At 38.4% G+C, this 72,089-nt stretch overlaps 1 pseudogene; it reads left to right on the top strand.

Annotated features, from left to right (window-relative positions):
• The first annotated feature begins 46,846 nt into the window (after positions 1-46,846).
• LOC137248782 (dolichol-phosphate mannosyltransferase subunit 1-like) lies at positions 46,847-47,649 on the top strand (annotated as a pseudogene).
• Positions 47,650-72,089: the final 24,440 nt, after the last annotated feature.

Below are 72,089 nucleotides of genomic sequence, written 5' to 3'. Positions count from 1 at the left end.
AAAAATGTAAGTTTTCTAAAAATTACCATAGTATGTAAAGAAAAGAATACTTAAAAATCATTTTCTTACATTTTTTTGTTATATAAATAAAATTGATAAAAAAAAAAATTATTTTTGAAAATTTTTTTTTAATTAAATAAAAAAAAATATTAAAAAAAAATCGGCCCACTCCGGGATGATTGCAGAATTGATTGAAGTTTTTTATGAGAACAAAAAAAAAAAAAAAAACGGCAAAATTCGAAAAATTTCGAAAAACTGAAAAATTAAAAAAAAAAAATTTTTTATTTTTTTGTATTTTTTCCGAAAAGTACATTTAAAAACAAATTAAAAAAAAAAAGATCCCAAACGGTCAATTTTTGAAAAAGTTATAGCATTTAAAATAAAAACGGTGTTTTTTAAAAATTCATAACTTTTTTTGAGTTGGATGAAAAAATTTGAAAAAATTCTGAAAAACGTCTTTTGTAAGCTAGAAAAAGAAGAAAAACTTTCAGCTTATTCTAAAGGGGTCGGGTTCAAAATTGGTCGAAATGGGATGGAATACCCCATACATATGCATGTTAGCTTTCAGAGTTGCTGTAAATGACTTAGAATATATGTTGGAAAAAACGAATGGAAAGGGAGGAAAGGAAAGAGAAGGATAGTCAAGGAAACGAATAGGGCAGAGGAGGATAGAGGGACGCCGAAGAATTAATAAAGGCGAATTAATAAATTAAATATCGGTTTGATATCAATTTATTTTCGGATTGTTATCAAATAGTTAGAAATATTTTCTCGATATAAACGTTATAGATTTGGTATCGAAAATTTACCGATTTTATTTATCGGTTTACAACAAAAATTCGATAACAAAATACTTCTCGATGAAAAATGATTAACTTTTTGATAATAATATATATCGATAACAAACCAATACCTTTTTTGATGACAAATCGATAGCTTTTCAGTAACAAATCGTTTTTTTTTTTTTGTTCTATAAAAAATTTATAACTTTTCAACAGTATATCAATTACTAACTCATAACTCTTCGATAACAGTTGAAAAATAAACCGACAACAAGTATATAATAAACCCTTAAATAAATTTTGCAGAAATTATTCAAAATAACAGGTTATTTAATTCCAAAATTATCTTGAGATGGCTCCGGAATGATCACAAGATAAATCCACAATTATATAAAAATAATCTCTAAATTATCCCGAAATAAAAGAAGGATCTCAAAATATTCCTGCAAGTAATCCCCGAAAGTCTCCTTACACATTCCCAAAATGATTTCTAAATAAAAAACAAAACTTATAACTATACATAAGAAGTTCAAAAAATCCCGAATAAACTCAAAAAGTACTATATATAATTCTCAAAACTATCCCAAAATTTGACCGAGCAGTCCAGAACTGAACATAAAATGTTCCGGAAATAGTCCATGCATATACGATACGGAACGTAGTATGATTTTTATACTCAGTATGCTTTGCACACAGAGTATATTATCTTTGATTGGATAACGGATGGTTTACAGGTATAACGAAATCGAGTTAGATATAGCCTTACGTATATCAAAATCATCAGTATCGAAAAAAAATTTGGTTGAGCCATATCCGTCCGTCCGTCTGTCCATTAACTTGAGTAAATATTGGGATATATTCACCAAGATTGGTGTTGAAAATGAGCGAAATACCAAGCCCACTTGTTATATATATAAAAATTTGGAAAACATAAAAAACCTGATAATTTAGTAAATAATACACCTAGAATGTTGAAATTTGGCGTGTGGACTGATATTCAGACTCTTCATAAAAATTTGAAAAATTGTTTTTAAGTGGGCGTGGCACCGCCCACTTATGATAAAATAGATTTTAAAAATATTATTATTACTACAAGGAATGCTTTGAAGAAAAATTAACGAAATTTGTTAAGGACCACGCCCACTTTTATATAAAAGATTTTTAAAGGGTCGTGAACGAATAAAATAAGCTATATCTTTGCAAAAAGAGCTTTATATCAATGGTATCTCATTTCCCAAGTGGATTTATAACAATAAATAGGAAAAACTTCAATTTTTTAAAAATGGGCGTAGCACCGCCCCTTTTATGACTAAGCAATTTTCTATGTTTCGGGAGCCATAACTCGAAGAATAATTAATGGATCGTAGAAAAATTGGGTATATAAATTTTCCCTATAGTAGAAAATATTTCTAGTAAAAATGGACAAGATCGGTTAAAGACCACGGCAACTTAGATATAAAAAATTTAAAAGGGTCGTAGACTAGAATAATAAGCTATAACTTAGCAAAAAATAGTTTTGAATAAATGATATTTCACTTATCAAGTTTTATTTTAAGCGGAAATGGGGAGACGTTTTTCTTTTGAAGCTCACGCTGAGTATATAATGTTCGGTTACACCCGAACTTAGACACCTTTACTTGTTTTGTTGTAAATTTTGAGTAACAAAAATTATTAGCAGACCTTGATAATAACATTGAGGCGTTTTCATAGTCAAGTTAAAGTATGCGCTAAAAAAGTTAGAGCACATTTCAATAAAAAGTATACTTTATCTTTATCATAGTCGCAAAAAGGCCGGATTCATCGGTTAGAGCCATCGCTAAAGTTAGAGAGGCGAAAAGCTGTCACTAAAGCTATTACTAAAATCTGCCAAATGAAATGAAATTTCAATTTACGTGTGTGTTCGGTAATTTAAGCTGCATTTTTGATTCAAGAAGAGTGAAAATGTCTTACTTTGAGGAAATCGAAAGAGATTTTGAAATTATTGACGATTCGCGATTAATGAGATAGGCAAAAATATATAAAGAACGATTTGATCCATTTGTTTTAGGGTACAATGTTTCTTTAAATGCTAAAAAAACATAATTCGTTTTGCGAGCAAAGCTCATTATTTTCTACAATTTGTATTCTTTTTGGTATTAGACAAAAAGTGCACACGGCGATGGTTACCAGGGCGTATTTCTGATTTCACTTCTTCATCGGATGGCGAGCTTCGAACTCAAGTACCTGCATTCGAAAAACAAGCTGATGACGAAGTGAAATTCAGAATCAAGTCCTTGTAACCATCTCTCTAATATGAATAACAAACGTAATTCAATCTAAATATTTCAAATATACTACATGTTAACACCGCTCTATCATTTGGTGCTAACCATTTCTTAATGTATTTGTATCTGGATTTGTGTATAAAATAAATAATAAAACTAATTACTACAAAATGCTCAAATGGAATCATTATTCCAAGCAGATATGCGTATATATACATATAAAGCAGCGAACAGAAAAATATCAGTGCAATTTTTATTAAATTTCGTAAATTTTCTATAACATCTATGTGGCAGTTTATTAGTTCCCGCAAGCAGTCTCTCTCGCGGTTACTCCAGTTTTGTTCTCTTTTATTGTTCTATAGTAATAAATACAAATTTTAATAAATTAATGAGATTAAAATGCATTTTTCATTAACAAATTGCTTACTTTTTACATTTTTAGCAATCGGGCGCAAGAAATGAATATCTAACAACAAGAAAATGTCAAGACGTGTGATTTGGCAACATTGCGTAATAGATTTTTTTTATGTAATAAAATTTTGCTTAAAGTAGGCTCTCGTTACAGCATGCTACTGAACTGACTATGATATACTTAGATATGAAATGTACTCTATCTTTTTAGTGCCGCACCAAGTGAAGCATACTCTAACTCAGGACTATGAATATGCCCCATTGTGTTAAGTAATAACATGATGTTAAGCTTAAATTATTTTAGATTTGATTAAGCTGGTCAATACTTTTTATATATCGCTCATTTGCTGCAATGTCGTCATGACTCAAAAAACATGACTTTTGAGTTAATAACATATAAATAAACGTACCCAATATCATAATCTATGTTTTATAAAAAAATCTTCGTGATAAGTTAAAAATTTAGTACGTGGTATAAAAATGAAAATATGTCTTTATATGCGCAACATATGGCAGTTAAAATCTTAGAATGGCTCTCCTAGAAAATTGTGTTTTTTGAGTTATGACGACGTTGCAGCAAATGAGCGATATGTGTGTAATATAAATAGGCTGCAGATGACCAAAATTTTGCTTTAGTGAAAGTCAAAGGACTCCATTATTCAAGCCCTACGTTTCGCTAATCTCCTTAGCTTCTTCAGGGGCAGACTGCATTTATTAAATAATAGTATAATATATGTGGGATCTGGAATGGTGGCATCACCAACAAATCCACCAATTCACCCACGAACGGCAAGAATGGAAACCCGTGCAAGGTATAGCGAAGGAATACGAGAAGCAATATGTTAGCGAGTTAGTCGTGATCATAGAGAGTTGTCGGTCGGTTGTGGTCGTGTGCGCTTGCCTAAGCACAAAATACTTAGTTAGTGCCAACAAGTGTATAAAATACCAATGAATTAATACATATACTTATTTTAATACTTTACATAACTTTAACTAATTAACATTCATTATAATTCAATGTAATTATTACTTCAAATAATAATCAATAAACATTATTATTACTTGAAATATGTGGTGCGTGTATATCATGTCCCACAAATTGGGGGCTCAACCAAAGGAGCTTAAGTAAATGGGCTCAGGAAAGTGAAATAACAATTGTGGAAAGTGCTCATTTAAATAAAATAATGCTTGTGACAAAATCCTCGTAAGAAAAACGAGTACAGTATTGTAAAGAATCATCTTATTCAACAAGAAAATTCATGAACAAGACGCATGAAATGTATAACTGTATGTGTGAACAGTTCAATGAAATAGTGAGCAAATATACATATAGATGCATTTATATGTACATACATATAAACAGACGCCATCAAATTTGAATTTGGCCGTTGTAGTTAGATAGCCACAAAAACGCAATTTAAATGTTCGTGGCGTGCAAAAACAATTCAAACCAAGCGACATAACCGACAAAGTATTCAGCGACAAATTCAGTAAAGCAGAGAGACTGTTTAAATCAACGAAAGCGACACAGCGGAACGAGAATGCTTAGAGAACAGAATTGAAAAAAAAAAGAAAAATCAGCAAAATGAGAATGTGTTAATAAGATAAACACAAGCAGAACTGTCAGCAAAGACAACGAAATAGCAAACATAACAAAGGTATGTTACAATTTGAATGTGACCACATTCAACAACAACAGGTATAGAAGAAATGGTGTTTGAAATTATTGAATATCGAGCAAGGCAGTGTTGAAATTAAATGATAAGCGAGATCGGCACGAGAAGGGAGCAAACGAATGGAAGCGAAACGTCGTCAAACGTCATCGAAGAAGAACAATTGATTGAATTTCTTTTGAATTGTATTTGTTTTGTATTGTTTGTTTTGATCACTTAATTCGTGTATGTAGTCTAAGCAGTATTACACTCAGTGGCATAAACTAATGCGCGGTGAAGTAGAGTAAGTAAATATTTATACAATTTATTTAATTTGATTTGTTAACCGACACTTGCTAACAATAATAATGGATGCCGATCAGATTCGTTCGCTTACAGTGGAAGCGTTAAAGGAAAAACTAAGAGAATTAGATTTGAGTGCAGTGGGGTTGAAAAGAGAGTTGTAAGAAAGGCTCTTACAACATTTCGGATTGAATAATAGTGAAGAAAATTCAGGTAGGGAATTAAGTCGTAGAAATTCTCAAAATTCTGTTTATGCTGAAGCAAGTGCCGATGAAATGCTTGCACCAAGATTTAGGGGCGTTGCTTTTACGTTGCGCGATATTGAAGACAGTTTTAGTTCATTTTATGGTAGTTCGCAAGATGTGAACCAGTGGGTGATGGAGTTCGAAGATATTGCGGATACAGTTCACTGGAATAACTTGCAAAAATTTGTGTACGCTAAGCAATTGTTGAAGGGCGCAGCTAAGTTATTTGCTAGAGGTTTAACGGATGTAAAGGACTGGGATTCATTGAAATCCGCTCTGGTAGAAAAATTCGGCATACAACTTTGTGCTTCAGAAGTACATCGTGCGCTTCGTAATAGGCGCAAATTAGCAAAAGAAAGTTTTCAAAAATACTTGTATGTTCTTATCGAGATGAGTAAGCAAATAGCATTGGACGACCGTAGTATTTGTGAATATTTTGTCGAGGGTATACCCGATAGCAGGGCCAACAAAACTATGCTTTACCAGGCCAAATCTTTACGTGAACTTAAAGAACAAATTCGCATGTACGAAAGAGTAAAAGGGCCTCAACTTTCGCAAAATAGGTTGAGTGCATTTCAAAATTCTCCAAGTACGCAGACTGCAGAGAAAGTTAATAAAGATTCAAAAATTAAATGTTTCTCATGTGGTAAGGAAGGGCATCGGGCCAAAGATTGTCGCAGTGAGAAGAGTAGTGAGGTAACGTGTTTTAGTTGTAATGGGAAAGGTCATTATTCATCTCAGTGCAAAGAGAAAAATAAGGACAAAAAGTCTACGAAACCAGAAGTGAAAAGTGAACGTGCAAATATGATTTCGAGAATGAAAACAATAGCACCGAAAACAGGTTAAATTTTTATAGACGTAACAATGAATTCACATACGTTTAGTGCATTGGTAGACACGGGGTCTCAGGTTAGCATTTTACGATACGATACGCTCATGATATTGGGTGACATTGAGCTGAAGAAAGAAAAGCTAGAGTTATTGGGCGTTGGCAAAGGAACTCTCACGACAATGGGATGTTTCGATGCTGAAATAGAGATAGACGACGTAGTTCTTAACATCACTTTCTACGTGGTAAAGGAAAAAGATTTTCCCTATGCAGCTATTTTAGGATCCGATATACTGAAGGAAGCAAAGGTGATCATAAGAAGTGATGTTGTGGAATTTCAAAAGTTGGGGAAAAAGGAGGAGTTTGACGCCAAAATGGTAGATGTTTCGAAAGAGGAAATTGCAAAAGGTGAAACGGTAGCGGTAGTACAGGAAGATTTGGAGCAGGGTGTTAGCAAAAATATCAAAGGGGTTGAACTTCCGGTTACAAAAGGGAAAGATTTCGAATCTGAAGCAAACGCGCCTGCAAGTAGTTTTGTGTGCGATTTTATTTTCTGGGAAATTTCAGTGCATTAAACACATCTATCAAAACGTGTTGCGGCTACCATTTTCAAAATTTCTCTGCATCACTCTCCGTACTGCTGGGAGCTCCAGATAAATACATAGTGCCGTGCTCCTGGGAATTTAGCATAGACATTCAATATCTTTCGGTTTGGGTCACAAACTTCTATTTAATAATATATTATAATCAAAAAAATACATTACATTTCTATGAATTATTACTTTTACCATTTTTACATTTATTGAATGGTATCCATGGTGATTCAAATATGCCTCTTCATGATTTCCGGGACTCATATTTGACACTTGAGTGCAATCAATAGTACCTCCTACAAATGGTGCAGGTGACGAAGAAAAAATTTATTTCGCAGCTTGCCGCTCTATTTGAGTCTTTGGAAACTTTAGTTTTGCGAAAAACAAAGAGTGGTTGATAGCGTTTGTTACGCGATGTATACAGCGGCTTACATACGACTGCTCATTGATATGCCCCAATGTTCTCCAAAGGGCCATTGATAAGAACCAGTTGCGGAGAAGCGTAGAACCTGAAATTTTTATAATAGTGTTCAATAGAAAATTATATGAAATTCCATCACTTACCTATTTCTCTTTTGATATCGCAGTTATTCTTTTACCCCTTAATTGACCAGTTGAGAAATAATATCACGAGCCAAGTCTGGGGTTAGCCGGTACAGCTTTCGAGACTCTGTTGCATTCAAGTGAAATAAATGGGTATGGAAATATATTAGATTGTTTCTTAAATATGAGGAACTGGTTTTTAATTTCATAAGTCAATTGCAGAGTTTAATATTAGATTTCAAATTAATTAATAGAAGGAGATTTTACGATTTTAGTCTTCTCCGATTGTTACGCTTCGCTTCCTCGTTAACTACTACTGTCATTCGTTAATTGGATTCGTATCGCCATGTTTCAACTGGGTTACCAGTGAGGTGACAACAGGGTCGTTTTTGCTAGGTCGAGAGTAGGGTTGCTTACCTATGTACCTTTCTAAAAAGGCGTCTATCCTCTGGCGATGGACTTAGTAATTTTTCATCTTGTGATAAAACGTACGCCAAGTACTCAAATGCTAACATTTCATGTTTGAAAGTATTTAATTAAAGTTCCGATTTTCTTTTTTAACTAAAATTAGCAGAAATTTTAATTTCGTGATTTTTAACGCAGCCAATAAACTTGCCGTTTATTTAACAACACAGCTGATCGTCGATAAACGAATATCGATACAAAATAGTTACTGAATAACGAAATCGTTACAGTTATCGATTCGCAAATAAAGCGATGGCAAATGTCGTTAAAAAAGTTACTGAATTCCACTACAGAAATAAGAAAACTTAAGCTCTTAATGAGAACCTGCTGATCTATATTAGTTCATATATTGCGGAATCGTAGATCATAATGAGTTAAGTTTATCTATCACGAAAGTTCTCTAACGGGACTCCAACGAAACTGGCAGTTTCCACAGAGGCGTACCATAGGGAGGATGGTGGTAGAGACGTGAGTTTGAAATTGCAATGGACGAGATGCTAGGTGTCATGTAGCGAAACACAAGCAGGCCACACATTACGTATGGACGGGTTGAACAAGCAAGAGTTAAACCTGTTACAGTATACAGAACGAATTTGGGCCAGGGAGACTCGTATTTCCCCTGGTAGTGTGCTTTCTTCCTGTGCAAGAGAAGGATATTTTATATTGATAAAGTGTTCATCGGGAGCATCCTGGCAAAACCCGACTCTGTGGGGAATTTGCCTAGGGACTTCTCATGCTCGTTTGTATCAAGAGGCTATGTTGCTTATGGAGATGTTCCCTTAAAACCTTGGAGGTGGGGCTAGATCAAACAATTGTTCGCTGGGATGTCCTGGTTTGTTACAATTAAGCAAAAACTTAAGGATTTTCTTGCGACTTTGAAATTTAGATACAATTTCGGTGGCATGCGCCTTGGAGGTGAGAGTATTATCGAACATTACCACTGAGATATTTGGGTGGCTGGCATTCAGTAGCGTAACACCATTGAAGTGAACTTCCAAATATTTTCGTCATTTGTTCCTTCCTCGTCATAAACAGAGTGGCCGTGGATTTGGTTGGTGATGAAGCCAGGTCACCTGGGGCAATGAAGCTAAAAAGACTAGGGATATAGCCGCGTTGCTTTGTTTGTTTCTGTTTTTCTGCTTGACATTTTTTTTCTAAGGAAGAAGAATAAATTTTGAAGCTGTAGAAAAAAAACCGCAATTGTAAATAAGGCTATTGCCCAGTTTATATGAAACTGTTACTTTTTTGAAAACGGTTACTTTTTTGAAACCGGTTCCGTTGCTGAAACAGGTTACTTTTTTTGAAACGGATTACTTCTTGATACCGATTATTACTTTGCGGCCGCCGTGGCGTGCCGTGGTGTAGTGGTATCGTGCTTCGTCTGCATAAAAAATTTAGAAACTTTTTTTTTCGATTGGAAAAAAGTTTTTCTAAACGGGGTCATGCCTCGGAAGTGATTTGGCAAATACCTCAAGTTCATTTCTGCCATAAAGTTTTCCCTGTGAAAAGAGTTCAACCAATTATCGATAAAATACGAAGCACTTTCTTGTAAGACGTATATATACGGGGCATTCCATCCCATTTCGACCAATTTTGAACCCGACCCCTTTAGAATTGGCTGAAAGTTTTTCTTCTTTTTCTAGCTTACTAAAGACGTTTTTCAGAATTTTTTCAACTCAAAAAAGTTATGAATTTTTAAAAAACACCGTTTTTGTTTTCAAAATGCTATAACTTTTTCAAAAATTGACCGTTTGGGATCTTTTTTTTTTTTTTTAATTTGTTTTTAAATGTACTTTTCAGAAAAAATACAAAAAAATTTTTAAAGTTTTTTTTTTAATTTTTCAGTTTTTCGAGATTTTTCGAATTTGGCCAGTTTTTTTTTTTTGTTTGTTTTTTTTTTTTTTTTTTTTTGTTCTCATAAGAAACTTCAATCAATTTTGCAATCATCCCCCCACTAATCCCGGAGTGGGCCGATTTTTTTTTATTTAATTGAAAAAAAAATTTTGAAAAAAAAATGTTTTTTATCAATTTTATTTATATAACAAAAAAATGTAAGAAAATGATTTTAAGTATTCTTTTCTTTATATATCATGGTAATCTACGATTAAAATAACCAGGATTAATGACTGACACAGTAAAAATGTAAGTTTTCTAAAAATTACCATAGTATGTAAAGAAAAGAATACTTAAAAATCATTTTCTTACATTTTTTTGTTATATAAATAAAATTGATAAAAAAAAAATTATTTTTGAAAATTTTTTTTTAATTAAATAAAAAAAAATATTAAAAAAAAATCGGCCCACTCCGGGATGATTGCAGAATTGATTGAAGTTTTTTATGAGAACAAAAAAAAAAAAAAAACGGCAAAATTCGAAAAATTTCGAAAAACTGAAAAATTAAAAAAAAAAAAATTTTAATTTTTTTGTATTTTTTCCGAAAAGTACATTTAAAAACAAATTAAAAAAAAAAAGATCCCAAACGGTCAATTTTTGAAAAAGTTATAGCATTTAAAATAAAAACGGTGTTTTTTAAAAATTCATAACTTTTTTTGAGTTGGATGAAAAAATTTGAAAAAATTCTGAAAAACGTCTTTTGTAAGCTAGAAAAAGAAGAAAAACTTTCAGCTTATTCTAAAGGGGTCGGGTTCAAAATTGGTCGAAATGGGATGGAATACCCCATACATATGCATGTTAGCTTTCAGAGTTGCTGTAAATGACTTAGAATATATGTTGGAAAAAACGAATGGAAAGGGAGGAAAGGAAAGAGAAGGATAGTCAAGGAAACGAATAGGGCAGAGGAGGATAGAGGGACGCCGAAGAATTAATAAAGGCGAATTAATAAATTAAATATCGGTTTGATATCAATTTATTTTCGGATTGTTATCAAATAGTTAGAAATATTTTCTCGATATAAACGTTATAGATTTGGTATCGAAAATTTACCGATTTTATTTATCGGTTTACAACAAAAATTCGATAACAAAATACTTCTCGATGAAAAATGATTAACTTTTTGATAATAATATATATCGATAACAAACCAATACCTTTTTTGATGACAAATCGATAGCTTTTCAGTAACAAATCGTTTTTTTTTTTTTGTTCTATAAAAAATTTATAACTTTTCAACAGTATATCAATTACTAACTCATAACTCTTCGATAACAGTTGAAAAATAAACCGACAACAAGTATATAATAAACCCTTAAATAAATTTTGCAGAAATTATTCAAAATAACAGGTTATTTAATTCCAAAATTATCTTGAGATGGCTCCGGAATGATCACAAGATAAATCCACAATTATATAAAAATAATCTCTAAATTATCCCGAAATAAAAGAAGGATCTCAAAATATTCCTGCAAGTAATCCCCGAAAGTCTCCTTACACATTCCCAAAATGATTTCTAAATAAAAAACAAAACTTATAACTATACATAAGAAGTTCAAAAAATCCCGAATAAACTCAAAAAGTACTATATATAATTCTCAAAACTATCCCAAAATTTGACCGAGCAGTCCAGAACTGAACATAAAATGTTCCGGAAATAGTCCATGCATATACGATACGGAACGTAGTATGATTTTTATACTCAGTATGCTTTGCACACAGAGTATATTATCTTTGATTGGATAACGGATGGTTTACAGGTATAACGAAATCGAGTTAGATATAGCCTTACGTATATCAAAATCATCAGTATCGAAAAAAAATTTGGTTGAGCCATATCCGTCCGTCCGTCTGTCCATTAACTTGAGTAAATATTGGGATATATTCACCAAGATTGGTGTTGAAAATGAGCGAAATACCAAGCCCACTTGTTATATATATAAAAATTTGGAAAACATAAAAAACCTGATAATTTAGTAAATAATACACCTAGAATGTTGAAATTTGGCGTGTGGACTGATATTCAGACTCTTCATAAAAATTTGAAAAATTGTTTTTAAGTGGGCGTGGCACCGCCCACTTATGATAAAATAGATTTTAAAAATATTATTATTACTACAAGGAATGCTTTGAAGAAAAATTAACGAAATTTGTTAAGGACCACGCCCACTTTTATATAAAAGATTTTTAAAGGGTCGTGAACGAATAAAATAAGCTATATCTTTGCAAAAAGAGCTTTATATCAATGGTATCTCATTTCCCAAGTGGATTTATAACAATAAATAGGAAAAACTTCAATTTTTTAAAAATGGGCGTAGCACCGCCCCTTTTATGACTAAGCAATTTTCTATGTTTCGGGAGCCATAACTCGAAGAATAATTAATGGATCGTAGAAAAATTGGGTATATAAATTTTCCCTATAGTAGAAAATATTTCTAGTAAAAATGGACAAGATCGGTTAAAGACCACGGCAACTTAGATATAAAAAATTTAAAAGGGTCGTAGACTAGAATAATAAGCTATAACTTAGCAAAAAATAGTTTTGAATAAATGATATTTCACTTATCAAGTTTTATTTTAAGCGGAAATGGGGAGACGTTTTTCTTTTGAAGCTCACGCTGAGTATATAATGTTCGGTTACACCCGAACTTAGACACCTTTACTTGTTTTGTTGTAAATTTTGAGTAACAAAAATTATTAGCAGACCTTGATAATAACATTGAGGCGTTTTCATAGTCAAGTTAAAGTATGCGCTAAAAAAGTTAGAGCACATTTCAATAAAAAGTATACTTTATCTTTATCATAGTCGCAAAAAGGCCGGATTCATCGGTTAGAGCCATCGCTAAAGTTAGAGAGGCGAAAAGCTGTCACTAAAGCTATTACTAAAATCTGCCAAATGAAATGAAATTTCAATTTACGTGTGTGTTCGGTAATTTAAGCTGCATTTTTGATTCAAGAAGAGTGAAAATGTCTTACTTTGAGGAAATCGAAAGAGATTTTGAAATTATTGACGATTCGCGATTAATGAGATAGGCAAAAATATATAAAGAACGATTTGATCCATTTGTTTTAGGGTACAATGTTTCTTTAAATGCTAAAAAAACATAATTCGTTTTGCGAGCAAAGCTCATTATTTTCTACAATTTGTATTCTTTTTGGTATTAGACAAAAAGTGCACACGGCGATGGTTACCAGGGCGTATTTCTGATTTCACTTCTTCATCGGATGGCGAGCTTCGAACTCAAGTACCTGCATTCGAAAAACAAGCTGATGACGAAGTGAAATTCAGAATCAAGTCCTTGTAACCATCTCTCTAATATGAATAACAAACGTAATTCAATCTAAATATTTCAAATATACTACATGTTAACACCGCTCTATCATTTGGTGCTAACCATTTCTTAATGTATTTGTATCTGGATTTGTGTATAAAATAAATAATAAAACTAATTACTACAAAATACTCAAATGGAATCATTATTCCAAGCAGATATGCGTATATATACATATTAAGCAGCGAACAGAAAAATATCAGTGCAATTTTTATTAAATTTCGTAAATTTTCTATAACATCTATGTGGCAGTTTATTAGTTCCCGCAAGCAGTCTCTCTCGCGGTTACTCCAGTTTTGTTCTCTTTTATTGTTCTATAGTAATAAATACAAATTTTAATAAATTAATGAGATTAAAATGCATTTTTCATTAACAAATTGCTTACTTTTTACATTTTTAGCAATCGGGCGCAAGAAATGAATATCTAACAACAAGAAAACGTCAAGACGAGTGATTTGGCAACATTGCGTAATAGATTTTTTTTATGTAATAGAATTTTGCTTAAAGTAGGCTCTCGTTACAGCATGCTACTGAACTGACTATGATATACTTAGATATGAAATGTACTCTATCTTTTTAGTGCCGCACCAAGTGAAGCATACTCTAACTCAGGACTATGAATATGCCCCATTGTGTTAAGTAATAACATGATGTTAAGCTTAAATTATTTTAGATTTGATTAAGCTGGTCAATACTTTTTATATATCGCTCATTTGCTGCAATGTCGTCATGACTCAAAAAACATGACTTTTGAGTTAATAACATATAAATAAACGTACCCAATATCATAATCTATGTTTTATAAAAAAATCTTCGTGATAAGTTAAAAATTTAGTACGTGGTATAAAAATGAAAATATGTCTTTACATGCGCAACATATGGCAGTTAAAATCTTAGAATGGCTCTCCTGGAAAATTGTGTTTTTTGAGTTATGACGACGTTGCAGCGAATGAGCGATATGTGTGTAATATAAATAGGCTGCAGATGACCAAAATTTTGCTTTAGTGCAAGTCAAAGGACTCCATTATTCAAGCCCTACGTTTCGCTAATCTCCTTAGCTTCTTCCGAGCAGACTGCATTTATTAAATAATAGTATAATATACCACAAACAACAACATTGAACATGTAACATGAAAACAGAAAATTATAGAACTTAAAACTGAAGAACTTTTTGTGTAAATACCACATTAAGATAAACAACTTAGAATTTATGTGTATAAAAATTTAATTATAATTTACATACTGCACAACTGTCATTCATAAATAAATTAAATTGAAGTCAATTCTTACACGGCAGATGAGAGATATACCATTAGCAAAACTTATATCAGTCGCAAAATAGAAGTTGTAATAAAATAATTAAAAAAAAATTTTTTTAAGTTAAACGGTTTTATTAAAAACAATACTTACATTAAGTAATAATAATACTCATCAATCTAGGGAGTTGATCAGACAATTAAATAAAAGCGTTGGACGCGTAAAATTTATATTGATATTCATAAGTAAGACCCACTGAACCTTAATCGGGTTATGCTACGCCTCATATTTTTAGAAATTTAATGCGCCCAATGCTTTTATTTAATTTGCTGATCCACGCCCTAGATTGATGAGGAGTGTGATGACCTAATAAATAACAAGGCCGTGGCCGCTGACTATTCAAGTACGGCGGCGAGGAGTTGGTAAGGCGCATGCAGCAGCTTCTTAGCAAAATATAGGCGGACGACTGCATGCCCGACGATTGGAATCTAAGTGTTCTTTGCCCAGTCCACAAGAAGGAGGATACTGCAAAATTCACCAATTATCGTGGAATCTGCCTTCTTAATATCGCATATAAGGTCCTTTCAAATGTATTTTGCGAAAGATTGAAGCCCACTGTGAACCGGCTGATTGGACCCTATCAGTGCGGCTTCAGACCTGGTAAATCTACCACCGACCAGATTTTCACAATGTGCCAAATCTTGGAAAAAACCCGTGAAAAGAGAATCGACACACATCACCCTTTCGTCGATTTTAAAGCCGCCTTCGACAGCACGAAAAGGAGCTGCCTTTATGCCGCTATGTCTGAATTTGGTTTCCCCGCAAAACTTATACGGCTGTGCAAAATGACGTTGAGCAACACCATCAGCTCAGTCAGAATTGGGAAGGACCACTCCGAGCCGTTCGAAACTAAACGAGGTTTCAGACAGGGTGACCCCCTATCGTGCGATTTCTTTAATTTGATGCTGGAGAAAATTATACTAGCTGCAGAACTTAACCGCACTGGAACAATATACTATAAAAGCGTGCAATTACTGGCATATGCTGATGACATTGATATCATCGGCCTAAACACCCGCGCTGTTAGTTCTGCTTACTCCAAACTGGAAAAAGAAGCGGTAAAGATGGGTTTGATGGTGAATGAGGACAAAACGAAGTACCTGCTGTCATCCAGCAAAGAGTCAGCGCATACGCGCCTTGGCAACCACGCTACTGTTGGCAGCCATAATTTCGAAATAGTAAAAGACTTCGTTTATTTGGGAACCAGCATCAACACCAGCAACAACATCAGCACTGAAATCCAGCGAAGAATCAATCTTGCCAATAAATGCTACTTTGGACTAGGTAGGCAATTGAAAAGTAAAGTCCTCTCTCGGCGAATGAAAATCATACTCTACAAGTCCCTTATCGTACCCGTTTTGCTATACGGGGCAGAGGCATGGACCATGACAACAGCAGATGAAGCGGCTTTGGGAGTGTTCGAGAGAAAAGTTCTTCGAAAATTTTATGGACCTCTACGCGTTGGCGATGGCGAGTACCGAAAAAGATTTAATGATGAGCTGTACGCGCTATACGCAGACATAAATATAGTCGAGCGAATTAAAATGCAGCGGCTGCGCTGGCTAGGACATGTTATGCGAATGAAAGATGATGCTCCGGCCAAAAAAGTGTTTCTATCGGAACCCGCCTATGGAAGCAGTGGTAGAGGGCGGCCCCCACTCCGTTGAAAGGAGTAGGTAGAAAACGATTTAAGCTCCCTTGGTGTGACCAATTGGCGCCGGTTGGCGGAGCGAAGGAGCGTCTGGCGCGCCTTGTTGGACGGCTATAACCGTTTAGACGGTTAATCGCCAATTAAGTAAGTAAGTTATGACCTAATTATTTTCTAGCTTTTAGTATGATTATTACTTAATGTAAGTATAGTTTTCAATAAAACCGTTTAACTTAAACATTTTTTTTAATTATTTTATTTTCAAATTTTTAGTCTTTATTTAATTGCCTATTATTTCTCAGTCTATTTAGTTCATTTGGTGAGTCATTATTACAAGAACTCTTTCTTGACAATTTGTTACAATCTAAGTCCTCAATACATAACCCTTCCAAAGATTTTGCTCGACTCGGCGCCACGTATGCTTGTCCCTCCTCGACCTCCAAAGTATTTTGATGCCACTTCTACCAGACTGTATGTATTATGTGTTCCAAATATGAGCCAAATCGGATTTTTTGAAATATTTCGATCAATGCGCCACCTATCGGAGTTTTTTCTTTCTTTCTCTGTAGCTTATCGGGAAATTATTTAAATTTTAATTACAAAATTCGTTCAAAACACAGAGTCAAGCTAAATAAAACCGTTAAAAAAACTTTTAGTGAAAAAAAAAAAAACAAAATAAAAATATCTCATAGAGAAAGCCCAGTTTTGTTTTTGGTGATAGGATGTTGTACTTCATAACACGAAGTCCTTTTTTCGATAAAGCGTAAAATGCGATCTCTGGTTTTTCAACCATAACCGTTTAGACGGTTAAGCATCAATTAAGTACGTAAGTAAGGTTACTTTATAAAACAACGAGATAGATTATTCTTCAAAGAAACCCTCGAAGTCTCGAACTAGCAACCAGGGTATACCGATCTTCATTAAACCGATGAAATATTATTAAAGAAGCTTTTATAACTTGCGCTTGCTTTGGTATGGAGACACCGATAACAGTATGAGTTTTCCAAATCTAGGAAATCCAGTTTTCACCAAACATGTAATTTTTCATTGCCTCAAGTTAACTATTTTTCTGACTCACATTTTACACCCAAACGAAAATTACATCTAACCTCTTCGGGACCCTATAAAGGATTTAAAAAAAATGTTTTAAATTTGTGTGCCTGTCTTTTACATCCTATGAGATTTACCACTATTTTCGCATACTTTCTTTCCAACGCTGAAGTGAAAACATACAAATAAATTTGTTATTGTTTTGTTATCCTGTTACAATAAACATTGTTGTATTTCTTTTCGCAGATGCGAGTGCGAGAAAAGCCAAATTAAGCAATATATGAGTGCAAAGAAGGTTATTAAGGGAAAGTATGGAGCTCTGAAATTTGAAACAAATGACTACAATGTATTTGTATAAAATCAGTGTTGGTTTTATTATAACAAAATATGCAGTTGCAGTTTAATAAATGGCAAACATTATTATCAATAATTTAGAAAATCAAATATCATATTTAAAAAAAAAAAAGTTTTAATAGAAACGAGAGGCATAAAAAAATCGACATCCAACGGTTTGTGGCGTAACCTTATGTCTACTTCCAAACTGCGGTGTCGACTGAAATATTTTCTTAGCCGGATCGTCTTCATCCATTCGCATAACATGACCTAGCTAGCGAAGACTTTGGGTTTTTAGCGCTGCAATATTGTCATATTTGCGTAAAGCCCATACAGCTCATCATTAAACCTCCTTTAATACTCGCCGTTTTTATTACGCACAGGACCTTAAATCTTCAGGAGAAATTTTCTCTTGAACACTCCAAGATCCATCTCATCTTCTGCCAACGCCATGAGCGACATATAGAGCGTGATTTTTTTTCGTCGGGAGAGGTCTAGTTATTGCCTTCTCAGTTCAAAGTAGCACTTAATAGCGAGAGTTATTCTCCGTTTGATTTCTAAGCTGACATTGTTTTTGATTTTAATGCTGGTTTCCAAATAGATGGAATTCTTCGCAGTCTCGAATTTATATCCCTCAAGAGGGACGTGGCTGCCAGGATTCGAATGCGCCGATTCTTTCTTGGATGACAGCAGGTACTTCGTCTTGTCCTCATTTACCGTAAGGCCCACTTTGTTTTTTTCTTTATCAAATCTGGAGAAGACAGAACTCATAGCGCGTCTGTTGACTCCACTAATATCAATTTTATCAGCATACGCCAGTAATTGTACGCTCTTATCATAGATTGTACCATCACGGTTGACTTCTGCTGCTGGAACTATCTTCTATAGCTTTATGTTAAAGATTCCGCATGAAATGCAGTCGGCTTGCCTGAGGCCTCGTTTGGTTTTGCATTGCTCGGAGAGGTCCTTCCCAATCCTAACGTAGCTAGTGGTGTTGCGTTTGTACCCTAATTTGTGCTGCAGTTGTATCTTAGCATAGATTATTTAGATTCCCTTACACTATTTTGGGGCCTTAATTGTGCGTTACTTTTATTTGGTTTCGTGAAAAGTGGAAACGCTGTATGCACTGTCCGTGGTATTTACTGAGCCTCACTCGAGACGGCAAGACTTTTCGAGTGTAGGACTCGCTCCTTCCCTGAAGGGCTACCCACTTCAACCTAACCTCCCACGGGCTTCACAACTTCCCGTATATCGAACCACATTAAGCATTAATTCGGATACGGGTGCACGTTACGTAAGCGCCATGGAGGATCTCTTCTACGCTTCTTTGCTGTTGGTCGAAGTGCTCGTATTCGAAAATGTTGTAGCGCACATCGCTCAAATTTTCGCAGTACAGACATTTTCAATATTATAAATTCAGTGAAAATATTTTCGGAAATAACCGTGATAATGATATAATTGGGTTAAGTATTTATAGGTTTCGTTCGTGAACAAATTCCCTGGTCCATTTTCCTGCTGTGCTGCAGCTTCACTGTTTTGCCAGCATCAGTATCCCTGTATGGGTACATGGGCAAGTCTCCAATTTGTTTTTGTTATCTTCCGAGACCGTACAATGAGCCAAAGTAGTTCGCGGCATCCCTCTGCGTTCGGTGAGGTAAGGTCGGCTCGGTGCGTCCAGGGTTTCATGGCGCCCACCTAGATTTTTGCACCGTATTTGAGTATTGAATTCGAAACTGATGCAAGCAGCTTCCTTCTACATAGTTTCGGACACCCAAATTCGCTATTGTGTGCGCAGCCGTTTGGCAATCTCTTCGGATATGCTCCGAAAAGTTGAGCTTACTTTCTAGCTTCACTCCCAATTATTTTGTTGAACTTGTCGTATCTCTAATTGCTACTCCGGACATGTGACCAGCTATCCGGTTGTTTATACTGCACATGACCTGATTTAGTAAACTCTGTGCCAGTTAGCAGCTTCGTGCTTTTGCGCAAGCTGCCAAATCCTCTGCGAATGCAGCGAGGAATGTACTTTCTGGCATATCCAAAAAAAGCGACTGTCTTAAGCTATGTTCCTCCGCTTCTTATTTTCAAGACTACGTCTTGCTCATTGAGACATTGTCTCGGCTTTCTTTATCACTTTTGGGATAGCATCTTTTGTTGTTTGACTGGAGAGGTCAGCCATGCTGTCGAAAAGATAGTTTTCCCTCGTCCTATATTGCTCTCGGGATGTGATGCTTTATAACGCTTCTCTCCAGAATAGGAAACAGTGTTCAGAAAATTACATTTGATGTTCAGAAAATACAATTTAAGTTCAACTGAAAATTTTAAACTTCAGAAAATACAATTGAAGTTCAATTAAAAATTTTGAACTTCAATTGCAATTTTCTGAACATCAATTGGAAATTCTGAACTTCAGTTGTAATTTTCTAAATTTAAATTTTTATTTTCTCAGTTGAAATTCAATTGAAAGTTCTGAAGTTCATTTGCAACAATTTTAATTTTCTGAACTTTAATTGAAAATTCTGAACTTCAGTTGTAACTTTCTGAGCTTCAATTGCCACTTTCTGAACTTCGCCTGAAAAGGGTATTGTTTGTTTTTTTTTTGCCACTTTTTCGATAGTTCCGTATTACATAGTGTACAAATTTACAGTTTACACATATTTTAGTTTAAGCTCAGAGAGTTGCAAATTAAGTTCAGGTTATTGCAATCCATGTCCAGAATATTCAATTTAAGTTCAGAAAATTACAATTGAAGTTAAAAAATTTCAATTGAAATTAAGAAAATTAAAATTGTAGTTCACAAATTTTAATTTAAGTTCAGAAAATTACAATTGAAGTTCAGAAAATAAAAATTTAAGTTCAGAAATTTAAAACTGAAGTTCAAAATTTCTATTTTTGGTACAGAAAGTTACAATTGTAGTTCAGGAAATTATAATTAAACTTCCCAATTTCTATTTGTAGTTCAGAAATTTACAAGTGAAGATCAAAAAACTTAAGTTGTAGTTAAGAAAGGTAAGTTCACAAAATTACAATTGTAGTTCAGAAAGTTACAATTGAAGCTCTGAACGAGAAGATTCTCTCTATCCCGCTGGAAAATGCAATAAAAAGTAGTGAGGTATGTTTATACTCTGAGATCTAGCAGCGCTTATCGTACTTAATGCACCGATTATTTCCTCTACGGTCGTCAACGAGCAGCGAATTCTGAAACCATCACACATGCCTGGATTCCTGGGCACAGAAATGTTGATGGCAACGATTAATTGGATGAATAAACAAAAGCAGGCGGTAATGATAGAGTCATGATGCATAATACTTTGAAAAAAAAATTGTAAATGAATAATACAAGATATTGAATTGGCACTCTTCTCCCAGTGGTAAAATTATATTGGTAATATTGTTTGGGAAAGAAAACTGCAGAATTAAGAAAATAGTTCCACTTTTAAATTCTTACAGTACATTCAGTTGAAAGATTTTGACACCAGATTCAGATACAGCATACCGTCGGATTAGAAAAAAAAACAGGCTCATTTGTGGGTTTAAAACTTTTCGGTTTGTGTAATTGAATACAGCTGGAACTCGTCACGTCGACCAACTGCTAAGTCGTCTATTGATATAACTATCACTTCAAAAAGTTCTGCAAATTAAGAAATTCCTATAAGTTTTTTAATAAGACTTAGTACATTTGAACAAATTTTTTCTGAGTTGGTATTTTATTAAACGGTTTTATTTAGCTTGACTCTGTGTTGTGAAAGAATTTGTAATTAAAATTTAAATAACTTCCCGATAAGATACAAGCTTGAAACTTGGAATATAGTTCTGAACCCGATGACAATACAATAATAAGAAAAAAACTCCGATGGCGCATGGATCGAAATATTAAAAAAAATCGTATTTGTGGTCCGACTTGGCTCATATTTGGAACACATAATACGTACATGAATATAAAGCGACCTATGAAAAAAAAATCGCCGCTAGGTGGCGCAGGTATCGAGATATTCAAAAAAATCGTGCTTGTGCTCCGATTTGGGAACGAATATCAAAATACTACGGAGTTGGAGGATGGACAAGCATAAGTGGCGCGGAGTCGAGTAAAGTTTTTTGGAAGGATTATATATTGAGCACAAAGATTGTAACAAATTGTCAGGAAATTTTAATAATAATGAGTCACTAAATGAACTAAATAGAATAAGAAATAAAAGCCAATTAAAGAAAGACTAAAAACTTGAAAAAAAATAAATAAAAAATAAATATTTAAGTTAAACGGTTTAATAATACTAAAAGATATACAATAATTACGTAGGTCCTAGGTACTAGTCAACACACTCCTCATCAATCTAGCGCGTTGATCAGATAACTAAAAGCATAGGGCGCGTGAAATTTCTAAACATGTAGCATAACCTGATTAAGGGTTAGTTGGTTTAATTTATGACTATCAATAGAAATTTGACGCGTCCAACGCTTTAATTTAATTGTGTGATCAACGCGCTAGATTGATGAGGAGTGTGATGACTAGTACCTAACACCTACCTAATTATTTTCTAGCTTCTAGTATTATTCTAGTATTATTATTACCTAATACTTACTAAATGTATTTTATAATATTTTTAAAACTATATTAGCTTCTGAAGTCAAACCTTCAACAACGAAAAACTTAGTAAGACGGAAGAGCTACGTAGAAAAAAATTCTACATTTGGACAAATAATTCAAATATTGGTCATATAACTATGCCAAAACTCAGAGATTTATCTTCTTACACTACCCCAAGAATGGTTTTGCATCTGAAAGAAAGCTTTGTGAAGAACAGGCGAATAAGTGTTCACCCAATGGGATCAGCAGACGCCCCGTTGGATAATAATGAGAACAAAAATATAATATCCAAAGAAAAAAAAATATTCAAATGTTCAATACTTAAAGTATTTGAAAAATAAAATTTTGTATGGAAAATCTTTAAGTCCAAGTGTGGAAATGAAAATATCTAGCATCAATAATGCGGGCCATTTTTTTCTCAACGGAATATCAAAGAGAGTAAAATTTTGTGTATGTGCTTTTCTTGCGTGCAAAAATATGCTCAAGAACAATTTTTTTTGCACGGTTTTTGCAACAATTTTAAAAATAGAAATTGATTTCACAGAAATAAAAAATGTGCTCTTGAAGAGTTTTTCATTACAAGCAAATTGGTGCTTAAATTGTCGGTAAAAGTCTAGCTGAGGGGTCGACTGCTAATACGCTACCAAAAATATCGAGAGAGGTGTCAAAGGACGCGTATTGACCTCGACAATAATAATGTGAAAAATAAACTAAATCCAGTAAAAAAAAAATAACATAACATACATAAATTTTTCAATTCACATTGTCAGTTTTATCCCTCACTAGGGTAGGCACCTTATCGTTGGTGTGAGGGCTTAGCCGAACTCCATAGCGCCCGACTATGAGGCGGAGCTGTTTAGGACTGACATCTACGCCGTTTCGCCTCATACGAGGGCGGCGGGATGTCGGTGACCAAGAACTGCCAACCCCCTAAACCAGGGTATTATGCGGACCGTGCCTATTGGTCGATTTGCAGCCAGGGGATAAATTCGGCTGTATTCGAACGAAGCCTTCCCGATATCGGACCACCTCGGGAAGTATTAATGGCCTTACCACAGTAAGGGGCGCTGCTGTAGCGTACGGTTCATTCCCCGTATATAATACTGGACCGCTGAACCCGCCTTGTCGGGCAGGTGGTCGTACGACCAAGATGAACGACTCATTACCTGATTGTAATAAGGACGATGTAAAGAGGAGGACTGAGTCGCAATTCGAGGACGACAAATACGGATAAAGCGATGCGTCGGACTCGGAGAGCGAGAGTAGTGCTGATTCAATGAACTCCGTGTTGGAGAAACACACAAATGAAAACGTAGTAGAAGAGTGGAGAAGGGTACGGAGCAGAGGAAGTAAAATAGCTCTCTTGCAGTACCGTGCAGCACTAAGAATTGTACAACGCTTGGGAGCAGTGGTCGACCCAACAGAAGTGGAGATCGAGCGCTTGGAATGGGCCCATGAAGCGGTAGAAGTAGGTCGAAGGCAGTTCAAAAGGTTTGCTGCGAGAAACCCTCGGTTCTGCAACCGGCACGAGGAGGAAGAAGCGTCGAATGGCAGAATGAAGAGGCAACGTTCGGCGGAAGGCGACAGGACTGGGTCCTTTCTGCCTCTTGAAGGCAGGGCAGTCGCATAGACAAGACAAGTAGGCCCAAAGCTGTAAGACAGATGGGCTCCAATAGCGAGGTAGCAACTACCTCGAAAGCTGCGAGTCAGAGGGAAGTTCCAATTAAGGAAGTAGGATATAAGCCAAAGGGAGATAACGCTAAGACTCCGGCTTTCTCGGAGGCGCTAAAGGGAGTTAACGCTAAGACTCCGGCTTTCTCTGTGGTGCCAAATGGGGATAACACTAAGAGTCCTGCTTTTCCCGAGAAGATAGGAGGAGAATAAAAACCCTAACACGCTAGAGATGGGCGAAGTCGAAAAGGACCTCAAAAGCCTAAGGGAAAAAAGACAGGTGGAGGTCCCCGACGTCACCACGAACGTGCTAGAAGAGGATCAACCGCTAAATGGTGATGTGACTCGCACAGGGCAAGGGGAGGACGACGACGTCAAGTCGAAGGTGCTGCGAGTCCTAGAGATAAATCTCCAACACCGTAAAGTGGCGTCGAGCGAACTCCTCCTAACCCTTGAGGAGGGTTCGTTTGACGTGGCGCTGATCCAGGAGCCGTGGCTCTCATCGGGAGGAAAGGTTTCTGGACTTAGCGCGCGCGGGTTTGGCGTTTACTACGCGCAAACGGAAGGACGGGTGCGATCTGTAGTAATGGTAAGGAAACAGCTGCATTCATATATGCTGCCTAATTACACCACTGAGGATTTCGTAGCGGTGGCCGTTGAGCAAAAGAATAAGCAGGCATTTATCCTGGCGTCCTGCTACATGGTCCATGCTGCGGAGGTCCCACCGATGGAGTGCAAAAGGCTAGTACAGGAGGAAGGGCGCAAAGGGCGGTTGGTCATAGGCGCAGATGCAAATGCGCACCACAATGCGTGGGGAAGAGCAGATACGAACGAGAGAGGCGAATCTCTGTTTTGTTACATCCTGCAAACCATTTTGCAGATAGCCAACAGAGGAAATGTCCCTACATACATTGGCCCAACATCCAGCAATGTTCTGGATATTACATTGAGCTCCGAGCGTGATATATCAAGGTATGATTGGATGGTTCTTGATAGACCATCCTTCTCCGACCATGCGAATGTAAGTTTCAACATCCCTTTAAAGAGGGTAGAGAAGGGAGGAACCTTTAGAAACCCTAGGACAACGAACTGGACTAAATTCCAGAAACATGTAGAAATAAAACTGGGACAACACAAAGAGGTTGCTAATGTAGAGGAACTGGAGGAGTCGAATGAATTCCTAACAAGGACGCTTATGACTGCGTATAACAAAGCTTGCCCTCTAAGAAGATTCAGAGGAAAAGCAAAGCCGCCATGGTGGAGCAATGAGCTGAGTCTTCTAAGAAGGCAGGTAAAAGAAATGTTTAAGCTCGCAAAGACCGCGGAAAGCGAGGCGTGTCGGGACGAGTACAGGTATCTACTGAGGATCTACAAGCGCGAAATTACCAGGGCGAAGAGAAACTCATGGAAAAGTTTCTGTACGGACATGCAGTGCTCCAGCGAAACAGCACGGTTGAAAAAAGTCCTAGCAAAGGGAAACATAGTCCAGGGACTAATAAAGAAAGAGAACGGGGAATGGTCACGTAATAGTGAGGAATCCATTGAGGTGCTTCTCGATACACATTTCCCATCGGGAGACGGTTTAGAAGAGCCAGCAGATATCACTCACACTTCGATCACGTAGCTAGTAGTGCCGGGCTTGTTTACCGATACCAAGATCGAGTGGGCAGTGAAGACGTTTTCTAAGTTTAAATCGCCGGGCCCATATGGTATATTCCCGGCCATGCTACAAGTCTCAAGTAGGGCGGTCGCGGAAAGGCTTAAAATAATATTCGATGGGTGCATAAGACTGAATCGTGTACCGAACTCTTGGAGAACTTCTCGTGTAGCTTTTCTACCAAAGGAGGGGAAGATCGGTCACGTGTATCCCAAAGACTATAGACCCATTAACTTAACATCATTTCTGCACAAAACCTTTGAGAGGCTGATAGATGAGTACATTAAGTCAAACGTGGACGAAAAGCTGCTCTCCACAACACAGCATGCGTACACCAAAGGCAAGTCGGTAGACACCGCATTGCATAGGGTGGTAATAAGCATAGAGAAATCCCTGGAATATAAGGAGTATGCTCTAGGAGTCTTCTTGGACATTGCCGGGGCTTTCAATAATGTTGCAAAATGGGCGATTATGGATGGTCTTAATTACAATAAAGTACATCCTGCCTTAATCAGATGGATCGGGTGAATGTTAAATTGCAGAAAGATTACATCACAATGGGGATTGTACGAGGCCACGAAATCAGTGGACAGGGACACGCCGCAGGGAGGGGTGCTATCACCTCTGCTGTGGACGCTGGTCATCAACCAACTGCTCAGGCAATTCTATGAGGGAACCGTAAAACTTACGGCTTACGCAGATGCGTTGCAATTGTCATAAGTGGAAAGTGCCTTCCAACGATTAGTTCTTTGATTGATCGGGCGCTTCGCGATATTCGTACCTGGGCATCTAATGTCGGGTTGAAAATCAATGCGGAGAAGACGGATATGGTCTTGTTTACAAAGAGGTACAAGGTCCCAAATTGGACCAGGCCTAAGTTAGGAGGGGTGACCTTACAGGAAAAACCTTGCACAAAGTATTTAGGAATCATCCTAGACAGTAAGCTGTCATGGAAGCTCAACGTGGAGGAGAGGGTCAAGAAGGCCTCAACGGCACTCTATGCATGTTAAAGAATACTGGGGTGTACATGGGGCCTATCGCCCTTTCTTTCTCATTGGGTTTTTATAGCGACTGTAAGCCCTATTCTATACTATGGAGTTCTTGTTTGGTGGAAAGCCACACAAAAACAACATACCTCAAAAAATTAGAGGGGGTATGCAGACTATCGATGCTTATCATTACGGTAGCCCTGAAAACAACCCCGACGGCTGCACTGTATGCCATTTTGCACATCCCACCTGTAGACCTGGTAGCAAAGAACAAAGCGTTAACGACCGCAACCAGGCTCGGTGCTTCGGGGCAGCTTGAGCGCCGACTATATGGCCATAGTAGTATAGCGTCATCAATCACAAAACCAACATACTACCTGATTCCCTATCTGCACTTCAAGGGAGATCTTAAGGCCACAATAGAGGTGTACGGTTGGCGCAAGGGTGCGAAAATCGCGGACGAGGCGATAACATGTGTACACCGATGGTTCCAAAGTAGTGGGAGGAGTAGGGTCTGTGGTATACTGCGCTCATCCGGAAATAAGCAGATCCTACAGGCTGCCGGATTACTGTAGCGTTTTCCAAGCGGAAATATTAGCCGTAACCAAAGCAGTAGAACCCTGGAAGAGAATAGCTTAAGCTGCAACCGTTTTAACTTTCATATTGACAGTCAAGCAGCAATTAAGGCAATAATCTCGCATAGCACAGCATCTAAATGCGTGTTAGAGTGTAAGCAGTCTCTGGAGAGAATCGTGACAGGGAGAAGCATACATCTATATTGGGTCCCAAGGCATATGGGAATAGATGGGAATGAAAAAGCGGACGAACTAGCTAAAAAGGGCGCATCCCTTGAAGCTTGCTCCGTAGATGTCCCAATTAAATTGGGCGAGATTAAGCGAAGGCGAGAGGTGCACATGATCGACCAAGCGGGAAAGGCGCGGGGCTGTAAAGTGTCGAAGATTATGTGTAGGTCTTACAACCTTAGACTAACACAGTTGCTCCTATCATTAAAAAGAGAGGACTGTAGACTCATGACGGGTATTCTGACTGGACACTGCCTTCTGGCGTCGCATGCTTTAAACTAGGCTTGGTCAGTGATAGCAGATGTAGGAAGTGCGGGTTGGAGGAGGAAACGATCGAGGACGTTCTGTGCTCGTGCTCTGCACTTGCCAGGCTAAGACTCCAGCTATTAGGAGTGATACAGCTGTCAGATCTAGAAGCAGCAAGTGGCTTCAGTCCTAGGTAGCTTCTAGTATTTGCCAAGAGGACGGAGTTATTTTATAACATAGGTCCTGGTTTTTGATAGGGTTTTTCAGTTTGGTCGTTAAAACAAACTTCTGGTAACACTACGGTCTCAATCAGTCTATGTGAGGTCCTAATGGACCGGCCAGTTCAACCTACCTACCTGTCAGTTTTATGTAATATACAAAATTCTTCTGTCACGGTTTTAGAGGCTGAACTCCTCCGAAACGGCTGAACCGATTCTCATGAAATTTTGTGAGCATATTGGGTAGGTCTGAGAATCGGCCAACGTCTACCTTTTTTTCGCTACGTGTCTAGGGTCTTGAGATCAAAACGTGAACCCGGGTACCCCTAGAAAGTGTTTATACAAAATGGATATCAAATGAAAGCTGTTGATGAGTGCTATAGTACAGAATAATTTTCATACAACTGGGAGGCTAGGGTCTCGAGATATAGCCCAAAACGTGGACACGGGTACCCCTAAAATGTGTTTATACAATATGGATATCAAATGAAAGCTGCTTATGAGTGCTATAGTACAGGATAATTTTCATACAACTGGGAAGCTAGGGTCTCGAGATATAGCCAAAAACGTGGACCCGGGTACCCCTAGAATGTGTTTATACAATATGGATATCAAATGAAAGCTGTTGATGAGTGCTATAGTACAGGATAATTTTCATACAACTGGGAGGCTAGGGTTTCGAGATATAGCCCAAAACGTGGACCCGGGTACCCCTAGAATATATTTATACAATATGGATATCAAATGAAAGCTGTTGATGAGTGCTATAGTACAGGATAATATTCATACAACTGGGAGGCTAGGGTCTCGAGATAAAGCCCAAAACGTGGACCCGGGTACCCCTAGAATGTGTTTATACAATGTGGATATCAAATGAAAACTGTTGATGAGTGCTATAGTACAGGATAATTTTCATACAACTGGGAGGCTAGGGTCTCGAGATATAGCCCAAAACGTGGACCCGGGTACCCCTAGAATGTGTTTATACAATATGGATATCAAATGAAAGCTGTTGATGAGTGCTAGAGTACAGGATAATTTTCATACAACTGGGAGGCTAGGGTCTCGAGATATAGCCCAAAACGTGGACCCGGGTACCCCTAGAATGTGTTTATACAATATGGATATCAAGTGAAAGCTGTTGATGAGTGCTAGAGTACAGGATAATTTTCATACAACTGGGAGGCTAGGGTCTCGAGATATAGCCCAAAACGTGGACCCGGGTACCCCTAGAATGTGTTTATACAATATGGATATCAAATGAAAGCTGTTGCTGAGAGCTCTAAAGTTCATTGTGATATTCGATTTAGTCGCATCAACCTGGTAAAACTGATAAATATGCATGCGAAGCTGAAATAAAAACAAGAATTAATAATACCTACATACCTATTTACATACGTCCTATCCGATTTTCCTGAAATTTCGTATATAAATTTACCTATATTAGTATTTATTTCGATACTTTTTTCCGGGACGTATACCAGAGATGGACTGGGAGTGGGATTAGGACTAGGACTGGGACTGAGACTGAGACTCGGAGTGGGACTGGGACTGAGACTCGGAATGGGACTGGAACAAAACACATACTACCCACTGGGACCGGCAATAAGAGATGAAGAAGAAGGAGAAAAACTTGAGAGAAGAGAAAAGAGAAAAGGAGACTGAGAAAGAGATAGAATGAGACGAAGATGGAGATGAAGCGAAAAAGACGGAGGGAAGGAGTGAATAAAAAGATTAGGAAATAGTGTAGAGGGGTAGGACAGAGTTAGACGGAAAAAGCTTATTAAAATGTATGCAGATAGGTCAAATTTGGGGCAAAACCACGTCTGCCGGGTCTGCTAGTTTCATATAAAATAAGATTTACTGGAGCACTTACATAAATGAAATGTTAGATTTCATTGTTTGATTTGCTTACATTAACTTTTTCTAAATATGTACATTTTAAGAGCTTGAATCAGCCAAGGAAAACCTTATGTGCTTTTTGTTCTGCGAATATGGAAACTACCTATACAAAACTCATGCTGCGAGCAAGGCTGGACTCCGACGCCAATTTTTCAAGGCTTGTCAAGCGATTTTGGCTCATAGTAGAAGGTAAAAATTTTTCACGCGAGACAATAGACTAAAAGAACGCTCCCCTTTAGCCACACTGACTGGAAGTGTGCAAAATATTCTTAATGCTATGCAGATGTTCGGAAATAAGTCTTCCATCTTCAAGTCATGAAATTTCTTCGGAAGTTGAAATGGTGGCAGCCAATCACATCCCAAATTTGCTAAGTGGATGGCTTTGAGATGAATGATTTCATCTATTAGATCCGTAGAAATATCGATACCATAAATCGAGCAGAATGCCGCTGCCTTTTCTCTGAGCTCTTCCTCCGTCAGATCCTGATAATTCCACAAAAAATTAAATTTAATCGCAAGTCATTTACGGCTTCGAAACGTATTGTCATGTTACCAATCAAGCAGTCCAAAAGAACGAAAAAAACTTGCTGTTTGAATTGAGCTTCGGAATAACACTCAGGTGATTCGCCAAGTGATTCATCGAACTGGTGCTTTCTTATCTTCCTTCTTTTCACTTCGAAGATATTCACAACTCCTATACTCCCTGCCAGAACCTTACATTCTTGAAGTATGATCGACCATTGATCCCTGAACTTCTTCAACTCATCAATCAGGCTACGTATATTTTCTGTTTCCACATCCAGTGTGACATTTCTAGCTTCCAATTCCAGATTTCGATGGTTGATTACCGTCAACACTTTGAGCCAAATGGAGGGTAAGGGGATACACTCAAAGTTCCCCATATATGCTTCAATGCCTTTCAAATCCGTTACTGTTTCTGAACTCAGATTCAAAAGCTTGATTTCATCAATAGATTTCTTGGGGAATGTGGGTTGCGAAAGCTTTGGCACTATCCACACGAGCAGACCATCATGTTTGTGACATGCTGTACAAGGACCAATTAGTTTTTTCCTTGAGAATTTCCCATATCTAAGGGCTTGCGCTAAAGATATTATACAATTTCTGCATAATACCGAAAAATGTGATGACTTCTGCACAACTTTCAGCAGCTTGCACTCCACATAAATTTAACCTATGACAAGCACAATGTGCAAATATTGCCAGGGATTATATCTCGGGATATGACTCAGCGCTCCTTTTTAATGACCGCTCATATTACTGCCATTTTCATACCCTTGCCCGCGGCAGTCATTCAGTGGAATATTCTGCTTTTTTAGAGTGCTGCGAATCAGCTCAGCGAGAGCAACTCGTGTTTTTGCGTTACAATCGACAAATTCTAAGAAGCGTTCTTGGATATTCCATTTTCCGGAGTCCCTATCTAATAAAACATAACGCAATATAACAAGTAAGGAAGGTTAAGTTCGGGTGTAACCGAACATTACATACTCAGTTGAGAGCTATGGTGACAACATAAGGGAAAACAACCATGTAGGAAAATGAACCGAGGGAAACCCTGGAATGTGTTTGTATGACATGTGTATCAAATGAAAGACATTAAAGAGGATTTTATGAGGGAGTGGGCCATAGTTCTATAGGTGGACGCCATTTAGGGATATCGCCATAAAGGTGGATCAGGGTTGACTCTAGAATTTTTTTGTACGATGTGGGTATCAAATGAAAGGTGTTAATGAGTATTTTAAAAGGGGAGTAATCCTTAGTTTCATAGGTGGACGCCGTTTTGAGATATCTCCATAAAGGTGGACCAGGGGTGACCCTAGGATTTGTTTGTACGATATGGGTATCAAATTAAAGGTATTAATGAGAGTTTTAAAAGGGAGTGGTGGTAGTTGTATATGTGAAGGCGTTTTCCAGATATCGACCAAAATGTGGACCAGGGTGACCAAGAACATCATCTGTTGAATACCGCTAATTTATATATATATGTAATACCTGCACAGATTTCAAGGGTTTTTTATTTCGCCCTGCAGAACTTTTTCATTTTCTTCTACTTAATATGGTAGGTGTCACACCCATTTTACAAAGTTTTTTCCAAAGTTATATTTCGCGTCAATAAACCAATCCAATTACCATGTTTCATCCCTTTTTCGTATTTGGTATAGAATTATGGCATTTTTTCATTTTTCGTAATTTTCGATATCGAAAAAGTGGGCGTGGTGATTGTCGGATTTCGTTCATTTTTTATACCAAGATAAAGTGAGTTCAGATAAGTACGTGAAGTAAGTTCAGTAAAGATATGTCGATTTTTGCTGTACTTATCGTGTTAACGGCCATGCGGAAGGACAGACGGACGACCGTGCATAAAAACTGGGCGTGGCTTCAACAGATTTCGCCCATTTTCACAGAAAACAGTTAACGTCATAAAATCTATGCCCCTACCAAATTTCAAAAGGATTGGTAAATTTTTGTTCGACTTATGGCATTAAAAGTATCCTAGGCAAATTAAATGAAAAAGTGGGGCGTGGTCGTTCTCCGATTTTCCTAATTTTTATTAAACATACATATAATAATAGGAGTAACGTTCCTGCCAAATTTCATCATGATATCTTCAACGACTGCCAAATTACAGCTTGCAAAAATTTTAAATTACCTTCTTTTAAAAGTGGGCGGTGCCACGCCCATTGTCCAAAATTTTACTAATTTTCAATTCTGTGTCATAGGTTCAACTCACCTACCAAATTTCACCGCTTTATCTGTCTTTGGTAATGAATTATTGCACTTTTTCGGTTTTTCGAAATTTTCGATATCGAAAAAGTGGACGTGGTTATAGTCCGATATCGTTCATTTTAAATAGCGATCTGAGATGAGTGCTTAGGAACCTACATACCAAATTTCATCAAGATACCTCAAAATTTACTCAAGTGATCGTGTTAACTGGCGGACGGATGGACGGACATGACTCGATCAAATTTTTTTTCGATCCTGATTATTTTGATATATGGAAGTCTATATCTATCTCGATTCCTTTATGCCTGTACAACCAACCGTTATGCAATCAAACTTAATATACTCTCTGAGTCTGCTCAACTGAGTATAAAAACAGTCTGCTCAATATGTGCCGAATCAGGGGTTACATCCACTGTTACTGTGTAATACTTGACGGACTTTCTCTCGCCTTCTATCTTTCTAATTAATTGACTTGCACAGATGTCTATGAACTCATTTTGTATTCCATCAGACAAATAATGTGCTTGGAGACGATTCTGTTCCATTTGAGATTCCCTCACCTCCAAATGTTCATGCAATAGGGGGTCATAATTGCTGATCAGTTCCAAATACCAAGAAAGTTTCCATTTTTTGGATTTCCGATCAATGAATTATCCCCCCTAAATGCCAATCCTTTTTCTCCAAGAAATAAAACAACATCAAGAATTCTGCGTGGTATCTCTCCAGCGAGCTGCTCTATTTTTAAGGGTTTCCGCTAAGAGAAAATCCTCTGAACTTCCATTTCGAATTCTCATTTCATATTGGCGCCACTCTATATAGCAAATTTTATGATTTTGACTATTTTCATGTTCAGGAATTTTGTCGTGTGACATCTTCTAATTTTTTTCTTTAGAATAACTTGAAGATTTTGTCAAAACTGATCGGATATTTTCGGAAATTTTGCTGAAAAGCCGGCATGGAAAACAAAAAAGCGCTTCTTTTGTTGTACTCCAAACGAGCCAATCACGCTTTACTTTTTCTCGGTTTTTTTAGAGTAGTATGGAGTATGATTTGAAGGAAATGGCGACCACTTAAGTCGTTGGGAAGTCGAAATAAAATGTGATTTTAAGTTAGTTTAAGCATTAACTTAAAATCATCCCTTTCCTCGGCCCTGAAAGTATTTAAAAACAGAATACATACATACTCTCGAAAACACTTTGAAATCGAAAGCTTATATTTCGGTATTATTAAGCGCTGTACGCAGATCAAAAGCAAACGTTCAAGAAAAATTTTGAATTTTCTTGAGCTTGAAAATAGCAGTACAGCAATTTTGGAATTTCACGATGCATGGCAATTTATACATGAATACCGCTTTTATAAAAATAAAACAAAATTTATGAAACATTTTGATACCATCCCCCCCCCCCCCCCCCCCCCCCCCCCCCCCCCGCTTTGTCCCAAAAGGGGCGGTGCCACGCCCGTTTTAAAATATTGGAATTTTTTCCTATTTTTTGTTATAATTCCACTTGGGTAAAGAAATATAATTGATATAAAGCCTTTTTTTTGCAAAGATATGGCTTATTTTGTTTGTAAACGACCCCCCTAAAAAATTGTTTATATAAAAGTGGGCGTGTTCCTAAACCGATTTGAATAAATTGGGGAAAAATAACGTGACATCAGGACGGACAAGACGACAGCTATTTCGATTATACCTTGTAAATCTCTTCAAAGCCTTTTACTGCCGGGAGTGGGATTTGAACTCGCACTACTACGATGCTTGAAGAGTTACAAGCGTATTCAGCCACGTCATGCATTAGTTGTTGTAAACTGTATCCCATTTTGCCTCCCTTGCGTATTTTATTCTTCGCACAGTATATACTAATCATGTGTTAAAGTCATGCTTTTTTGTTGTGGCGGTTTCAACGAAATTGGTATTTTTTGGTTTTGTTCCATTTATAGAACTACAAAGAATTGACCAATGTTGTCTATTTGTATGAATTAAGCGGTGATTGCCCTCATTGCTTTTTTAAGTGTATGAAAACATTTATTTGAAACTATTTTTATACTCAGTTGAGCAGAGCTCACAGAGTATATTAATTTTATTCGTACCCGTAACGGCATAAGCTTGAGTAAATTTTGAGGTATCTTAATGAAATTTGGGCACTCATCTCAGACCGCTACTTAAAATGGACGCAAAAGCCTACGCCTACTTTTTCGATATCGAAAATGTCGAAAAACCGAAAAAGTGCAATAATTCCTTACCAAAGGCGAATAAAGATTGGTAGGTGGGTTGACCATATGACGCAGAATAGAAAATTAGTAAAATTTTGGACAATGGGCGCGTCATCGCTCACTTTTAAAAGAATGTAATTTAAAAGTTTTGCAAGCTGTAATTTGGCAGCTGAGTATGTAACGTTCGGTTACACCCGAACTTAGACTTCCTTACTTGTTAATTTATAATTTGTTGAATAATTCGGGAAAAATTTAAACAACGTGACATCAGGACCGATTTAGTTAATTTTTCTTCGAAGCATTCCTTTTAGTAATTTGCTGAACTTTGTTATGATAGGTTTAACGGTTTTTAATTTATGATTAATACTATTTTTAAAATTGATTTTATCACAATTGGGCGGTGTCACGCCCATTTTCAAAAATGTTTTCAAATTTTTATCAATAGTCTCAATAACACGTAAAATTTCAACATTCTAGGTGTATTATCTACTAAATTATCAGTTTTTTTTGTTTGTTTCCAAAATGTTTTATATATAAAACATGGGCGTGGTTATCATCCGATTTAGCTCATTTTCAATACCAATTTATTCTGGGTCCAGATAAGCTCGTGTACTAAATTTGGTGAAGAAATCTCAAAATTTGCTCAAGTTATCGTGTTAAAGGATGGAGAGACGGACGGATGGATTGACATGGCTTAGCCAAACTTTTTTCGATACTGATGATTTTTATGTAAGAAAGCCTATATATATCCCGATTCCTTTATACCTGTACAAACAACCGTTATGTTAACAAAGTTACTATACTCTGTGTGCAAAGCACGCTCAGTACAAAAGCTGTTTTACTTGCACGAACCAAGAGCCGCTCACATGGCATGAATATTTTCACTAACGTGATATACAACCATTAGGAATAGTCTCATTGAAATCAATTACTAATATGCACTAGAAAATTACTTTATATATATATGTATATGTAAATAATAATTCACATGCAAAAAGTATAAACACCAAGCAAAATGAATCCCTACACAATATATTTGCTTTTCTAAATTTATAAATTATCTTTTAACTTATCACAAGGTTAGGCCAAAAAATTTAATTCATACATTGTAATACAAATACAAAGCAAGCATGCGGTTTTCTATAACAACAAGTTAGCACAAATAATATTTGAAATTTAATATACAAAACGAAAACCGCACAAACACAACCGGCGCACTCAAGAGCTTTGAGTCGCTCGTCCAAGTGGCGACACAACTGCACCAACCGGCAGCTCTATCATTTTGCTATTTGATTTTATTTTTTATTTTTAGTGTGTCTATTTTTCTACCTTGAATGTTTTCGAAAATTCCTAAAATCTGCACAAAAACGCAAAAAAGCAGTACACAGCAATAAAAAAAATTTGCATGAAAAACATTTGCGGCCGCTGACACAAACAAGCTGAATTGGTTTTATGTTACCTTTCGTACACAATTGACATGCGGGTATTCCTAAAAGTAGACTTTGGTAACGAGGAAATACACGAGGGGCATGAAGCGCAACCTTATGTAAATGCAGTAGTAAGCCAGAGCGCCTGTTATGAAGGCAACAAACAATTGAACAAATGTAAAGCCTCTTTAGCAAAGCGGTCATACTTTGTCATACTTATCAGGGCTCCCAAATAAGTCTCAACGAATTAAAACGGCCTCATAACAACTGTTATTAATAACATTTGGTTGTTTTTTCCTCTCCCAAGGACTGGCTTAACGCCGATGACAAAGAAAGAGTGGTGGTAGCTCTTCACCTCGACGGATGTCATCATCAGGAATCAGTTCCATCAGCGAGAAATCCAAATTAGAGATATGTGCCTGCAGTGCATTACTACCGCTGGCCCAGCTGCAAGGACAAGAGCTCCGACATCAAATCCTTTTTTTTCTATGCCCTTCATTCTGATGCAGCAAAGAAACGCAAATGTTTATTTTGCTCTTCTGAGGTATACCTTTGGCTATTGGTAGCATGTTGCTATTATGTAGTGAGGATTTGGTCGCATTTGAAGTCACAGTGTGGTCGATCTATGGAAACTTACTTTTTGTGTTGAAATGAATGTGATAGATAATACTAACCGTTGGTAAAGTAAGGTTGAGCTGGCTTGAGAACTTCACATAGACTGAAAGAGTCCACAGTGTTACCAGAAGTTTGCTTAGTGACCAAAGTGAAAAACCCTATCGTGAGCCAGGACCTATATATATTATATAATAACTCCGTGCTCTTCGAGAATACTTTTAGCTTTCCCTTACCTATTGTACTTGCTGCTTTCAGATCTGATAGCTGTGCTGCTCCCAATAGCTGGAGTCCTAGCATGGCGAGTGCGTGAGTGAGCACAAAACCTGTTCAAAAATTTCTTCCTCCACTCCGCACTTTCTTCATCTGCTATTACGAACAAGGGCTTATTTAAAAAAAAATGTGACTCCAGAAGGCAGAGTCCAGTCAGAATACCCATCATGAGCCTACAAACCCCTATTGTCAATGATAAGGTTGTAAGACCTGCACATGATCCTCGACTTTTTAATCCACGCTTTTCCTGCTAGGTGGCCTTCTTTTAATCCCGCTCACCCTAGTTGGGACGTTTATGGTACAAGCTTCGCGGCATGCGGCCTGTCAAGCAAGCTTTTATTTCCGTATATTCCCACATTGTTTATTTCTCCCTATGCCGATTCTTTCCAGGGACTGTTTACACTCAAACACTGTTCAGGATGTTGAGCTATGAGAGATTGTTGTTTTAGTTATTATTTGGTGGCCAATATAAAAATTTACGCGACGGAATTTTAAGCTATTCTCCTACCGTGCTTCTACTGCTTTAGTCACACCTACTAATTTCGTCTGAAAACACTTCAGTAATGTGACAGCTTGTAGGAATTATTTATTTTTCATCGGCGCAGTATATCGCAGAGTGTACTCCTTCTATTACTATGGAACCATCGCCCTACAGTAGTATCGCCTTCCTCCAGGCTTTAGGGAGTTAGAATATACCCGCGGTAGGTGTGCCTGTCGTAAGAGGTGACTAAAATACCAAATAGATTCAAGGGGTTGTGTGGCTCGACCCTTTCAAGGGGTTTGCCAACGCAATATATAGCTTCTCAAACCTAATTGTCAACCTCATCTATCCGTGGCGAATCCTGTTTCATTAACACACGAGGCTCTGACGACCCCGAACTCCTCATGGATCTAGAGGTTGGGCGCGCGGTATGGCCTAGAAGGTCGCATGTGGTCATAACAAATCGTTCCCGAGATGGTCGGGCTTAGTACTAGAACGTACCGGATCTGCATCCGGAAAAGGACCATCAACATCGATAGTACTACCCAAAGCCTTCGGGGAGTGTTATTATCGCTACAACAAAAACAACGAGTATGGGCTAGTCTGCCCCTGCGCCAACCTTCCACCAGTGCGGCAATCCTAAGAGACCCATTGAAGCGCACGTAAAGAACTAGAAGTCGCTTCGTGCAATATTTTATGACGCCATACTACTATGTCCGTATGGTCTACACTGCACCGAGGGATTGAGCACGTTGTAGTTGTTAACGCTTGTAACTTGACACCTGGTCTGCAGGTAGAATGTGCAGAATGATATACAGTGAAGCGAGTTGTTTTCAGGGCTCCCTTAGTTTAGCATTAATAGCCTGAAATTTGTTCAAGTGGACAAGGTCTCCATAATATAAGATAGGCGTTAGGATCGCTGTAAATATACAAAATGACAGAGTAGTCGGTAGACCCCACGTGCACTCCAGCATTTGTTTATATACCTAAAGTGCCTTCGGGGATTTCCTCACTCTCTTCTCCACGTTGAGTTTTCATGAAAACTTACTGTCTAGTATGATTCTTATATATTACGTACAAAGTTTCTCTTGCAGAGCTACTCCTCCTAGTTTGGGCCTAGTACAAATCGCGATCTTATACCTCCGTCAATTAAGCATGCACCATCTGTTTAGGGATGGATGTACTTGAATTTAATAAGACCATTCAGGATCGCACGTTTTGAGACATTTTTGAAAGCCCCGGCAATGTATAAGAAGACCCCTAAAGCGTACTTCTGATATTCCTCAATGTTTATGGCTCAATGTTTACGACTACCTTATGTGGTGCTCTATCGATTTGCTTTTGGAGTAAGCATGTTGTTTTTTTTTTAAGAAGAGTTTTTGATTCACTTCCAAGTTTCACATAAATGTTCCACAAGTTTTTAAATGAATAAATTTGACCCTTACAGTGAAGGTCCTGGGTTCAAGTTCTGAGAAAAGTAACATCGAATAACTTCGTAGTGAAAATTCATATGCACTGCAAATGCCGTTCCGATCGGCACAAATTATGGAAAGTCGCCCCGGAGGAATACCGGGTTTCAGTTCAATTTTTTTTTTTATAATAATGTGCTGTTGGAACAATCGCGAAACCAAACTCAATCTGAATTATGTATATTCCCATTCGTAATACATGCAAAAGACTACGAATCTATTTAATATTGTAACAAACCCATCAGAGGTATTAATTCTAGACAAAAAGAGACAGACATGTACTAGGACTAAAAGGGTCTCATATTTTAAGGGGTCTCTCAATTTTAAAAATAGAATAGTTTTAAAAAGCTGAGGTTGCAAATGAGCATCTTCTACCAAGAGGAGTGTTTTATATGTATTTATTAAAATAAATCCCAATCCCACATGCCAGAAACGTTCCATTAGGCAGCGTCCTTGCAACACTTTTTCCTACAAAAACTTTACAAATTTCAACGAAGTATATCTCAAAGGGTTGGAAAGTCGTCGACGAATGGCTTGACGTTGATCTTGTAAACTGAAATGCGGATATAACATACAACAAGATAGGCAATGAACGTGGAAGGGTATGCAGAGTATCGGATATTTCTACCTTTATTATGTTAAAGTATAGGTGTTTACGTGTTATATATGTATGTGGTAAAATAAATTATTTGATTTTTTTTTCATTTCAACGTAGAAGTTATACTGTCTTGAATGAAGTGAACTATTGTTTCTTAATGTTCCTCATAAATCTGAATAAAAACCATACCAGTATAGATTTGGCCAAAATCTTGTACTGCCTTAAAACTTATCAACAAACTTTAAATGCTGAAGTGAGCGATGCTAAAAAAGTCGGTACGAAATTAGATACCCGAAACAGGCATACAATTGAATTTTGGTTCTACACGGCGTATACGTAACTACCAGCCATTGATATGTGCTTTCACCACGCACAATACCAATATCAACGGATATTGATTTTCTCTTTAGCTACACATTTCCTTTTTTGTTGAGTGAACATTTAATCGCCTTTTGTATTATGGCCGCCGCTTTACTGTGTTATCACAATCACATTGCCTAGCCATATTGTTTGTCCAGCGCCCGCATATGTCAGCAACACCGGCCCGCTCCGTTATCGTTGTCTGCTCTGGCTGATAAAGCTGCTTTCCATTCACGCCATGTTGTCATTCAACATTTTCTGTACGTTTAGCGGTTTGAATTTTCTTATTTCCTTTAATGTTTGCATTCAACTGTATTTTATATGGCTCATCATTTTTTCCTTATCTCAGATTTCATTCGCTTTTTATCACCATCTTTATTGATTTCCATCAAAAAGAAGGTTAATGTGGTGTTAAGGTAAATGTGGATATTCGGTTTTTAAAAATGAATAAATTGCTTTGGGTTCGAAATCTGTTTTTAAATGGGATTTACGATGTTGTAAACGAGTTATTTATTAATGGTTAAATCGTGCTGAAGATATATTTATCATTGGCCTTTGCAAACGAGCTGTAAGATTTGTCTTTTATGGACTGGACATAAAGACGAAAATATTCAGATCCGAGGTGAGTAAAAGAGTCGTCGCATTCCTATCTTGGCAGCGACGTCTCTGTTGAAAGATAAAAATCAAAACTGTGAAAAATTTTGTATATCTAGCCTGAGCCCTGACAACGAACACATTGTCGGCTTGGAAATCAAAATCTTGCCCACAATTTTACTTTTGACCATGACGGCAGTTGAAAAGTTAACTCCTCTCGACGAAAAAAAAAACAGGCTTTACAAGTCAATCATTAAACCTCTTCAATTCAATTGAATCTGAGGATGATAGCAGGGCCAGGAAAATTCTCTCTGAGGTGGATACGATGTAGGTCTATTATGGCGCGAAGACGACCTCAAGTTAACAAAAAGTTACGACATGGCACGAAAACCTTTGCATAGTATTGAGACTCGTATGAAAAGAAATGGCGGGTTTGCAACTAAATACAAGCGTGAGATTAACAAATACATAGACAAAGGCTACGCCAGACTGCTTTCAGATGAAGACACTAATAAAAGCAAGCCAACCGGCGGCAAACATATCAAACATGTCACTAAACAGGAATCTGCTTAAAGGCCCAGAGAAGGTACAATCATTAATATCAATTTCGTTTAAATTCCGACAGGGAAGCATCGCCGTTGCTGGAGACATCGAGGAAGTTTTCTCCCAAATACGAATCAGATCGGAGACCAAGTCTTTCAACGTTTTTTGTGGCGAGGTGACAACTTAAGTCAGCCAGTTCGCGTTTATGCTATGACGACAATGATCTTTGGAGCTGCATGCTCACCGTGTTGTGCAGAACATATAAAAAACTTAAGTGCTGCCAAATTTAGTTGCCAAATGTCAAAAGGTGTCGACTCAGTCTTGAACAAAACTTACGTTGATAACCTTGTCATTAGTTTTAACGATATTAAAGAAGCCGTGTCAACCGTTCGTGAAGCCGTTGAAATCAACGCCGCAGCCGGGTTCCGACTACGGAAGTTCATAGCCAAGCATAAATTGTTGCAACCCAGCCTTAATGGTGAAAGTAATACGCAGGGTTGTCAATATGGAAAAAGAAGCAGCCACCGATAAAATACTCGAAAGTTTTGGAATCCAGCAACAGATACGTTCAAATTTGAGTTTAAATTCCTAAAAGTATCCAAAGAGATTCTGCGTGGCCAGCGGCCGCCGACGAAGAGAGAATTGTTGGGCATTGTAATGTCCATTTACGATTCATTCGGATTTTTGTCACATATAATAGCAAAATTAATTTTACAATCATCATGGAAGGAAAACATAGCGTAGGATGAGAAACTGCCTCCACAGCTTTCCACAGAGTGTAATAGCTGGTGGTCGAAGTTCCAGGCTGTCAGCTCATTATTGATCGTGCGCTGTTATTCGAAATTGCTACCAAAAGCCAAAACATTCAATTGCACATTTTTGTTGATGCAAGTACGAGTGTGTACGCTGCTGTCGCTTACTTACGCGTGGAGTTGGAAGAAACAGTAGAGGTATCACTGCTGTGCGGCAAGTCGGTATATGCTCCAATCAATCCAATGACAGTTCCACGATTGAAACTGCAAGCAGCAGTTCTCGGTTGCCGCTTATAAACGTTAATAGAAGAAATTCGTGAGTATCGAATCAACAGTACGACATTTTGGACGGATTCACAGACAATTATTCTGTGGATACGTTCCCACTCACGATCATATAAGCCATTTGTAAAATATAGGATTGCAGAAATTCTGACAACAACAACAGTCAGTCAATGGCACTGTGTACCAACAGCTTTAAAATTAGCAGACGATGCTACACGCGTCATGTCAATACATACGTTCCCGCAGAACAACCGTTGGGTTCGCGTTCCTGAATTTTTACACCAGGATGAGGAACACTGGCCTCAAGAAACTACGCTTATGTCCGTCGAAAGTAGCAACGAAGAACAAACTAGGCTACACTCGCTATTTTGCGGAACAGGTGAGAAGTTTATCAATTTCACTAATTTCTCGTATTTTCTTAAACTATTGAGAGTGGTTGCCTGGGTACGCCGTTTCATTAACAACGCCAGAGGAGACAAGCTTACAGACGAACTACGAGCTGGCGAGTTAATCGCTGCCGAAAATCTGATATGCAAATTAGTACAAAGGGAAGTGTATCAACATGAAATCGAATTGCTGCAAAACAAAAAGGTCATACCTAAAGATAGTACTCTATTCGCATTGACGCCATATTTGGATGATGATAATTTACTACGAATCTATGGAAGAATAGATGCAGCTTATTGTTTGCCAGTGTCTGTGCGTCGTCCGATTATTTTGCCATCGAATCACTACGTCACTAAATTAATTGTTACGCAACATCACATAAAGCGACACCACCAGAACGAATGTCAAACAATCAACGAAATTCGTCAGCGATATTGGATCCCGGCAATTCGCAACGTTTTAAAGTCCGTTAAGAAAAAATGCCCAGAGTGCATATACGATAGAGCAAAGCCGGCCGCACCACTAATGGGTCAGCTGCCAGTGGACCGTTTAACACCGTTTTACATACAGTGGAGTCGACTATTGTGGACCGTTTCATGTGGTCATTGGTCGCAGGAGAGAAAAACGCTGGATTGCCTTATTTAAGTATATGACAACGAGGGCGGTACACCTGGAGCTATCCGATAGCCTGTGTACGGATGCTGTTCGGCCGGGGTGCGTCTAATCCTGGAGGTAGGTGGGCGCACCGGGTCGATCTCAATGAACGGGTTGGGTTTTTGGAGTAAAGAAGAAAAATGAAGACGAGAATTCCTCGTTATAATAATCTGTTTTATTAGGTAGAAGTAAAACAAACTGGTTACAATATTACCTGAATGTATTGTAGAAAAAAACGGCAGAGATCGTTGGCGGCAGATGCGTGCTGGTTGGCGGTTAGAATCCAAGAGGCCGGTTGTATAGCAAGCTACAACCGTTGACCCGCAAAATCCTCCGTTTTGGAGGGGAAAGGCACCCACACATCAACCCCGACATGCATATGCATGAGTGCTGACTAAAAGCACACATACACGTGCATGTACATGCATGCACATGCATGAGGGTGATGGTGTGGGTGGTTATAAATTAATTCGAGTATCGAGTATCGATTTGCAGAGTTGCATTGGGGGGGGGTCGCAATCAGATGCGGAAAAGTTAGGCATCCTGCCTAAACATGCCGGCCCCCCTTGCGATACGCAACATCGTTTTCCGCCAATGACCTCCGCTGAAACGAGAAAAATTATTATAAGACTTACACACTAAACTTAATCTAAATGAGGAGTTCGTCTGCGATGCAAAATGGCCGGAAATCCTTTCCGACTTGCTTAGCCTGCCACCTGAGCTAAGATGAAAGAATTAGCGGTTATGAACAGTGAAGTGAATATTTCTTGCCATTGAATTATACATAATTCTTAAATATAGAAATTCAGAATGTAACATTTGTATTGTCGATGGCCAGTAAGGCTGGACGAAGAGGCCGAGGTCTCCGTTCCAGAGGGGCACCATTTTTTGTTATTGTTTGGTTTTTTTTTTTTTGTCGTTCCGGATGGAGAGGCCGAGGTCTCCATTCCAGATTTGCGGTTTTTTTTTTGTTGGTTGGACGAAGAGGCAGAGGTCTCCGTTCCAGACTCGAAGGTTTTGAGGTTTTTCTGGGCTGGACGAAGAGGCCGAGGTCTCCGTTCCAGCGTATAACGTGTCGTGTCGCTCTCAGGGCGACTGTGGCATTTTATGGATGTGCCAGGGCGAGTGGCCGTGAGGTTGGTTGGGTGATGCGCGTTTTCGCTGCAGCGCATGTATTTCGTCAGTTGTGTATTATATTATTACCCTACAAAACACCTGGTCACAAACCTACCCACGCCCATGCAAATGTGACTACGAATGTAACCTGTCACCGTAAAATGACTAGTCAAATGACGTGGAGTGACGAGAGCGTTTTTGCAGAATAGTTAGGGCTGTGATTTCGAGCAGCTTATATATTTCAACATAACCAGCAAGATTGCGGTGTGTGGGAGGCTGGAGCGGACGTGTTTCCAAGCCACCCGCGCAAAATTACTTGTTTTCGTGATACGCGTGGCGTTGTATTAACAAACGTATGTTAAAATGTATGAATAAACCGAGTTTAAAACGAAGCGTAGAGGCTGACGAAGGTATGTATTTAATTTTGTGCGCAAGCTCATGAAGAATAGCGAACATCGTAATTAAATTGGAAAATGTACCAACTGCCGGTGCTTACATGCAGATTGGCGATGCGGTCTTCACGACGCGTTCTATCTGCACGTATCATTATTAGATTGCATGCAGCCCTGTCGTGTATTTATTGGTTAGCTGACAGCTGGTATGGTGAATTTGTGGTGTGCGAGTATATATATATACATACATGTACTTGCTTGCCCTTGAAAAAAAACTAGGTCACTGGGGCATTAGCACACTAGGCCGGTAGAAACAGTTGACTTTTTCCAATTTCGGGATTTTGTCGTGTCGGGATTCTTTACTTTCGGGACTCGGATGGTTTTTGCACCGAGCTCTTATAATGACCTTTTGTGATATTTGTTGTTGAAAAACAACAAGTCCTGCCCCCCAGCCAGAAAACAGTACCAAAAAAAAAACGGAAAGGGTAACAGCAACGACAACAAAAAATGTCTTTGTAAAAAAAATGTTAAATTTTTTGTGCAAGGAGAGGTTTGTTTTTGTTTTGCTTTCCTCTTTTTTTTTGAATTCATTTGTTATGGATGACTGCTTGGTACTGCAGTAGATGCCCGTATTGGCAAAAATACGAAAGACGCGTCAGTCCCGATTGTGATGTTTTGTGTGGTTTTCGGTACTTATTTTGTCCATTTAATATTCGGTATCCGCCCTTAGTCTGACAGCACTAATGAAGCTGCCGTGGTTATTGCGGGTTGCCATCCAGTTGTTTTCCCGTAACAGGAATTTTCCAGGATACATGAATGCAGGATTGTGGTGGATAAATTACCCTCACCACATTGTTATTTGGATTTTCAAGCTGTTTAAATGTAAGTATGACGGGTTCCTCACTGATTTTTAATAGTTTTTTCTAATGGGTTTTTTTTTTTTTTTTTTTTTTTTTTTTTTTAGATGGAACGGATGCAAATGCTTCTCGTGTGTTTGGAGGCTGGGGGAGAGGAGCCAATCCAGGTGGTGGCGGATGTACAATACCCGGAGCAGCGGAGGGGCTCCTACATTTGCCACGCGCCGGACGAGTTGGTGCAGCAGGCGGTGGGGAGGTGTTGCGGCAAGTTAGGCCCTGTGTGCTCCGGGCCCTGCAGACGCCTCTGGTGGTAAAACTACGCGGGAGCACCACCGCCTGGTACGCCAAGTTCCATCAGGCGCAGGAGAACGTGTTGTGGGAGCAGCAGCCAGCACAGGGTCCAACGCCTCAGGGGGGGTATCGATGTCGTGTGTGCCAACGGCATCTTCGGTCGTTTGGCGGCTTGATTGCCCATCTAAATGGGCATATGCAATTTTACCCGTATAGGTGTTGGAGTTGCCCCAAGCGGTATGCGTCGTCCGCAGCGCTCTCCGTGCATCGCCGTCTTCGCCACTGAAGTGGGTTTCTGTGCCACTCAGTTACGGCTGTGAAGTAAGTTTTAATTTAAAATTTGTTGGAAAGAAGAGAAAAAAAATAATAAATGGATTTGTATTATCCTTCATATTATTTCGGCCTGATTAGTTACGGGGGGGGGGGGGGGGGTTGCTCTTGTGATGTAACCTTGTGTTGTCTTCTCTAATCTTATACAGACGCAAACAAGAAACGCACCATTGGGTGGTCGAGTTGGGTAACATGGCAACTCTGTCGTCTCTCGTTTTCTTGTATGTATCATACATACATACATACTGGTTTGAACATTCCAGTATAGAGAATGAAGCAAAAAAAAATGAATCGAAAGATTTATTTTACCGTTTTTTTTTGCTTCAATTCATGTGGAGTTTTACGCGTTGCTGGACAAAAAAGGTAAGTGGTAAAATATTTTGCAATAATTTTACTGAAATAAATATTTTCTTAGGTTATTTCAGATTTTTAACTCATTTTCTTTATTTTTTTCTTTTTCAGGTGGATGGCGGTGGCAAAAAAATGGCAATAGTGGCCGGACCAGCAGCCGGCGCCGTAGGAGATGATTTACCAGCCACATTTTTACCAGAAGTTTCCGACATAATGCGGAGTTTCGGCGACAGTGATCACCCACGCCTAGAAAGTGTCAAATTGGTGGAACACATACTGCAACAGCAATTACGTGGTATGTTTAATGAAGCCTCTTTTGTTGCAATGCGACGCAAAAAATAGTCCTTGTCCAGCACAGGCTGATGTGAAATTTCCTACTTCGAACAACACGCAGCAGCTCGCAGTTTTCTTTTGTTTTCCCCAGTAAGTTATTAATTATAAGCAACAAACTTAAAAATAAAATGCCTACAAGTGGTCATAAATATAGTATTCTACTGCCCACATATAATGAAAAAGAAAATTTGCCAATTATAGTTTGGCTAATTGTCAAATACCTCAGGGAAAGTGGTTACAAATATGAAGTTATATTAATTGACGATGGTAGTCCAGATGGAACTTTAGATGTAGCTAAGGATCTATAAAAAATCTATGGGGAACCGACGATAGTGCTGCGACCGCGCGAATCCAAATTGGGTCTTGGTACTGCATACATCCACGGTATCAAACACGCCACTGGAGATTTTATTATAATAGTGGATGCGGATTTGAGCCATCATCCGAGATTCATTCCCGCATTCATTGAGCTTCAAGCTACAAAGGACTATGATATAGTCTCAGGTACACGGTATAGGGGTGATGGTGGGGTTTTCGGTTGGGACTTCAAACGTAAACTCATATCTCGCGGAGCTAACTTCCTTTCGCAAATTCTACTGCGTCCCAATGCGTCGGATTTAACTGGTTCATTTCGTTTAGATAAAAAGGACGTGCTCGAGAAATGTATTGCCAGTTGTGTTTCGAAAGGCTATGTCTTTCAAGTGGAAATGTTAGTACGTGCACGTTAACATGGCTTCAGTATTGGTGAAGTACCTATAACATTTGTGGATCGCGTGTACGGCACCTCAAAACTGGGCGGAACAGAAATTATTCAATTTGCCAAAAATTTATTATATTTAGTTGCAATGCGTAGTAAGTAGTACAGCAACAACGCATGAACAGAAAAAATGGGTATTTTGTTCTGTGCGAGATTTAGTACGCGCGAATGTGCGTAGGCCTTTCACTTGCGATACAGTGTTACATTTGTGTGTATCTCGCTTGAGTGTTATAAAGAGTGGTTACTTGAATGATGAGAACAATTTAACGATTGTGTTTCCAAATGCAAAATTTATTAAGCTACTAGTCGATTGTGGAATGAATGTTAACGCCAAAAATGAGGCCAAAATCAACGCCACTAAATGTTGCTGTGCAACCATATAACTATTCTAATGATATTATATCGTTGCTATTGGAACATGGCGGGGACCTAGATCAACCAAATAAATCGGAATGAGCGTCCATTCACTTTGTAAGCAATCCAGCCAATACAATACCTCTAATGAATTTTATGAATCTTAAGTGTCTAGCTGCTACAGTTATAAGTAAATATAAAATTCCCTATCACCCTCAAATATCGAAATTACTTCAAGATTTTGTTAAACAACATGAACCTTGAAAATATACGTACATATATTTCAATTGCCTGGGCTGGGTCATTTGGATACGAACACATTCAGGACGTCCCAAAAAGTATACCTATCTTTACAAGACTCGACGCAAAGTTATTTGTTAGCCAAAATGGTGACTAGGTTTTGGCGTCGTCCGAGATACGACATAGATGATCCTCATGCTCCATATCATAAACGTATGAATTCTTTCCGTTTAAGGTAAAATATGAAATTAAAAGTGGAACACCATTAGTAATGTTTCTGGTTCTGTTTTAATTCATTGTTGAGAAGCGTTTTCCCTTTTTTTTTCTTTTGTGATCAACAACGCATCCCATTTTCGCGAAAAATAACCGGGAAGCTTTGCGGCAGTCCGCTACCTCCCCCCACCAGAGGTAAGGGGTAGCAGATACTGCGTAAAGTTGTAAAAATAACATTAGTCGGTTTTTTTTTTTTTTTATTAAAACCTCGTTCAAGTCTGACACTTCCCCCCACCAGTGGTAAGGGGTATCAGATACTGTTCGAGGTAAGGGAAGTATCCACCCGGTGGAATGCACTCCCGCTTTCAGCGACCTTTTGTAAGTCTGGCACTTCCCCCCACCCGTGGTAAGGGGTACTGGATACTGCTCAAGGTTAGGGAACTTTTTCCCACTTCCAAAAAAAATTTTTTTTTGACTTATGTGAAATTACGAAACGACTCCTTTCTTGATTGGGGTTTTTGAAATTCCCATTCGTAATCCAGTAAGTGGGAGGAATCTAGTAGTCTAGTAGTACTGATAATGCTTTTGCAAGTGCCAATATGTTGTGGGGGAAATGATTCGGTTTCTACTGAACATTTCGTGCTTGATAAGGTCATGTTGGGTTGGTCACTCTTTCAGACATTGTTTAGAAAATGCCGCACGTTGGACTTTTATTCAAAAAATGCACTATGTTGCCAAAAAAACTCCCTCTCCGAGCATAAGTTCAAAGCATTTTTGTTAATGAAATACATTCCGGGATGAAGTGTTCTTCACTCTCACTCTAATATAGGGCGGTTTGGAGAAAAGTCCGGAATTGGGAAATTTTTGACATTGAGATAGCATGATTCGAAGATGTAGGCGACATGGGGTGAGAAGCTACTCAGCAGCCCAAGTAACTACCAAGTTCTCCAACAAACTATAATATGTATAAAATTTCTAAAACAAGGCAACAATCAGTATTTACTTTAGTGCGTCGGTAGTTTGATAATACTGGTCTGTGTTCGATTATCATTAGCACGAACGCACATATTTATGAATGGAATGGTTTTCTTAAACAAATTGTGAGCCCAGACTTTCGGTGTTTATGCTTAAACTGAAATTTACCCTAATTGGAGAAATGTTTGAAGACCTTTTGAAAGGTATTCAAGATCAATGTTCAAAACCTTTTGACAATCCGTCTAAAAAGAATTGTTAGTTATAAGGGCTTTTTGGAGGCCACTTATAACATGCTTTCTTTTAGTAAATTTTTATGAGGTTTCATTTATTTTGTTTACACAATTTGTGAACCAACATCAACGCTTTGTAAGCTTAATGTTTGTTTGGGAAAGCTTTTATTGTAGACTTCCTACATGACGTGTACTTTGTTCTTATGAATTATAACTATTGGAGTCCTGATTGCTAGGCCCGCTTCGGTGCTGTTGGCCTCGTGCATTTGACCGAGTGCTGATGCAATATGTGGCAGATCCTGGCTCTGCGTTAGGGTTCTGGTGTCCTTGCTCTGGGGAGCGAGTGACTTTTGGGTTAAATTTTTGGAAAGTGAGAAAGATAATGGGCTGAAAGCCTTTAGGTTCTGTGGCAGATCGGTTCACCCTTCTGCGGTAGGTTGTTATGATGTCCTCGTTATGGGATAACGAGTGAATGGGATGGTCTCTGGTGTCCTCGCTCGGAGCGGGCGAGTGAATTCGGGGATTTTCTGGTGTCCTCGCTCTGGGTGAGCGAGTGAATTATGGGGTTTTCTGTTCAGGGGGCCCCCGGTTAGTCTTGTTAAAAAAAACTTAGATCGAAAAAAAAAAATGTTTTTTTTTTTGTTTGCGAGCTTTTTGTACGCTCTCCCGCGTCTTCGTGCGTCTCGCTCCGTATTCAGGTGTAGGAGTCCCTCCGGCAGACTCGAAATGAGACCGGAGGTAGAGAAAAAAAGAGAAGATGTAGGATCGCCCTCCGGTAGACTCGCACCATCACGAGACCGGGGGGTTGATTAGGGCATAGCCACAAGCTTAGGGATAGCGGGGCATCACGGCGCGTGGTTGAAACGCGTCTTCATGTCCCGCGCTCCCTTTCCCCATTGCCATCGCGTAGTACGTTTTAGGATTCCCCTCCGGTAGACTCGCACCATCACGAGACCGGGGGGTTGATTATAATATATGGCTCGGGAGAAACGCAGGCTTAGGGGTAGAGAGACACGAAGACGCGGGTTCCTTAATTTGCTTTCTATGCTATCACCAACCGTGGGCCTCTGATTTTAGGTAGTCGAGGGAAATAGGATTTTGGTTTTTGGGGTTTTGGAAGGCGGGGTTTGCCCCCTTAGATTTAATTCTCCTTGTCGTGGGACGGAAGGAGCACCAATTTCGTAATGGGTCTAGTTATTTGTCCCCTGGTTGTATGAACGTCAACAACACGCACACGGTTATCAGGGCCTGGGTGTGTGTTGACGATTCTGCCCACTCTCCACTCGTTGGGTTGGAGGTTGTCCTCTTTGATAACAACTAGGTCTCCGGGTTTTAGATTAGGTTGTGGATGTTTCCACTTGTATCGTTTCTGGATCTCGGTGAGATATTCGGTTTTCCATCGCTTGCAGAAAGTGTGATGGAGGGCTTTGAGTTTCTGCCACCGATTGATCATCGAGGCAGGGCTCTCACTCGCATCCGGCTCTGGCGGAGCCAGTAGATGGCTGCCAGTGAGGAAATGGCCTGGGGTAAGTGGCTCTAGGTCCGTTGGGTCATTCGACCCTGGGCTGAGTGGGCGCGAGTTGAGGCACGCCTCAATCCTGCACAAAAGGGTTTGGAACTCCTCCATGGTGTACTTATGGGGAGACGCGATCTTTTTGAAGTGGCTTTTGAAGCTCTTCACTCCCGCCTCCCACAAGCCGCCCTTATGTGGAGCAGCGGCGGGAATAAAATGCCAGCTTAATGCTTGATGATTGTACTTTGAGACTGTTTTGTCTCGGCTTTCTGCCAGGAAGGCTTTAAACTCGGATCGTAAAGATCTTGACGCTCCGACAAAGTTTGTACCATTGTCGGAGTAGATGTTTTTCGGACATCCTCTTCTCGCGATAAAACGCGCAAAGGCTGCGAGAAAGCATGGAGTACTAAGGTCACTAGTGGCTTCTAAGTGGATGGCCTTAGTGGAGAAACAGACAAAAAGGCATACGTAGCCTTTTGACAGTCGACATCCCCTACCGCGGTAGCTTTTGATATCGAAAGGCCCCGCAAAGTCTACCCCGGTATTGGTGAACGCGCGGGTCAAAGTAGTCCGTTCGCAGGGAAGGGTGCCCATGAGTTGTGACTGCGCCTGTTTTCGGTGAATAGTGCAGGTTTTGCAATTATGAATGGTTGCCCTAATCATGGTTTTGATGTTAGGTATCCAGTATTGGGTGCGTATCAGACGCACCATGAGTTGATTTTCCCCATGCAGACTTTGTTGATGAAACATTAGGACTGTAAGACGGGATAACCTGCAGTTGTATGGGAGGAGGATTGGGTGGCGTTCATTAAAAGCTAAGTCCTTTGACGCCCCGAGTCGCCCTCCTACCCGAATGATGCCATGTTGGTCTAGATAGGGATTAAGTGAGAGTATTGCACTTTTCCCTGCAATTGGTTTTCCGGCCTTTAGATCACTATATTCGGAACTATAGTGTTGTTTCTGATAGATTTTAATTAAGAGTTGGGTTACTGATTTGATCTCATCAGGAGAGATTAAAGGTGACTCGACCTGAAATGATTTTTTTGTTTTGGGGTGAGTTCTTCGGCAGAAACTCATTACGTATGAGAGCACCCGTAAAGCCCTAGGTAGATCTGAAAAGCGTTGAAGAACATCGATAGTATTTACTGTTGTTGTTGCGCAGGTCTTCGCCCTCTTTTCCTCTACGGAGGTGATGTAGTCACTTTCTTGTGCTGGCCATTGGGAAGTGTCTTCTTGCAGCCAAGAAGGTCCCTGCCACCACAACGAATTGTTGACCAATTCAGACGCAGGTAATCCTCTGCTACCCAAATCTGCTGGGTTAGATTCTGAGTTTACATGCAACCAGTCCTTATTTCCGACCATGTCGATGATCTTGGTGATCCGATGTGCGACGAAAGTGGACCAAGAACAGGGCGGTTTCCTTATCCATGCGAGGACGATAGTTGAATCCGTCCAAAGGTGCACTTTCACTGGTCCCAACTTGAGGTTCCTGAAAATTGATTCGGTGATTTCCGCTAACAGCACGGCTCCGCAAAGTTCCAAACGTGGAAGAGAAAGAGTTTTCACTGGGGCTACTCGGGTTTTGGCTAGAAGCAGGTTCGTGCAGACATTATCATCCGTTTTGACGCGCATGTAAATGGCTGCTGCATAAGCCTTCTCGGATGCGTCACAAAATCCATGGATCTCGATGTCGGTTCCTGGTGAAAAGTTGACCCATCTAGGTATCCGGATTTTATCGATTTCACGGTATTGGTCGGTGAAGGTTTTCCATCTTTCCAGCGTACTGGTAGACACTGGTTCGTCCCAAGCGGTCCCTTCTAACCAAATACTTTGCATGAGTATTTTTGCCACAATCACCATTGGTGCCAGCCACCCTAATGGATCGAAAAGTTTGGCGATTGCTGATAGTATCGCTCTCTTCGTAATGTTTTCCGGGTTGTCCAGCGTCCCTGCGTTAAAATAAAATAAATCGGAGAGGGCATTCCATCGAATGCCTAACGCTTTAACTGAACTGGTGTCTTCGAATGCCAGGAAGTTTTCATTGAGCAGGTCTGTTTTGGGGATGTCCCTTAGAATGTCCTCTGAATTGGATGTCCATTTGCGAAGTGGAAAGCCCGCTGAGTGTAGGACTTGACGAATTTCATCTCTGGCTTTAATAGTCGATGTGATCGTATGTCCACCCGCTAACACGTCATCTACATACATGTATTCTCGTAGTATGTTAGCCGCTGTAGGGTGTGAGTTTGACACGTCGTCTGCCAGTTGTAGGAGCGTTCTTATCGCGAGATATGGAGCGCAATTCACTCCGAAGGTAACCGTCTTTAATTCGTAAAGACTAATAGGGTCATTCGGGGAAGTGCGATGCACAATACGTTGAAATTTGGTGTGATTTTCGTTCACCCAAATTTGTCGATACATCTTTTCGATGTCGCTATTGAATACGAAGCGGTATAGTCTCCATCGTAAGATAAGTATGGGTAGATCGGCTTGTAGAACTGGGCCTGGGAGGAGAATATCGTTTAAGCTATTACCGTTGGCCGTAGGGCTCGAGGCGTTAAATACTACGCGTACCTTGGTGGTTGTACTTTCTGCTTTTACAACGGTGTGGTGGGGCAGGAAGTAATGATCCGAATCGTCGGATGGGATGTTCTTTTTTAATTTTCTCATATGTCCGAGCGTATCATATTCTGACAACACTCGAACATATTCTTTCCCTAAATCTGGATTTTTTATTAGTCGCCCCTCATTCCGGAAGAATTGAGAGCAGGCGCGTTTCAGGGACGGTCCCAAATTAATGTTATTAGGGTAATCCTGCCTGAATGGTAGTGATACGGTGTACCTTCCATCTTCATCACGTTTCGTTGTTTCTTTAAATAAGTTTGCGCAATACCTTTCATCTTCAGTTAATATTTTGTTTTTTGATACATTTTCTACCTCCCAGAACGCTTTGAGTTGGTTGTCTAACGCAACCTCGTTGTAAAAAGACATAATGCTCTTCGTTGGATTCGGTGCTTCGATACGACCGGTTAGTATCCAACCGAACACTGTCTCTTGGGCTAAGAGTGTGTTTAGCACATTCTTCTTTATACCGCTCATTATAATTTGGGGATATATGTCTCCGCCAAGTATGAGGTCTACGTCTTCGTTGACGTAGAATCTCTTGTCTGCCAAAACTAAGTCTGGGAATGCCTGCATAGTCATTGCGTTGATATGGCAGGATGGAAGATTCCCCGTGAGTTTCGCTAGAACTAGTACGGGTGTAGTCAGGCTGAAGCAGGGATCCACTGGTGAACGTAGTTCGATGTTGGATGCTTCTTTCACCTGAGCTGACACCGCATTTGTGATGCCTGAAACATGGGCATGCATTTTCCTCGCTGGCAAATTGATTCTGCGTTTCAGTCTTTCAGTTATAAAGGAACATTCAGACCCAGAATCAATTAATGCCCGCGCGGAGAAGTCGGTACCATTATGGTGAATGTGTACGCGAGCAGTTCCTAATAGCACGCCTGTGCTGGAATTGGCATGGCAGGATTTGACATTCTGATTCGCAGAGGAAGGTGGTTGTCCCGATTCCTGTCTTTTCCTTGCCTGTGCCGAAGTTGATGGGGCATTATCCGCATCTTTGAAGGGATTTCGTACCGCCGGTTGCTGAAGTGTGTCCGCATGCAGGAGCGTGTGGTGACGAGAGTGGCATTTGGAACAGTTGTATGAACTGGTGCACCTCGTCACTGTGTGTCCTGGGGATAAACAATTCAGGCAGCCGTTTGTAGATTTGACGAATTTAATCCTTTCTACCGGGTTTAAATCGCAAAAACGTGAACAGTTGCGTAATCTGTGCTCCGTAGATTTGCACATTTTACACATTGATTTTGTTGTTTGCTTGGTTACTTTGGTTTGAAAAGCACCAAGTCTTTTTGTAGGGTTTTCCGTCGACTGGCGCGACGTGTTTGATTTTTGCACTTTAGAAGTGGCATTCCCTGTAAAACCAGACACGGTTTCAAGTGTCTGGAAACGATTTGACAAGAATTTGTCCATATCCTCCCACTTGAATATGTCCGTCTTGTGGTCAATGCTCTGCTCCCATAGAGCCAACGTATTTTCAGGTAATTTTGTCGAACATAAATAGGTAATAATCGCATCCCAATTTGAAACATCGATCTGATGTGTTTTTAAAGATGCCAAGCAATTATTTATGTAGCGCTGTAAGGTTTTGATAGAGCTGCCGCACTCGCTATCTATCTTTTTTAGATTAAACAAAATTTGTAGTTGTGAGTTTACGAGAATCCGCTTATTCTCGTATCTCTCACATAGGTTTTTCCAGGCTGTTTCGAAGCCTTCATTTGTCAAGGGACATTTCTTGACGATGTCCTTTGCCTCACCTTGAGTTTTCTGATTGAGGTGGAACAACTTTTCTACCGGGCTTAGGCGACTGTTGTTTTTGTATATGGCCGTGAACAGGTCACGAAACGTTGGCCAAGATAGGTAGTCGCCCTTGAACACCTCAGTATCACAAGCTGGCAGGCGGATACTATGTTCGCGCGCACGTTCTCCCTCAGGTTTGACTGCCCTATCTTTTTCCTCCTTCAATTTGGCTTGAAGTTCAGCCATGTTCGACATGCATCTTAGGAATACGGTATATGCCGCTTTATGCTTGATCTTGATCGCTGCAATTTTCTTTGCGTCGAGCGTGTCAGAGCCAAGCAACTCCTCTAGGGCGTTCTCTGCTTTTTCCCACTTAGCTTGCAACTCTTTTTGCTGTATTGCAAGAGTGTGCACAGTGTGCAGAGCCGCATTGATGTCATTAAAATCGGCCTCGAATTCGATTATTCGATCGGCCAATCTAATATATGATTCCATGTTCATGGATTAAAATTTGTGATCAAATTAAAAAGGGGTTGTAAAACTGAAAAAACCGGTGCGAATCACCCAACCAACAATGATTAAAATATAGAAAAAACTCTTTATTTAACGCTTTCAATTTGTTTATTTTTTCACTGACTTTGCAGCTTATTTGTGCCGAAAACCAGGGAGAAGGGGAGAGCAACAACAACGTTTTTGTGGAATTAAAGGGGGCCACTCGCCACTTCAACGTTCAAATTTGTTATAAATAAGTGCGCGCGCTGATATAACAACTCGACGAAAAGTGTAAAAACTCAGTGAAAACTGTTGTAAAAACTGTGTCGATTGAATTAGTGAAAATTAAAGTGCTTGAAAAGAAAATGAAAATTGCCACAGCCGTATGGCGTGAGATTTTAATGTGAATGTGAGGTTATGTGCACCTCTTCCTTGTGCTGTGTCCGGAGAGCCTTACCGCTGGTGGGGGGACAGACCAGATAGTCACAAGGAATGTTAAACGACGTTTATGCAACGCGTTTGCACTTATTTTCCTTTTCGGCACTAAATTTTTTTTACACCTTTCGCGGTCAATCAGAAATCACTACGCAATCTAAATTGATTTTTCGCACTTTTTATTTGTTGTTTTGACCAAAAAAAAATGTGGCAAGAAATATTGCACTTACTCAGGTATTTTTTGGTGACTTGTATACTGGTGATGTGGCAAGTAGCTTATGGTATTGTAGTGGCTTCAGCTGGCTCAGTGTTTTTTCTTTTCACGTTTTGGTGTTATGTAGTGATATGTGCGATGATGTGAGAAGATGACTCGGTGTTTTTTGACGCTGGTATGATATCATAAACTTTTCGTTGGTGGGCAAACTTCTTTTTCGGATGACTTTATTTGTGATTTTGTGGTACGGTCAGCTATGATTATTTGTAATGTGGACTGTATATGGGCTTTAATTCCTTTCTCGGGGAGAAGGACCAAATGTTCGGCCGGGGTGCGTCTAATCCTGGAGGTAGGTGGGCGCACCGGGTCGATCTCAATGAACGGGTTGGGTTTTTGGAGTAAAGAAGAAAAATGAAGACGAGAATTCCTCGTTATAATAATCTGTTTTATTAGGTAGAAGTAAAACAAACTGGTTACAATATTACCTGAATGTATTGTAAAAAAAAACGGCAGAGATCGTTGGCGGCAGATGCGTGCTGGTTGGCGGTTAGAATCCAAGAGGCCGGTTGTATAGCAAGCTACAACCGTTGACCCGCAAAATCCTCCGTTTTGGAGGGGAAAGGCACCCACACATCAACCCCGACATGCATATGCATGAGTGCTGACTAAAAGTACACATACACGTGCATGTACATGCATGCACATGCATGAGGGTGATGGTGTGGGTGGTTATAAATTAATTCGAGTATCGAGTATCGATTTGCAGAGTTGCATTGGGGGGGGGGGGGGGGGGGTCGCAATCAGATGCGGAAAAGTTAGGCATCCTGCCTAAACAGATGCCTTCATCTTATGTCTTCGCAATTTCATAAATCGTCGTGGGTTGTCAGTACGTATGCGCAGCGATAATGGCACTAGTTTCATTGGGGTGCAAAGGGAGATGCGAAAAGCTGACAGAATGTTTGATTTCAAGTCCATTGATCGTGAAATGGCTTAACAGAAAATTGAATGGGTTTTCAATTGTCCTATAGGTCCTGAGAGCGGAGGCTGTTGGGAACTCCTTATCCAATGTACTAAGCGACTATTACACAAGGTTTTGAAGGAAGAAGCACCTAGGGTGGAAACATTTCGTAGCGTTACCATAGAGATTGAGAACATTATCAATAGCCGACCATTGACCAACTTGCCTATTTCGCCGACAGAGGAAGAACCTCCCACACCAAATAATTTTCTTCTGAGCTGTCTAAACTCGACGCAGACACCGTACCCCGAGGAAGAGGGTATATGTCTTCGTAAGCAATGGAGGTTTGCTCAAAATTTAAAAGATGGCACATGGAAGAGATGGACAATAGAGTATTTACCCCCACTCCTATGTAGGTCCAAGTGGAGAGATGATGTGGACACGGTCAAGTCTGGGGCGATTGTTATCGTGTGTGATCCTTCAGCACCTCGTAGTCATTGGGAGAAGGGCAGAATTGTCGAGATCTTCACGGGAAGGGATGGTCGAGCCCGGAGTGCGAATGTACAGACGTTGCATGGAATTATCCGCAGACCTGTCCGCAGGCTAGCCGCCTTAAACATTGGCGAATCCTCAGATGATTCGCAAGAAGGTGGAATGTTACTAACAACGTAATAAAGCGACACGGTCTGGCAGCGTCACCGACTATACACAATAAACGAACAATCTGGTAGCGCCCGTAGAGAGGAAAGCAGCCAACTTAACAGGATTGAAAGAAAAAAAAAAAACACGAGAAAAGACACGAAATTTTTGCCTTTTTCGACTTTTATTGTACTTTGATTAATCTAAGTTGTCTTATGATCGTTATAAATTTAACTTGAATTGTATCCGTGAAATTCATTCGTTCCTTTTCTTAAATGTATTAAACTCTAAGTGTTTGAAATTTTCATTTGGCGGTCGTCATAACAACCATGCATAGATTTTAACGAAAAATACTTAAAATAAAAGCCAATTTTTACAGCAGAACATAAACGCCTTTAAGTCTATTTGATGGTGTGGTCTTAAGCCGAAGTAAAAATTGTTGACGTGATTAGGACCGTGTAGCATTGAACTAATTTATAGGGATTATTTCTAGCGCTCGCAACCTTTTTTGGTACCTACCGTAAAAATTGCGAACACAGTATTGATCCTAGTGCTGCCCCTGCATCATTATTTGTCATAAAAGTAATAAATTAATTAGCTCAAGAAATAAGCTATCTTTCCTATAAGGGAGTTCAAATAAAAGCTTTCGTCTGAGCAAAATGAATGAATGTTCCAGCTATTTAAACTAGTTGAATCAGCATGTACTTAAGAGTTATCCCATAGTCCCATTTCACTGCTTTTTTTTTCAATCATATAAAACCCACGTTCGCTCTTAAGCCAAATCCTGTTATAAGAACTTATTATTTGAGCTAAACGCCCTTACATGGAACACCACTGACCTAGTTCATGCGCAAATTTGCGCTAGATAGCTATGGCTTAACTTTTTAGCCATTTCTGTAAAAAGGGCTTCACAAAAACTAGAACTTTTTATTTCAGAGAAATTCTCCCCGATTATAGAAGAAACAGCGGCGCATGCGAAAATTTTGAATAAAAACATCGCACTATTTTTATTAAATTTTTTTTATTTTAAAGAAATCCTCGCCGGACATGTCCTTAGTCCCATATTTTCCCCGAAATAAAACCAAAATATAGAAAAGGCAGCGCCCATAGGGCTAAAGTTAAATAAGGTCTTCTTACTTGAAATAAATTATGGCTATACCTATCACAACTCCCGATAATATAACTTCAGGATAAAAAGACTTGCCATTTGTACTGCTGAGCGGAATATAACCCTATTTCGGCTGCCAGTTCGAAAACGCCCTATTTCAGAATACTTTTCAAGAACGCATTTTTTTAAGAATTTGCTTCTCAAATGCCCTATATAACGTCAAAATATATTGAATTTATGCTTAGCTAATAATGCCGCCTATGAAAAAAAAACTTTTAAATAGAACCTTTTTGAAAAGTTTTCTGAGATAAGCCGTTGTTACAACCGTAGACGAAATAGAGTAATATTCCACTTTGCCGTCGAATTCTTAGAGACGTAGCTATGAAGTGAAATGCCAAAAACTCCGTGTTAAGTATCAAATGAAATGTGTTAATGAGTATTTTAAAAGGGAATGGGCCTTAGTTCTATAGGTGGTCGCCTTTTCGAGATATCGCCATAAAGGTGGACCAGGGGTGACTCTAGAATGTGTTTGTACGATATGGGTATCAAATGAAAGGTGTTAATGAGTATTTTAAAAGGGAGTGGGCCTTAGTTCTATAGGTGGTCGCCTTTTCGAGTTATCGGCATAAAAGTGGACCAGGGGTGACTCTAGAATGTGTTTGTACGTTATGGGTATCAAACGAAAGGTGTAAATGAGTACTTTAAAAGGGAGTGGGCCTAAGTTCTATAGGTGGACGCCAGAGATATCACCATAAAGGTGGACCAGGGGTGATTCTCGAATGTGTTTGTACGTTATGGGTATCAAATTAAAGGTATTAATCAGGGTTCTAAAAGGGTGTGGCCCTTAGTTGTATATGATAAGGCATTTTCGAGATGTCGACCAAAATGTGGACCAGGCTGACCCAGAACATCATCTGTTGGGTACCGCTAATTTATTTATATATGGAATACCACGAACAGTATTCCTGCCAAGATTTCAAGGGCTTTTGGTTTCGCCCTGCATAACATGTTCATTATCTTCTACTTAATATGGTAGGTGTCACATCTATTTTACAAAGTTTTTTCTAAAGTTATATTTTGCGTTAATAAACCAATCCAATTACCATGTTTCGTCCCTTTTTTTATATTTCATTTAGAATTATGGCATTTTTTTTTCATTTTTCGTAATTTTCGATATCGAAAAAGTGGGCGTGGTTATAGTCTGATTGCGGTCATTTTTTATACCAAGATAGAGTGAGTTCAGATAAGTACGTGAACTAAGCTTAGTAAAGATATATCGATTTTTGCTCAAGTTATCATGTTAACGGCCAAGCGGAAGGACAGACGGTCGACGGAGTATAAAAACTGGGCGTGGCTTCAACAGATTTTGCCCAGTTATCGTCATAGAATCTATGCCCCTACCAAATTTCACAAGGATTGGTCAATTTTTGTTCAACTTATGGCATTAAAAGTATTCTACACGAATTAAATGAAAAAGAGCGGAGCCACGCCCATTTTGAAATTTTCTTTTATTTTTGTATTTTGTTGCACCATATCATTACTTGAGTTGAATGTTGGCATAATTTACTTATATACTGTAAAGATATCAAATTTTTTATATTTTTTTTTTTTAAAGTGGGCGTGTTCGCAATCCGAATTTGTTAGTTTTTATTTAGCGTACAAATAATAATATGAGCAACGTTTCTGCCAAATTTCATCATGATATCTTCAACGACTGCCAAATCACAGCTTATAAAAAAAAAAATCACAGCTTGCAAAACCTTTAAATTACTTTATTTTAAAAGTGGGCGGTGCCACGCCTATTTTCAAAAATTTTTCAAATTTTCTGTTCTGCGTCATAAGTTCAAACCACTTACCAAGTTTCATCGCTTTATGCGTCTTTGGTAATGAATTATCGCACTATTTGTATTTTTCGAAATTTTCGATATCGATAAAGTGGGCGTGGTTGCAGTCCGATTTCGTTCAGTCCAGGAATCCACATACCAAATTTCATCAAGATACCTCAAAATTTACTCAAGTTATCGTGTTTACGGTCGGACGGACGGACGGACGGACATGGCCAAATGAATTTCTTTTTTCCCCCAGATTATATTGATATATAGAAGTCTAAATCTATCTCGATTAGTGACTCGACTGTGAGCTCTGCTCAGCTGAGTATAAAAAAACACCTAGTTGATGAGGAATGCTGTATGAAGAATGCTGTATGCCTGGTATGCGGAATTCTCCCTTAAGCTATAAATCTTCCTGATTCTGTGTAGCTGAGGTCATGTGTTTCCCTATCGTATTTCCGAACAATAAATTTCCTCGAACTAATTGTTCCACACCCACGCCAAGTCGTTAGGGATTTGGCAAGAATTTATTTGCACACGACGGACTGCAATATTGGCTTCGGGTGTGGTGGTTTTCCTTGACGATGACAGTGAGAACTTCCCAATGGGCACAATCTCGGAGGATGGCAGAAAATTGGTTAAAAGCTGGCTGCATGAGAAAACTATAAAATTTTAACAATTTACCTTGCACGTGCATAGAACACTCCTCTGGTCCAGTTATGTTGCTTTATGATATTTGGCATTATTAAGTAAAAAGGCTAACTGCAGCGTCGAGCGCCCTTTTATACCCTCGGAAGACAAGACATTCGGCTTCCGTTTTTGACATTATACATGCCCATTTCTTGCAAGGTTTAGTACATTTAAAATTTTGAGCTATTTTTAAGCCCGCGATACTAACTGACAGGGTGACAATCACACGTTTATTTAATTTTATCGCATGCGACAAAGTTTGATGTGCAAAGGAAGGTAACAAACGCAAAAGTATACATTTTCGTTGATGGCCCATTACAACTGTCTTTACGGACTGTGAAGCAAGCTATCTACAACTACACCATAGTTATATTTATATTTGTATTTATTTATAACTTGTACATCCTAGCATGGACTGTATATTGACATTAAATGAAAACACGAAATGGTCAGATTTGTTGCAAGAAAACTCATTTCTTTATTATAATCATTAGTAGAAAAATTTTCTGCGCACTAGTACAATCTAGTTGAGAATAATCCTCAAAGTCATAAAAAGGAAAAAAAGGGAGATCAAAGTACCTTGAAATGAATACAAATAACCAGCATTATAAAATTGCTCAATTTGTTTTTTAAATTGCCATGTTTTACATATCCCCCTAATTTTAATACGAAGGGAGTTCCTTAGACGTATTGAATTAACAAAAACCTGGCGTTCGGAAGTAAGAGTTTTATATTTAGTATGAACAAGCAAGATGGATCGTGAGGATCTGAAGAACTGGAGCCTCTCATAAAGATATTTTGGTTCCCTTGTGTATATGATTTTATGAATGAGAACGAGGGTTATGATTTTCAGTAAGCTGTTTAGAGAGGAGATTAGAATCATTCTAGCTCTATACATAATATGATCGCTACTTTTGTGGCCGAGCACATGTATGGCAAAGTAACTGTTAGCTTTTTACTATACACAGCGTTACAATTGGCAAAAATGTTGCATACATATAACAGTGTATGTGGGTATAAGATACACTTTAGCTAAAAGAAGACGAATAGAAATACTTTTCCAATCGCAATAAAGATATGGTCATTCCACGTTAGAGTATTATTAAAAATTACGCCAAGGTTAAGTGATGTGATCACGTAATTAATGACCGTATTCTCCAGCTCAGCGTTGTCTATAAGACTTAAGTTAAGAGGCATTTTTTGTACTACAAGGCTTTTCGACTTGCTGGAATTTAAGCATGAGCCATTCAAGGTAGCCCACTCTGCAACACGATTAAGAGCTGAGGGAAGGTTAGAAACGTAAACACTCACGAACTCGATTGGTAGGGTTATAAAAAAAATTCTAACAAAAAAGCCACCAACACTCAAGCGAGCGCAATTAGGCTCCTCTACGTCAGTTGTTAAAGCCTCCACAAACGATTGGCGTCTATACTTGCATGTTATAGCAGGAAACAAACCATTTAACTCTAGTCCTATCTTACTTATATAACTGAACGTTTTTTTTGATGCCGCGATTTTGTATCGGTGCTCATTAAAACTGTGAGTCGAATTAAGACTCAAAGAGCTACGCCTATATCTTCACTTATGCATTTGAAGGCAAATATTTTCAAATGCCAAATTTTTGTATGCATAATAGACTTTTTCCTTTGATATTGTAAAAGATTATTAATACATCCAAAATAATAGCCTGTAAGTATTTTGGCTTTTTATTTCCATAACATTCGAATGGGAAATTCTCATGTTTTCATAAAAACTGTGTCAGAGATCTGGCCCTTAGTATCTTAACCACAAGCGTACATATTCTCATAGGAAATTCAATGGTCTACACAAAAGTTTCAAAAAAATGTTCTCTAAGTTGAATCGTTTAGTGGCTATTCCAGGAAAATGCCAAACTCAAATTAAATGTAATTCGTCATCTTATTTGTAGCGCCAACTATTCCTAACATACTGTGGCAAATATTAGCCTTTCTAACATCACTATGCTGTTAGTAATTAAACACAATGACATTAAGCTAATTACAAACATAGAAAGAAGTCAACGACAACACACAAGCATCAGCTTGAAGCGAAGAGATTATTACACATACACATATGTAGTCAGCAGATAAGAGCGAAAAAGAAAGACAAACAATCTTACTTACTTAATTGGCGCTTAACCGTCTAAACGGTTATGGCACAATAAACAATCACACATCACGTTATCATCAGCTAAAAGCAGAAGCTGTTACTCACACAAACACACGCATATAGCTAGAAAGAAAACTTAAACTACAGATATAGATGTTTATAGCTAAATATCCAAGTATTGTAATAATAAAAAAGTAAGTAAGTACTCGTTTGATGTCCAAACGATCATTGTCTTTATTGACGAAATTACCTTAATATTTATACAAAATTATTCTAATTAATTCTTATGAGCTACCTACATACATATTTACATTAATACAAATTTAAATACCAAATGTAAAAATATGAACTGCGTAGATACATATATGCAGCTCGGTGGGAACCTCAAGCTCAGTGCAAGTAATATTAGTTGAGGGAAACGCTCTGTAAGCAAATAACTTTTAGTTGTGCTTAGTAAGCAAGAACAGAATAGAGATAGTTAAGTGTCAACGCGTCGTGGGAATAAATTTTGTGCAAGCAAAGGCTGGTGGTGAGCAAGCAGCTTTAACCTATAACAGAATACGTCTCGAGTTACGAGACAGTAGACTGTTTTGGAGCTTGTCGGACTATATGTATGTACAATTGACTGAATATGTATGTAAGAGTCAATGCATCTCAAGACATACCAAAACAAGTCAAAATATATGTTTGTACAAATGAATGAATGAATGACTGAATGAATGAGTGAATGAATGCTACACCATCCGCCTTTGAAAAAGTAGACATAAATATATAATTTTGTGCACGAATTATTTATGGCTACTCAGGTGGTACTATTAATAGTTGAATCCGCTTGAGCTTACTTTGCTCGTTGGGTTTTTTTTTTTTTTTTTTTTTGATGTGTGCCAGTATTTGATGACATAATTTTGGCTTGATTTCAAAGAATACTTTACATTTTTTTTTCTCTTTTGTTTTGTTTTTGCATGTGTGCATATTGTGTTGCAAGCATATAGTGAAAATTATGGGTAAGTTGGAATGCTTTTATTTATTGTAATTTGGATTTTCTACTAATAGTAGTTTATGAATTATTATTTTCTTAGTTTCACTTTTCTTATCTATATTTCTACATTACAGGGAGTTAAATTGTAATTATTTTTACTATCTATATTTTATACTCTGCAGTTAGTTTTAATATAGGAGATTTAGGTTTCCCTATTTTGACTGTTTCTATCAAACAAAGCTTCTGCATTGTTATTAAAATTAAAATGTATAGAACATGATGATGATTACACTCATAAATGGCTGAAAATTGACATTGTTCTAAAAAGTGGGATATTTGAGCTTAGATTGGGTAGATTCAGTTGCTGCTTGAGCAAGAAGTAATTGTATAGTGATAAGTGGTTAAACCAATGGCCACACTGGATGCAAAAATTTTTCATACCATTTTTCATATTTTCCAGCAATATTTTTATTTGATCTTATGTATCATGCGGTTTCAGAGGCGGCCACCAAGACAAAACCGTCATTATATTTATAAAGAATTTCTTTTTATTTTGTCGACTTTTGTCACATCCATAACTTCTGAGGTTGATGCAATTATTAGATCTTTGAGAACTTGGGTACCTTTTGATATAATTTAAATTTCCTTACTCGAGTATTCATTATTATGGACCAATTTGTCTCCTAAGGGACAACTGTCTTTTTCTTTCTCGAAAAGGCGACCACGTATAGAACTAAGGCCCACTCCCTTTTAAAAAGACTCATTAAAACCTTTCATTTGATACCCATATCATACAAAACAAATTTTAGGGTCACCCCTGGTCCACCTTTATGGCGATATCTCGAAACGGCGTCCACCTATAGAACTAAGCCCCACGCCCTTTTAAAATACCCATTAACACCTTTCGTTCGATACCCATATGGTACAAACACATTCTAGAGTCACCGCTGGTCACCTTTATGGCGATATCTCGAAAATACGACCACTTATAGAACTAAGGCCCACTCCCTTTTAAAAAGACAACTACCACCACTCCCTTTTAAAATCCTCATTAATACCTTTAATGTGATACCCATATCGTACAAACATATTCTAGAGTCACCCGTGGTCCACCTTTATGGCGATATCTCGAAAAGGCGTCCACCTATAGAACTATGGATCACTCCCTTTTAAAATACTCATTAATCCCTTTAATTTGATACCCATATCGTACAAACAAATTCTAGAGTCAACCCTGATCCACCTTTATGGCAATATCCGTAAATGGCGTCCACCTATAGAACTATGGCCCACTCCCTCATAAAATACTCTTTAGTGCCTTCCATTTCATACACATGTCATACAAACACATTCCAGGGTTACCCTAGGTTCATTTTCCTACATGGTTATTTTCCCTTATGTTGTCACCATAGCTTTCAACTGAGTAATTAATGTTCGGTTACACCCGAACTTAACCTTCCTTACTTGTTTCAAAATGATTTCAAAGAAATTATTTTCTTAAAAAAACTTTATTTGTAAATTTCTTGTTTATTTCATTTTCTACACATGTCTATTTGGAAAATATTTTTCGAACATCAGCATCATTTCTCGCTCTCTGGTGGTTGGTCTTATAATATCTTCCACGGTAGGCTCTCTGTCCATGCAAATGGATTTCCAAAATTCTTTCAACCACTCTAATTCCTTTATGAAGTCTCTATTTTCTATCTCTCGCACATCATATGCGTCCAGTGGATGGGATTTCTTTTCATGTGTTTCTTGGGCATTCCAATTTACTCTGGTATTTTACAGACTTCAAATTTTTTTGGTATTATTATTATTTTTTTTGTTTTTTTTTTTTTTTTTTGTGAAATCTACGTTTTATCTTAGACAAAATTTTTCCCAAAAAAATTCCTAAGCAGAAATTAAAAATTGCGGCTACTGGTTGAGCAACCGTGAAGTTGCCAAAATTAATCTGATTTTATACTTATTTATCTGCCAGTCAAAAAACGTTCATATTCTTTCCTTCTTATGCTTTATGCTGCCAGTCCAAATAGCTCATTATTCCACTCTTTTTTATGCCTTCTGCTGCTAGTCGTTACTATGAGTTCCAGTTTTCTGTAATTGCCTTGTTGTCGATTTATATTCCACTTCTTTATGCTCGCCGGTATTCCCTGCGGTTGTGATATTTGTTCATTCGAGCACCCGTCAATAACTCCTTCGTTTTGTCCATCACACTTTTTGCCTTTGAAGGTGGGTTTTTTCGTTGTTTTCTTCAATAGTATAATTTCCGGAACGGTTTTTTCTCAAAGCACATTTCTTGATATTGTGGAAGTACGTTTAGTAGATTTTCTATGTTCCTCCAATTCCAAGAGATTGCTGCCTTGAGGCAGGATCCTTGTAAATACTTAAGATGCTTTGCTAAGGAAATTTGGCAGGTTAGGCAGGATCCTTTCAAGAATTTAGCAGTCTGCTTCAGAGCAACAGCCTGCTGACAATACTTGAATTTATTAATAAAGACGTCAAAACTAGTCCTGCTTTTTTTAGCAATCTGCTTTGCTAAACAGCAGTCTGCTTATTATTAAGCAGGTATGGCAGGATCGCCATGTAATAATGAAAAAGTAAAACTTGGTTACTCGTTTGATGTCCAAACGATCATTGCCTTTATTGATGAAATTACCTTAATATTTATAGAAAATTATTCTAATTAATGCTTATGAGCTACCTACATACATATTTACATTAATACATATTTAAATACCAAATGTACAAAATATGGACTGCGTCGATACATATATGCAACTCGGTGGGAAACGCATGCTCAGCGCAAATAACATTAGTTGTGGGAAATGCTCAGTAAGGAAATAACTTTTAGTTGTGGGAAATGCTTAGTAAGCAAAAACAGAATAGAGTAAGTTAAGTGTCAACGCGTCATGGGAATAAATTGTGTGCAGGCAAAGGCTGGTGGTGAGCAAGCAGCTTTAACTTGTAACAGAATACGTCTCGAATTACGAGACAGTAGACTGACGTGGCGCGTGTCGGAATATATGTGTGTACAATTGACTGAATATGTATGTAAGAGTCAATGCATCTCAAGACATACCAAAACAAGTCAAAATATATGTTTGTACAAATGAATGAATGAATGACTGAATGAATGAGTGAATGAATGCTACACCATCCGCCTTTGAAAAAGTAGACATACATATATAATTTTGTGCACGAATTATTTATGGCTACTCAGGTGGTACTATTAATAGTTGAATCCGCTTGTGCTTACTTTGCTCGTTGGTTTTTTTTTTTTTGTGATGTGTGCCAGCATTTGATGACATAATTTTGGCTTGATTTCAAAGAATACTTTACATTTTTTTTCTCTTTTGTTTTGTTTTTGCATGTGTGCATATTGTGTTGCAAGCATATAGTGAAAATTATGGGTAAGTTGGAATGCTTTTATTTAATGTAATTTGGATTTTCTACTAATAGTAGTTTATGAATTATTATTTTCTTAGTTTCACTTTTATTATCTATATTTCTACATTACAGGGAGTTAAATTGTAATTATTTTTACTATCTATATTTTATACTCTGCAGTTAGTTTTAATATAGGAGATTTAGGTTTCCCTATTTTGACTGTTTCTATCAAACAAAGCTTCTGCATTGTTATTAAAATTAAAATGTATAGAACATGATGATGATTACACTCATAAATGGCTGAAAATTGACATTGTTCTAAAAAGTGGGATATTTGAGCGTAGATTGGGTAGATTCAGTTGCTGCTTGAGCAAGAAGTAATTGTATAGTGATAAGTGGTTAAACCAATGGCCACACTGGATGCAAAAATTTTTCATACCATTTTTCATATTTTCCAGCAATATTTTTATTTGATCTTATGTATCATGCGGTTTCAGAGGCGGCCACCAAGACAAAACCGGCATTAAATTTATGAAGAATTTCTTTTTATTTTGTCGACTTTTGTCACATGCATAACTTCTGAGGTTGATGCAATTATTAGATCTTTGAGAACTTGGGTACCTTTTGATATAATTTAAATTTCCTTACTCGAGTATTCATTATTATTGACCAATTTGTCTCCTAAGGGACAACTGTCTTTTTCTTTCTCGAAAAGGCGACCACGTATAGAACTAAGGCCCACTCCCTTTTAAAAAGACTCATTAAAACCTTTCATTTGATACCCATATCGTACAAAAAAAGTCTAGAGTCACCCCTGGTCCACTTTTATGGCGATATCTCGAAAAGGCGACCACCTATGGAACTAAGGCCCACCCCTTATAAAATGCTCATTAACCCCTTTCATTTTATACCCATATCGTACAAAACAAATTTTAGGGTCACCCCTGGTCCACCTTTATGGCGATATCTCGAAACGGCGTCCACCTATAGAACTAAGCCCCACGCCCTTTTAAAATACCCATTAACACCTTTCGTTCGATACCCATATGGTACAAACACATTCTAGAGTCACCGATGGTACACCTTTATGGCGATATCTCGAAAATACGACCACTTATAGAACTAAGGCCCACTCCCTTTTAAAAAGACAACTACCACCACTCCCTTTTAAAATCCTCATTAATACCTTTAATTTGATACCGATATCGTACAAACAAATTCTAGAGTCACCCCTGGGCCACCTTTATGGCGATATCTCCAAAAGGCGTCCACATATAGAACTAAACCCCACGCCCTTTTGAAATACTCCTTAACACCTTTCGTTTGATACCCATATTGTAAAAACGCATTCTAGAGTCACCCTTTGGGCCACCTTTATGGCGATATCTCCAAAAGGCGTCCACCTATAGAACTAAGCCCCACGCCCTTTTGAAATACTCATTAACACCTTTCGTTTGATACCCATATTGTACAAACGCATTCTAGGGTCACCCCTGGTCCACCTTTACGGCGATATCTCAAAACGGCGTCCACCTATGGAACTAAGGATCACTCCCTTTTAAAATACTCATTAACACCTTTCATTTGATACCCACATCGTACAAACATATTCTAGAGTCACCCCTGGTCCACTTTTATGCCGATAACTCGAAAAGGCGACCATCTATACAACTACCACCACTCCCTTTTAAAACCATCATTAATACCTTTAATTTGATACCCATATCCTACAAATACATTCTAGAGTCACCCCTGGTCCACCTTTATGGCGATATCTCAAAACGGCGTCCACCTATGGAACTAAGGATCACTCCCTTTTAAAATACTCATTAACACCTTTCATTTGATACCCACATCGTACAAACGCATTCTAGAGTCACCCCTGGTCCACTTTTATGCCGATAACTCGAAAAGGCGACCACCTATACAACTACCACCACTCCCTTTTAAAACCCTCATTAATACCTTTAATTTGATACCCATATCCTACAAATACATTCTAGAGTCACCCCTGGTCCACCTTTATGGCGATATCTCGAAAAGGAGTCCACCTATAGAACTAAGCCCCACGCCCTTTTAAAATACTCATTAACACCTTTCGTTTGATACCCATATTGTACAAACGCATTCTAGGGTCACCCCTGGTCCACCTTTATGGCGATATCTCAAAACGGCGTCCACCTATGGAACTAAGGATCACTCCCTTTTAAAATACTCATTAACACCTTTCATTTGATACCCACATCGTACAAACGCATTCTAGAGTCACCCCTGGTCCACTTTTATGCCGATATCTCGAAAAGGCGTCCACCTATAGCACTAAACCCCACGCCCTTTTGAAATACTCATTAACACCCTTCGTTTGATACCCATATTGTACAAACGCATTCTAGAGTCACCCCTGGTCCACTTTTATGCCGATAACTCGAAAAGGCGACCACCTATACAACTACCACCACTTCCTTTTAAAACCCTCATTAATACCTTTAATTTGATACCCATATCCTACAAATACATTCTAGAGTCACCCCTGGTCCACCTTTATGGCGATATCTCGAAAAGGAGTCCACCTATAGAACTAAGCCCCACGCCCTTTTAAAATACTCATTAACACCTTTCGTTTGATACCCATATTGTACAAACGCATTCTAGAGCCACCCCTGGTCCACCTTTATAGCGATATCTCGAAAAGGCTTCCACCTGTAGAACTAAGGCCCACTCCCTTTTAAAATGTTCATCAACCCCTTTAATTTGATACCCATATCGTACAAACAAATTCTAGGGTCCGCCTTTATGGCGATATCTCGAAAAGGCGTTTACCTATAGAACTAAGGCCCACTCCCTATTAAAATACTCATTTACACCTTTCATTTGATACCCATATCGTACAAACGCATTCTAGAGTCACTTCTGGTCCACACTTATGGCGATATCTCGAAAAGGCGTCCACCTATAGAACTATGGATCACTCCCTTTTAAAATACTCATTAACCCTTTTAATTTGATACCCATATTGTGCAAACAAATTCTAGGCTCACCCCTGGTCCACCTTTATGGCGATATCTCGAAACGGCGTCCACCTATGGAACTAAGGATCACTCCCTTTTAAAATACTCATTAACACATTTCATTTGATACCCACATCGTACAAACAAATTCTAGAGTCAACCCTGATCCACCTTTATGGCGATATCCGTAAATGGCGTCCACCTATAGAACTATGGTTCGCCCACTCCCTCATAAAATACTCTTTAGTGCCTTCTATTTCATACACATGTCATACAAACACATTCCAGGGTTACCCTAGGTTCATTTTCCTACATGGTTATTTTCCCTTATGTTGTCACCATAGCTTTCAACTGAGTAATTAATGTTCGGTTACACCCGAACTTAACCTTCCTTACTTGTTTCAAAATGATTTCAAAGAAATTATTTTCTTAAAAAAACTTTATTTGTAAATTTCTTGTTTATTTCATTTTCTACCCATGTATATTTGGAAAATATTTTTCGAACATCAGCATCATTTCTTGCTCTCTGGTGGTTGGTCTTATAATATCTTCCACGGTAGGCTCTCTGTCCATGCAAATGGATTTCCAAAATTCTTTCAACCACTCTAATTCCTTTATGAAGTCTCTATTTTCTATCTCTCGCACATCATATGCGTCCAGTGGATGGGGTTTCTTTTCATGTGTTTCTTGGGCATTCCAATTTACTCTGGTATTTTACAAACTTCAAAATTTTTTTTTTTTTTTGTATTATTATTATTTTTTGGTTTTTTTTTTTTTTTTGTGAAATCTA

Source organism: Eurosta solidaginis, chromosome 4 (genome assembly GCF_040869045.1).
Source record: "Eurosta solidaginis isolate ZX-2024a chromosome 4, ASM4086904v1, whole genome shotgun sequence".
In the NCBI taxonomy this organism is placed as follows: domain Eukaryota; kingdom Metazoa; phylum Arthropoda; class Insecta; order Diptera; family Tephritidae; genus Eurosta; species Eurosta solidaginis.
Note: the sequence above shows the minus strand (reverse complement) of the source record. Positions and strands in the feature narration are given on the sequence as shown.